General features: G+C 30.6%; 1 protein-coding gene across 1 annotated transcript; it reads left to right on the forward strand.

Moving 5' to 3' along the window:
* Positions 1–21326: 21326 nt before the first annotated feature.
* jeb (jelly belly) lies at positions 21327–52870 on the forward strand. The gene is made up of 3 exons (XM_068761239.1): positions 21327–21636; positions 51701–51861; positions 52786–52870. Exons 1-3 carry the CDS (start codon positions 21327–21329, stop codon positions 52843–52845), a joined length of 531 nt encoding a protein of 176 aa, XP_068617340.1. The 3' UTR covers positions 52846–52870.
* Positions 52871–60948: the final 8078 nt, after the last annotated feature.

Below are 60948 nucleotides of genomic sequence, written 5' to 3' on the forward strand. Positions count from 1 at the left end.
GCAAAGAACAGAAAACATCTTAATGGAATATATTTTTTCTTATTAATATAAGGATATTGTTTTTGTGATAAAAATCAGTTGACTTTGTCCGCATATAATTCTCCTTCTTTACATTTGCACAATTAATTACAAAGAAAGTCCTTACTTCTATCATAGCAATGTTCGTAAACTGCGTACTGTTCGTTAATTATGAAAAGTCTTCAAAGATATCATAAAATAATTACTTGTAATGTTAACTATAATTAAAATTATTACAAAAAGAGACAGGTGTCTTTAACCAATAACCGCTATTACATTTTTAAATTAATTAAAAATTGAAAAATCGAAAATATACCTTATATATATTAGTATTTTAATTTCACCAATCATTTACACTCATTAATTTACTTTAATATTTGTTTGTAGAAGATTGTAGTTTGAATTAATATTTTTGCTAAAAAAAAACTAGATAAAAGACTTAATCATAATCATAAACTAATTAAATGTATCTTATCGTGTACAATAAAGAATATTAAATAAATAAATAAATAAATAATCAGAGACGAGTACAGATAAATGAAATTCTAAAAAAAATGTCTTTTAGTTATTTTATCATCATTATATCTCTGGAACCAAAAATTTTAGAGACTTGAAATTCGTAATGATATCATGATTTTTAAAACTATTTTCTTAATGCTAGTTTCATGTGTTATTGTTAAGGATTGATGGTATTTTTAAATTGACCAGTTCAGTATCACAATAGTACGATAAAAAATCAATAATAATGACAAGTAAACCTTTTTCGAGCATTGAATGTAATCGCAGTAGGCGAATTATTTTTATTAATTCTAAGAGATTAACTTAACTAGTTTAAAAACTCTTCCACGAAATACTGGTTATACAAAAATTGAATATAAATGACTAAGTAACTGTGTATAATATATACATCTATATGATAAAGATATAAACATTGAGTAATTTCGAAAAATAAAGTTCTGATCATCATAAGCTATATCATCATCAGCATAAGTTCTAATCAACATAAGTTAATTTAGAATTATTACGATAGTATAAAAGTTCCAATGCGAGCATTTTTTGAATTGATCAATATTTTTGTTTTTATTTTATTTCTTAGATGATAGAAAATATATAGTTTTGTTTCCACAAAAGATACATTTCTTTCCTACGTTGGGTTTCAATGGGAGTGCAGATCGTAACCCTCTTCCGACGTGTGATCTTCTAAGTTACTTGTTTATTAATTTATTCTTGACTCCATCAAATAATGCTCTTTGACTACCCTCATCATTCGAAACGGTGGAGCAAAATACTCCTTGCGATTACTATCGGCACTTTCTGAAGTTACAATGTATCTATGTACATATATATTCATTTATTCATTGATGTCAGTCCATAGACACCCACTGCAAAGCTTAGACCTCCCGCAAAACTCGCCACAATCGGTCATTACCATGGCCTTACGCTGCCAGCATCCAGCGACATCTCGCGACCTATATTATCATCGGTACTCTTAGTGGGGGGTCCACCCACGCCGCATCTACCGGCTCGTGGTCGTCACTCGAGAATCCTGCGCCCACCGCCACCTAAGATATATATATATATATATATATATATATACATACATACATATATCGTAAACGTGTTATACTAAAATCCAATCCGTTTACTTTGAATATTACGAGTTCAGGAGAAATTCCGATCAATAATAACCTTCATGTTACAAACGTCTTAAGACATTTTTATTAACGAATCCGTAAACCTGTTGTTATACCTTCATTCCATTACATAAAATTACGGAAATGAAGAGAGAAAGAATCATCTAAATATTCTATGGTATATAATATTTTCTTTTATTGTTTGCAAGGTTATTGAAAATAGGTGTATAAAGGTGAATGTTTATATTATTGTAATAAAATTTGCTGACAATTAATGTATGATAGACTCAATCCAAAAATCAATGTCGTTATAATTAATAAACAACGATATGGAAATATAATAAAAAAACTTTAGCAAAATAAAGATTACTGCATATTAAACCTTCTATTGTTTTCTACATATCCCTGCAGACTGCACTGCAAGAAGTTATTGGCCTGACACATTTTATTAGTAAAAATAATATTATTTCATTTAAAAGTGTTCACTTTTTACAGGATGTTTGGAAATAGATGTAAAACCTTTATAACTTTTTACAAATTAACAATTGTATATATTACAATACAAACACCTCTATAAAACTTTTAAACCTGTGACCAAGCAACCTGTATATATAAAATAGCAAATAATCAGTCCAACACCTCCAACAGTAAATAAGTGCATACGATTTTATCGTTATACAAAAGTAATATTGTAGTGCATTAAATAAGTTTTCTTTTTTTATTACTAATATGTGGTTTTGTGTAGATATGTTACTCCCAATGAACTTTGTTAATAATTTTACCATTCTTGCAAAAAATATACAGGAAGGTTATAATAACATCAAATAAGAAAATAATACAATTTATTCTTAATTTTACCTTTTGTACTTGTAAAGTTTATGTCACGACAACTTAATCATTATATTAAACATCTAATATTTATATAGCTCTAAACCACTTGCTAAAGGTCATCACTCGACTTGAACTCAGTGCAACGTACTACGTTCCGTTCATAGATCAATCGGAAATATCTCAGTCCAAACTCTATCGTTGAGAGGAGCTCCGACCCAAATTTAAAGCTTTATTTAAAACTAAACTAAAAAACATTATCTGAAAATGGTTCCCTACAGATGGAAACTATGACATACAACTTCTATCTCATGTGTTATAAACACTGTTGTCTCCTTTTCTGGTTGGTTAACAATAGACATATAAAATAATAACAACTTGGTCTCTTCGACATACTCCAGGAGACGTAACGCTAATTTACCAAGACTGCCGCTTACAAATACATTGGTCAATATTCAAAACATTCCAAAACCAGTGCCTTCTAAAGTTTCCTTCAAACTTATCCTGCGATAATTGCTCAATAAACCTTGTAGGAAAATTGTTATTGTTATGACTATAAGTTTATCCAGCATTCACGTTACATTTCACACGACTAATATTTAAAGAAATGTAAAAAGTTAAGAAATATAATCTTGGATCTAGTATAATATCTGATTTCGATAATATACACTTCTTTGTATAATTTATCTTTGTAGTGCTATGTGATACTAATTAATCTTATTCTATTATTTCTGTGTTATCCTAATTAATTTATATTAACATCGTGTTACCACGAACTATCTGATATATCTCTTTCAAGAAATAATTGAAACTTAAGTAATATTAATATTTCTCCTCTGCGAATAATACGTAATTTGAGAAAAATAATTCAAATTTCAGAATCGTAACCCCATATAATTGTTCGTAACATTTTCATGACATTTGTTTAATTTTCTTTCTCGTGGGCATTTTACGTTGAAATTCAACGGCAAGGAAAAACAAGCAACCTTCAGGCGAACCCGTTTCTTTCGCTTGATTGACTTCTTTGGCTATGACTGAAATCATTGGTTGAAATGTGCTTGATGAAAGACATTTTTCCGATAATGATACTTAATTATTCAAGCGAGGGCAATTTTAAAATTGAACATTAGTTGTAAAAGTTGTTGAATAAATTCTATAAGCACAAGGATCTTCCTTATATACCTAACCTTTGTTTCTTAAAACTATTAGGAAATAGGAGAAATGATTTCTACACAAACAGCCTACACATTGAAGTTATAGTCAATTTTTTGATGTCATTGTAGTTCGTGCAGTGGTGGTAGATTTGGCCTGGGTAGAAGAAAAATATTTTTTCATTTTCACAAAGTATCTTAAAAAGGTAGCGTTTGGCGTTTTCATGGCTATACAATGATTGACGTTGTATGTTATATTTCATCAAACAATCATCTCAAACGTTAAATTCTTCTCAGATTTTAACAATCTGGACTCAATACGATTTCAATATAATTTTGTTTTTATTCAATTTCGGTAGTAAATAAGGTTTTATTTTTCAAACTTTTTAATAAAATACATAGCCAACTTTCTTTCTCTTTTCTGTTTAATTTTTAAGCTATCTTACTGTCGCGCTATTAAATTGTTGTTGACATCTTTTTGAGTTAGTATAATGATTTAGTGTTTTACGATTTTCCTTGGGTTAAATCTATATCACAGATACGCCTATATTTTTGGGTAAAATATATTCGCCAACCTTACGCATATAATATATATAATAATACTAGCATAAACATAAATTATACTAGCTAATAAAAAGTAAAACCAAAATTTACCTTCACATTTTGTAACCAAAAAAATTAATACTCATTTAAGTTTTAATTAAAATGCAAGAAATTAATTATGATCCCGTTTTAATACCTAAACATTACAACTTTGTAGTTTTACTATTAACATTTCAAAGTCCGCATAATCACAATTAAATCACTCTTAATATTGATTCGCGTGAATATTGAAATTTAATGAGTAATTTTATGATAACGTATGGAAATTCCACATTCACGTGGATACACGGTAATTACCGCATATGCTCGCTCAAACACGTCACACGCAGTTAATTCAGGGCAAATAATGTTGTCAGATAAAAACAGCGTATTAACTGTACTAATATGTTAACTCAAGCGTGCATCTTCAGTGGTTAACTCTAAGGGCGGCTTCTATATTTGTGGTATTTGATTATTGTTTATAAGTAGTTTTTTATAATTAATTTTGAAAATGTAAAGTAATTTTACAGAATTGATTAGTTATATATTTTAATAATTTGTTTATCATGTACACTCCGTTTTTAAAGTAGTACGTAGTAGTACCCGGATTAAAGTAAACAACCACGTTTCGTTCACGTTCGAAGTTCAGAAAAACAATAATAAGTAATAAATAATAAATAAAATTTAATTTAAGATTTATCAAACTAAAATCCCCGTAATTAACAGCGTCAAAACTCTATCATCGCACAAACTGTACTAGCATAAATTTATCTCATTTTAATTAAGTATATCGTGTTTAGTTTCAATTTTATATACAGAATTTCTTTTTACTCTGGTAGCAAATAGAACGTTAATTATCTAAATCTAAAGAAATAAACGTTAGATTAGTTGGGCATATTTTATTAAATGTTAATAATATATAAATTAAATTTGTTACATTTTAATGTTCGTAGTTTTTTTAATTAGATTTAATATTTACGTGCAAGTTCTTTTGGTATTTACATAATGAGATCAGCGACGTGATACACTCTGCCTATAACAAAACAGTTTCAAAAACGATTTTATTTCTCTTTTGTAGCTCAAAATTCTTATATTCGCTCACTAGCCAAATAATTTAAGTATCGATACCTTAAAACTAAATCGACACATAAAAAACTCTGTCTTGCAATAAAGATAGGCGTGTGACGTGAATGAAATGTGAAAGAAACTTCAGTCAATAGTATTGTAGTTAATATTTATGTAAATATATATTACTCTCACAGTTTTCCCATTTTTAATTTTCCTCTTTTCATTAAGTATTAAGCCTAAGGATAGTGCTTGTTTGTGCGAATAAATTAATTCAGAATCGAATATCTGTTAAAGTTAATCTTAGGCAAGGGTTAAAAACTCATAAAATGGTAATTCAAGAAAGATTAAATATCTTGAAAATATCTCCTTTCGCCATTAATTCATTATTATGCTGAGAATCTTTTAACCGTATTGTTAAGGCTCATTTCAGTTTAAAGCATTTTCTTCAAAAAGGTAATTGAGAAAAGGTTTAAATATGCCGTTAAAATGTGTAATTTCATTGAAATTATTTTACCTAGTGTAAAATAACTCTATAATGGATGAATATCTCATAAAATTAGCATTATGGCGAGAACAGACGCCAATTAGGTTAGCGGCGCAATGTCTGGGTTCCAACGAGGCTCCGGCTGCCCACTTCACAGCTTTATTTACATATCTAGGCTTCAGCTATTTCACCCTCGTTATCCCAGCAAAGAGACTGAATATTTTAAAGAATAATATTTTCTAATATAGTGTTATGAGTGCACAGATTCCGGTTTTCACACCTTTACTTAAGAATGTTATACACATTTAAATAGCATACTTACGTCATCCACGTTTTTATATTTAAAACATGTTATTTTTTTATTTTCTATATTTTTTTTAGATAATCTAAAGAAAATATTACTGCAAGATGTGAAAACTTTTATTATGTATTATTTTAATTATAAGTCATCACTTAAAATTTGTACATTTTTCTATCGAACCAGTTTGTATTTACTACGTTTCATGCATAAGTATGTTCATAACAATATAAATAAATATAACATTACGTATTGACGTGTAGTTTTTAAGAAAAAATCTAAAAATAAATTCGATGCCCATAAGTAGAAATTCCAAAGAATTTGGTTTTGCTTAATAACTAATATTTAAGATCGGAAGCAAAAAAGGTTTTACCAAATAATACTTCATGCTTATTACACGTTATTTAGTAAAATTAACCTTTACGTCAAAATTTTTATTATTTCATTCTAGGTAGAGAGGCGGAAACTACTGAATACTGTTTTAATAATTTCGTACTACATATTTTTTAAAGAACGGAAGGGATTTAAAATTATCAATGTATGATTTAAACATATATTTTGGCTATTTATTTCTCATTAATAGACTGTAAGATAAAAGTACTATGTTCCCAATATAAAAAGTTTTGTTTGAGTTTAAAAAAGCTTCCATCTTATGTAAAATTTGTTTCAGATCTCGTTTACGTGACTAAACATATAAGTACAAATAAATATATCAAATATCTATTTATAGATGCAAGAAGTTTGGAACTATTTTATAAAATAATACGACAGTAAATCTCTATAAATAAACGACTATTTGAGAATAAACATTAATAAGCATTCTTAAAAGGAACCAAAAAATGTATTTTCTCTGGTTTGGCATTAAAATTTTAATTTTGATCTCTCACAGTAGTTAGTGAGCTGCTTGGGTTGTTGAGCTGAGCTTCGTCCTTACAGTGGACCTCAAATAAGACTGATTAACAGTATTGAGTGATAGTCCACGCTGAGGTTCTGGGAGCGTTTGTACTATTCAATCTAAGGAACGTCCCCTAACGCGGTCTATAGCTCAGCAGCCTCCTATTGCAGGTAAATGTTCAAGAAGCGACCCGTGCATAAGCTCTCTCGGAAGCCCTCATTTTAGGTCACTAAAAAAAGGCTTTTCAACCTGTAGAAATGTCAATGCTACTAAGACTTTCAACTTTACTTTCAAGCACAAATATTTCACGAGCACAAGCACTATTTCAAGATATATTTAAAGAGGATGAGAGTATACTTTTTACCCTTATTTTTTATTAATTTTCAGGACGATAAAAAAGTTAATTAAAAATACGCGTAATAACAACGGTCAAATGATTCTCAATTTATCTCATATACTCATGGCCGTATGCACAAGCATTTCTCATCATTATTTGTAGTTTTCAAATAAGAGGTTATATGATAGGTTTCCCGATCCTTGGTCTCCACTCCAGAACCTTATAATCCCATCTATCCCATCTCTCATAATCGTCTCTCTTATTATCCCATCGCTTATAATCCTCTCTCTTATCATCCCATTTCTTATAATCCCAGTAGCCATCCATTTTGCGCGCTACGTGGCTTACCCACTTCAACTTACCAATCCTCTGGACTATGTCGATTACTTCTACTATCTACGGATCCTTCCATTCCTGATTCGATCTCGTAGAGAAATCCCATGTATATCTCTCTCCATGGCTCGTTGAGCAACAATTCAATTCTTATAATTACACAATTGCTTAATTACTAAGTTATTCACGAACCGAGGCCATTTCATTTTCCCTATGTACAGGGCAGCTATTAATTTACTATAAATATGTAGTTAGCTATCTTCCTTTCTGTCTTCCTGAAAATAACAAGAGTAATTTATAATTGAAGACTTGTAGTAATTAACAAATTAGATTGCCGTAAAAATAAATTGACGACTTTATTAAAAGATAAAGACAATTCAAGTAGAGTGTTGTAGTTGTTGCATATGGTCATTTTAATGATATATACCATAACATGTTTTTTTTTTGTGCTTCGGGTGTTGAACCCCTTGTGAGCATTCATGATTCTCCGCTCTTTTTTTCCTTGGCAAAGAAGATTATCTTTGGTTGTCTGGAAGAAATCGCCGCGTGTACTTCTTCTTTTGGTTATTGTATATATGATAAAAAGTAGGCAATAAATAAATTTTATTAATGGTTATTTTTCTTTAAATTAAAAATAAAAATAATAAAATAATTATAAATAAAAAACGAGTGTAATCAATCACTGTCATTCTTCACGTCGATATATATTTTATGTCCCATATATTTCAAAATATTGTACCATGTGGCTATTAATGAAAATATAAATATATAAAAAAGGGTAAGTGAATTTATAAAAGCCATCCCATTAATCCATAATCAAGCCAAAATCGGGCAGATAGTGAAAATAGTCGCTTAACCCAGGAAATTATAATATATCTCTCAAAAAAGGAAATAGCTACATCATAGTTTGAGTTCTAGTTCTACGACAGCAAAATTTCACTTTTCTTTTTTTATTTTACGTTACCGTAAATAATTCTTCTACAAACCACAGATAATAATTCAAACTGCTACGTTTTTAGACAAAATAGCACCTTTTAATGAACCATGTAATATTTTTTCATTTATTTAATTATTAATTTCTCAACATTAACCGAACGTTTTGAAAAAAATATAATGGATATGGATTTTTTAGCTAATTTTCTCATGTTAGCCGCTACTTGCACTATTACCTGATTTTACGTTGTCGTTGATTGATGGGATCTCCAATACATGTTTAGATAATATTTATTCTAAATATTTACAAAGTAAAATTTTATTATTGTAATGTTCTATGTATATGCTTTTTCTTCTTTCAGTTAACCCATTACCCGCCAAAATAAAACTAAAAAAATTATTAATATTTATATTTTATTACGGCGTAGACAAAAATAAACAATAAATTAACCAAAAAAATCGAAAATTACAATTCGACTCCGTTTTGAACGGGTGTATTCAATTGAGTACAGTTTCGTATTATGTGTGAAAAATTTCAAAACAAATTTTTTCTATACACAATGTTTTTAGACATTTTATACATTGCCAACCTACTCTTGAATGACATACAACACATCGTAATGGTTTCTCAATCTTCTGGTGATAATGCCCTACACCAAGAGAGTGAGTGAGACAATCCTGGTACCAAAGAAGAAGAAGGTGGAGCCTTATGTTGAGTTTTCTGGCGCAAATATAAAACCTTGCAATGGAACGTCGAAACATAAGCTGATCCATGCTATCACTGTGACTTATTACATGCAGACGCCAAGCATTAGCAATAGCCATGTCAAGCATATAGCTAAACAAAACCCACCACCACTTCTTTCCGTGAACCGTAACCCTGTAAAGTGATACTGATTTATCAAACTTATCCACGCCGCCCATATTGCTATTGTATGTTTGATATAGTTTCGGTATGTTGACATCAACTTTCTCACTTAGCACAGAGCACCATCGCTTTATAGTTCCTGAAGGTTCAACGGTGTCGTCATTTGTCGCCATTGTACATACGCTGTTATTTTTCCAGCGCACTAACAAAACTTCATTTTGCTTGTCAAACCTATAATCCTATGAGGAACGATCTTCTTTTTTCATCACGCTTGTACTTTTTAGCGGACACTTTCCATTATTGTTCCAGTAGCACGATATCCTTCTTTTTTGAGATTCACCAAGATGTTATAATTAGTAAAGAATTGGTCAAAAAATACCTGATGGCATATTTGATCTGTGCCCAATTTTTTAAGTAATGTTTTGACTACTCTAAATCCTAAGGGGTCGGGAGAAATTACCTCAGCTATTCCACGATAAAAATAAAATGTATAGCAGTATCCCATGGAGCTGTTGCCCAATTTTTATAGCCAAAATGCACTCACTGGCTTTCCTCGGATAAATTGTTTAGCGGGATGATGACCAAAATATTTTACCATTGATTCATCAATTGCAGAAACCATATCTTCTTCGGTACCTTCTTCCTCATATATGACAATGCTGGGTGTTGTGCTGGGGGATTAACAGCAAAGTCGTATTCGTAACCACTTTCACTATGTTCTAAAACAGCGTTAATTGCTTCCTCTAGCAGGCTGTAATGATTAGAAACGTTAAATCGCTTCAAACTCATCATCACACAAATCTGAAACAAAAGACGAATGATCGTTATATGGATTCGGCCGCTGTACACAATTGGGTACAGTACGATTCCGTGCTCAATTACAATGTAAATGTATGAAACAAAACAGTTATTTAGTAGTTAGTTACTTAGACTATAACAGTTATTTAGTAGTTAGGTACTTAGTCTATAACAGTTATTTAGTAGTTAGTTACTTAGTTTCATTTAAAAATAAGTCTGCACTATAAAAACAATGAATAAAATATAACATTTTCTTTACCAAACTTTGAGAATAACTTTATTGAGTACTTACCTCTATGCACATTTATGTACGATGTTAAAATCTTCACAGATACAGATTTCAATGTATCGGCATAAACTGTAATTATTTCGAAGCACTGTTCTAATTGACTACTACAACGAGCAGTAACAGCACCAATAATTAAAAAAAATTACAACTACCTTCAATTTTTTCACTGTACCCAATCAGGTACAGAGGCGTTATATGGGTTAAAGAAAACCTTGACAGCATTGCGGGTTGTAACAGCTTCGTCAAAATGACTTTCCGGAAACAGAGTGGTCCGCAAACTATAATTATTTTATTACAATTATCTACTTTTATTTTATTATTTATTACTATTATTTTGTTTCATTGTTATTACTAAAATAATCATGTGCTTCATATAAATTAAAAAAAAAAGATTTGGTTTTTCATATAAAAGACTTAATTACGATTACACAATATTGACTCGTAAGGATTAACAACCATATTTTATCATAAAAGGATAAAAGACTTATTAAAAAGGCTGCGCCTACAGTTACTTCGAAACAACGTTAAGTACGTTGAAAAGGCACGCATCACGTTTCGCATTTTCTTGTGTGTGGTAGCAGAAATAGAGTATTAACAACGCATAAAAAGATTTATTTTTAATTAATTGTTACTTTTTGAACATATTCTTTTTTTCCAAATACAGAAAAACAGATGCTGTAAAACGAAATTTTAAATAACTGATTCATACATAAAGTAGTGCCGTTTTACTTTCTTTTGATAACTATGAAATCGGGAAGAAAAGAGCTTTTTGTTGACAAAAATTGAATACAGCTATTTGAGATCTACCTTAAATATATTGTTGATACACATAACAGAACTATTAACTACAAAAAATAGATTTATGTGATCATGAAAACCTATAAAACTATTGAGAGATTAAAAGCACTGAAGAGTTATGAGGTATCACTTAAAATGAATAAATTTTTAATTGATGACGTAGTCTCACTTAGTTTATATATGTTACAATTGTATACAGCCTTGAAATTAAATCGCTATTTAAAACAAGTTCAATCAGTCACAAGAATACTTCAACGTTAATAAATTATTCCATACCCAACAATTTTGATTTATAAAGGAAAAATCCAGCATTGGTGCAGATGTTGCTTTTTTACAATTTATATATCAAACATGGAAGGATTCACATAATGCTGTTGGTATTTTTAGCGACCTTTCGAAGGCGTTGCGTCCGTCACGACATTTTAGTATATAAATTAAAGCATTACACAGTGAAAGATAATGCTCCGGAGTTGATAAAATCATTATTGAATAACTACTTACAAATTGTACATATTAATAAATCAAAGCCTCCGGGATCTGTGGCAACAACGGGTGTAGCCTTTATTGTTTTTAAATAAACGACTTACCATTCTTGGCCTAAAACCTTTGCGAGATTGCACTAATCGCAGATGATACATCTCTTTTATATCATGTACATATACATGAAAGCGAATAATATTGACGACGTGAATAAAGCTCCTTCACGAACATTAAGTTGTATTGTTTTAAGATTTTAAACTAAGTTGTTACTTAGTTTTAAAATCTTAAAACCCCAAATGTATTAAATTTTTTTTAACTAATCTTAAATTAAACACCCCTAAAATATAACAATAAACGGTAATGTTAAAATGGTAAAACAATGTAAACTATCCAATAAACGAATATTTATATGACAGGAATACTTGGCAATGCTGTCGCTTTATTATTTTGATTTCATTTAGGCTATATCTAATAAAGTGTATATGTAAATATGTGTTGTTAAATTATTACAAGATGTGTTGTTGTGGAGTTTCTTCCTGCTTCACCTCCACAACCCTGCCCTATTTTTGACTTCACTACACTGGAGCAGTGTAGTGAAGTCAAAAATAAAATAGATTAAAAAATTGTCTACCAATATCAGTTCTGTTAAATTTTCTAACGTAGCATAAAAGAATTTTATCTTTATCTTGCCTTATCACAAATATTTTAAATCACAAACAATGACAAATAAAATCAAATCACATTGGTCTCTTCTGACATTCTGCACGCCACGTACACGAGGGAAAAAAATACGAATGAATAAATATATAAAATCTATATCTTTAAACGTTTTTAGTCAAAAAGATATTATAGGAACAAGATTAAAAACATATAAATTGCTTTTTCTTACTTTTTAATAAACCAGCAGCAAATTTTAATGCAAATTTTGTTATTACACACCTTATATGATAGCTGAAACATATTTTTTTTTGCTATTTAGGTAATTGAAAAACGTAAAAACAACCATTTATATCTATTTACGAGGTTTAAATGTTGATTAATAACTTTGTCCGCTAAATGTGTACATTCAAACTGAGTTCCTCAAGAAAGAATGTGCGTAACTATATGCCACGAGCTTAAGTTACCATTGACTTGATAAATTACCCAATTGCGATGTAAAGAAATTTCCTTATATGAGTCTTAAAATAAGTCACCTTTTGATATTTAGGATCATATTCAAGCACCATACATAACGTGTCAACATTGTGACAAAACTACAGTATCAAGAGATCGTATATCAGCATATTCATGATCGGCACGTGTAAGGTAAGTATGAACATGCTCTGAACACAGACAAAGTTGCGTCCACGGGCTGTCAACGCTCGTTTGTAGCTAGATGGAGCCTCAAAGGAGCGTTGTTTTAGTGAACATTTTAGTTTAATCTGAACTGTGGCATTAACCGTAAAATAGAAAGGGGTTTAAAGAGTTTATTTCAATGGTTTTATCTACGTCAAGTCACATTTTTTTTTAAATTAAAGACCTTTTCGCTTGTTTAAACCTGATAAATACGCGTTATACCGAGAAGTAATTGTATAAATAAACGTTTAATTCTAATTAATTTAAATAAATAGTACAGCAATAACCCACTTTTATGGAAAATTTTGATCATGACGAACAGAAATCAAATGAACCGTTTGTTTGTGATATCAACTTTCTCGTTTCATTTGTAGCAATAATATTTTTGTTTATATTGCATGATAGAATTCCGTCTTGTTTATAGTTACTTTTATCGTAAATAAGTAATTCAATAAAAATATTTCCCACAATAATTAATCACATGAAACTAGAATTAAATTGTTTGATTTGATTCGTTCACATTTTTTCAAATTCTCCCTTACTTATGTAACACATTTCATCTTTAAACATAATTTTAGGTTTCAAAATGCACATATGCTCAACTTTCGTATGTGCACTATGAAAATATATAATGATTGTAAGATTAAGAAACCTTCTGTTTAATTACCTCAGGAATAAAAAGGTTATTAAGATCAAGCTTTTCAATTCTAATCACAAAACTTTAATTTCCATATAATAATCATCATCATTTCAGCCATAAGTCGTCTTGTGGGACATGGCCTTATCAATTGGAAATTAAATTATATACTTATAATGAATTAGTTTCACTTTAATATATAATATTTAAGCGAAATATATGATAACGACGTTCAGTATTAGCTTACATGTGAGAGTCCACAATAACATATCGACCTAAGTTAAATAGATATGCACATGCGCGTTTTGTTAAATCCGAAGATCTTAAGCATAGAACATTTTATCGGCTGGATAAGAAACGGGGTTTCCTTCACGCTCCACCATCCCAACACTAACTCATGATAGCGATTAGTCTACTATTCTAGATTACTATTCAATTTTTATTTATTTTGATTATGTACTGATGAGAGATTATGTTCGTAGCATATATTAAAAAGTATTAATAATCTACTAACTATCACATACAGACTTAGCTGCTTAGTTATTTCGTAATTTAAATGTTATCTTCAGTCCAGAAAGCTTTTCATTATGGACCCAGCGAACGGTTTTTCCGGACTTTTAAGTTTAAAATTTACCTTCAAAGGTTATTAAGAAAGTTTTGCAATTTTGTTTATGATCGTTGCGCGTTAGTAAAATTCATTACGTTTTTCTTAGTTCCAATTTTTTCAATCAAGTTTTTAAAATTAATAACACACGTTTCTTACAATTAATAACACATTTTGATTTTTAAATCGTAAGAATTTACAGCCTGCTTCTTGTTTTAGTTACCGTAAATATTAGCATCATGTTGTCTTATAACTTTTTAGCACTTCATGGATTAACCGTTCGCGGGTGCATTGCATTTAGTAAGAGAAACCGGGTACTGCGCTCGAGGCTGTCGACCCGCGCAGCAACTTTAACGAGGCCTCTTTGCAATGGCGTTCACCTTCACCGACCAAATTTCTCTCCCTACCTAACCAATTTTTAAATGATTCCAATTATTTTTATTTGTAAGCATCCAATATAGAGCTAATGTTCACTCTTGTCCTACCTAAAATCTTTAAGCATGTTACAAATTTCGCTGTTATGCCTTCACCACATACAAGTTCATGTTGAATTTATAACTAGTTTATCAATAGTATTTTAACGGGTAGGCCTACAAGTACAGTTTTCCCAAGGAACAGTACACGTTAAGAAATTTTTACTATGCCGTGAATTGCATATTAATAAATGCTCTCTGTAAAGCACTGAAAACTAAAAATTAAGTTTTATATACAACGTTGATTCGATGTTTATTTAAAAATGTAGTAACTGTAATCTTAGTCACGTTTATTTTAAACAAAATATTTTCCTGATAAACATTTTTCCGCAAATAAATCTCTGACGTCCGTGAACCTAGCCAAAACAAACTTCTATTACCCTGATTAATATTTACCGTACTAAAATTCACTTATAAGACTTGTCCTGTTTCCTTCGTGTTTTAATATTTTTTGTTAATTCCATGATTTATAATAATTTTGTTAGTAAAACATCATTATCATCATAAATCATATTATGATAATATAGTAAGGAAAACAAAAAAATTAACAAATTTCGGATTACTGCACACTTAAATTACTTACTGTTTAACTGCCCCTGTCAACTTTGTACTAGGAGAAGTTACTGGCTGCGAAAAAAAATTATATAAATATTTCAGAGTGATAATTTTATATAGGCTGATTGGAAATAGGTGTAAAGTTTTTAAATGCTGAAAATTAAGCAATAAATTAAGCTTTTACACTTATTTCCAAGGAACTTGTATATTAAATGAAAGTAAAAAAAAAAACAAACAAAAAAATGCAGTAAGCACCAACAAAATTAAATATTTCGTCTTGATAATATGTTTTGTGTAAAAACCTATGTTCATTTCACATTATTCAATATAACATCATATAAGAAGAGGGTATATAGTGATTAACGAAAGACAGAACAGAAATATTAAGGGTTCGAATCAAGTTCGTATACTTTCGTCGCGAGGAGTTTAATTGTTCCATTCATGGAGGTGCGAATTTGCAAGTGCGTACTGGAGGGTGTGCCCCACCTCCACCTCGCCCGCCGCCGCACCGCGATGACGTCAATGACCCTCCACACCACCCCATTATAAATATAGCCGTGCCGATGGCACGCCACAGGTTTCGGTCCTTTTAGTTTTCAGTATTTACGTGTAAGAATGTTTCCAATTCTTAACACTGAAAATCTTTGCTTTGTATAAAAAATTGGGTAATAACATAAAAAGAAATTTATCTTTCAATTTTATTTTTTGGTACTAGAAATTTGTCAACATTCTTTATTCAAACTTCGAATAAGTTTGAATATATATATATGTTTGTGTGTGTGTGTGTGTGTTAGGTTATTTGTTAAAAAAAATTTTCGGCTCTAACTATCCTTCAATAAAAACCTAATAATTAAATAATCTTGACGTAATATGATGAAATGAGGCCTATATTTAGCGGTGGACCTCTTGCGACTAAATATATATAAATATAGTGACGATATAAGAAATTATTGTATTAATATTTCCTAAAAATTATACACTACTATATATATAAAGATATATATATATATATATATATACATACATATTCAACATATGTGTAAGTGTGTAAGTATTATCCAAAAGAGGTTGACTCAGGAAAGGATTTACATGAACTTAATGTAAGTAAAAAAAAAACAATATAGATGTAAAAATGTTTAAAATTTTATTGTTAAGTATTAATAAAAAATCGTGAAAGAAAATTAATATCTAATGGTTTTTTTATTTATCGCATATTTCTTATTTACATCTGAAATAACTGGCCTGTTCACATATGCCGTTTGCAGTGTTTCGTATCACGTTCTATTTTAGAAAGGTAACGATGCGCACCACTCATTAGGAAATGCCTAAGGTCAACGTGAAACGGTTTGTAAAGGATTGACATTTCATTGAAAACTGTTGTACGTATGAGCTGAAATTACATTACCTCCATTGTTAATTCAAACGTAATCAGAACTTAAAGTGTTAGTACAAATAGACGTTTTTTTTAAGAATTTAAATTTATAGTCATCTTAATAAAAAAAAGTATAAATATCAATATTAATAATTCCCAATTTTTTTGTTTTATTTTTTTTTTGTGTAATAACAGGAAAATAATATTGGTAATTTTGTACTTATGTACTTTATTTATTTTAGTCTTTAAATTCTGTTCTTAAAAGATTTTCTTATCTTTTTTAACGCTAAAGGAATAAAAGATTTTCGTATTGATCAATGTTATATGTAAATAACAGATATCCTACCTAGAAAGATTATAGGTATCATAAGTAAATGGTATCTATAGCGATAATCATATTAATAATAAATGCAAGTAAAGATATACTTAATGATATACATATAAGAGTTATGTGATTCCATCTGATATTAAGTAGTGACACCAGCTTAAATTAGTAAGTTTAGCTTGTGTAATTTCAATGCAACCACATAGACAGAAATACCTAAGTTTTAAATATTAAAAAAGTATAAAAACGTGTCTTTGTGATAGCATTAGCAAAGCTACTATAGCTTAGCGATTTAATTCTATTCAACAAAGCGAATAATTAACACCGAGTGTTTCTAGCTTTTTAATATTAAAAAAAAACAATTGATGTATTTTCCTTATTTTAGTCGTCGTTGCCGTTTCAACCCAAATACAGTCACTGCAAGGCATAGACCACCCCCAAAGATATGTATGGATGAATACGCCGAAATCAGCAGGCCGGTTGGTAGTCGTAATGTGGTATTATGGTATGCAGAGCATGCAGCAGCTGTTTGGAACAGATGCAGCAACTGTTATTTGGAAATTTGTTTGTAAACAAGCAATCCTTTATAGTAAATGCACAAAGTGTGAATTATACATAATACTAACCGGGAAATTAAACCCACTACCCATGACTGCAAGTATCAGTCCTTTACAGCAGGGTTAAACAAAAAGAAATTTTAGAGTTTACTAATTTATATGTTAAATTGTTGACTAATTTGTTGACTAATTTGTTTTAGAATTAAAGTATTAAAGCAATACTTTTAATCTTAATTATTTCTTTTTAAGTTTTAACATGAATCCTAACAAATGACAAACCGTACGGAAGATTATAAAAGTTGTAGTTGCGAATAACGACATGAATTGTACTTTACGAAGTTTCCTCTGACTTATTGTAAAAAGAGATCGTAAAGCTTTCCACAGTGATTCCTACGCGGTACATTTTGTGTAAGCAATATAGAGAAATTAATTTTGTTTCACTGCAATTGTTTTTAAAGATACCATAAATCTACGATATCAACAGGGAAAATTAGAGCTTGTTTTTAATCAAAATTTAATAATAATACCGTTTAATATCAAATTATTTAAAGTTCACATTATAGAACTATGTTAGGGGACAAGAAACTTATTTGTTGTCAAAAATCATTTTGCATGGATTTAACTAGCAAATAAAAATACCACTGTATTATATGTTGGTAGGATATATGTGTAAAAGCTTCAAAGGACTGAATATCTAACTTATTTGTCATCCTATTTACAATCATCATGTATAATGTGATCAGTCTGAAATGTGTATTTTTTCTACACGTGTACAAAGTAGGCATGGATAGATAGTAAACTGTAATTAGTTTCAATGTGTTGCAATTCTAATTTTGAAAACCTTTTATCTTGTGATAAGTTCTTTATTGTTTTTGTAATAACTGAATTTTGTATAGGGTAAACTATATATTAATTGACAGCTAATGGTTTATACATTCGTCTCCATGGAGATTTTACATTTATAACCAATCATCCTATATATTAGCTTCCTGGTATTAGGAATTTTACTTTTTTAAATAGAACTCAAATTAAAGTAAAGCACATATTAAAGAAGAAAATTCACTAAAATGAAAAAAAAATCCTCTCAAAGTCCGCGGATTGGATTGAAAGTTTTTTAAATAGGTAATTTAACTCATAAAACTTTCAGCAGTTTTTATTCACAACGTCGTAAGGGGCTTCAACATTCTGCGGTTAAGTTCTTAATCGATTCGATCATCGGAACTCTCGTTTGAACATAGATCATTGTGATTTTCATAAAATGTACAGGGTAATTAGTCAGGATGTACAAGCTTTAAACGAGTAAATGTGTAGCTTATTTTTAAGCAAAAAAATTTAAAGTTACGTCTATTTCCAATCAATCTGTATAAAACGAATACTCCGCAATTAATTACATTAATTTATGTTACCTCATAAAATACGACAGGTTGATAACTTTTGGCAGCACAAAGTCTCCAGGGTCAGATAGTACAAAAAAATTTATTTTAATATGTAATAAATGTAATAATCTAAATTTTGAAAACAATTTCTTTATTATATAATCATTTTAGATGTATCTGTACCGTACAATAATTGACATCAAATGAGCTACACATTCACCTCTTTAGAACTTTTACACCTATAACTTATGAATAATCCTGTATTACGTAATGTGATATCCTAACAGTAAGTCAAATATACGACTGCTATGAAGGCATAAGCAAAGTAACCTTTAATAAAATTTGTAAACTAATACGCACCACCTAATCGTTAGTAATTAACGTAGCCTATTATAACGTACAAGATTTCAGCTTGATTTAATTAAATGGGTCTTAGATTTAAATGAAAATGACTCGGTAATTCATCATTTCTGAGAAACATTGATAATAAATGGTTAACGAAATATGAAAATACCTAATCATGCGTCTTAATTACACACTGAATTTGTGTCCGTCATCATGGCGTTAAAAAGAGAATTAATTCGCGTTTTTTTAATAGTACTTATTTATGACAAGTTTTTTCATGATTTTGGATACTTGTTCATCAGTTAAAGGTGTAAAAGCTTAAAAAGGATGAATATATATCTCATTTGCTATTAATTAATGTTTGGTATACCCTATGTATAAATTGGTTTCCGAAATAATAAACAACGCTAACAAAATTCGCACATTTTCATTACTGATTTATTTTACCTACCATTACAAAATATTATTATCAAATACAAAATATAAATATAACCAAGAATTAGGTGTATCAGGCTTAATAATTATAAGTAGATACAGCTTTATAACAATATCTGCATTAAAATTATAATATAAATCCGATTACAAAAGAGAAAGATGTGAAGTTAAATTTTTAAGTTTCAAAACAATCACAATCTTCTTCATGCTTTCAGCCAATAGACGCTCGTGGACTTAGGCATAAGCCTCCCTCAAAGCCTTCATCGATAGCTCGTCTCGCACTGCCCGCATCTAGGGGTTTGCCGCAACCTTAACTATATATTTGAGGGACCTACCCACGCAGCACCTACCGGCGCGTCGTCGCCACTCGAGAACCTTTGGGCCCCAACAGCCATCAGTTGCACAAGTGATATACTGCACCCACTCGCACTTCAAACGAACAATTCTTCATGCTACGTCGGTGACGTTACGTTCTTACGCCGATCTTCTAATTTCTGATTAGATCCCTCAGCGTAACTACGAGTATAGCTTTCTCCGTTATTCTTAGGCGACCACGTTTCGGATCAGTAAATATCACCTAAAAGCTTATTTATGCTAAAATTTACATAAGTTTATAAGAATTGATTGGATTTTTGAATTAAATGTAATAAAAAGAGTAGATAGCTCTTTTAAATTTTCTTTATAATGAGATATACTAGTGTTTCCCAATCTTTTTTGTACCATGTCCCACTCAAGCCTTTCGTAAATTGTTACGCCTCCCTATGTAACACACATAATTTTTATATTAAAGCGAACGGATTATGAGCGTGTCCAGCCCATTTTAGAACAATTAACAATCAAATTGCTCCCCTGTGGGACGTGGGTCCCACATTGGGAAACTCTAATATAAACAGTAAATTTATCTTTTTAAATAGAAAGATAGCGTCTGTAAAAAAACATAAAATATATATAATTCACATAGGTTGTTTTTTCTTTTCTTTTATGATCTTATTCAATGTTTTCCTGTTGGACCAAAACTATGTAAGTTGCAAATAAGACAACTAAATTTTATCCTTAAACTTAACAAAGAAGTGGCAAACGGCGGGCGCTTCAAATATAGCTAATTTGTTTTTATTGTCTAAGTTTTCACATTGGAGTTACCTAGATAAGAATCACCGTAAGCTTCGTACATTCTTTCTTGGCTTACGACGGTGAACAATTGTGCTTACATAAAATAATCACGTTACTATGTAGTTAATTTCTAAACAGTGTTTTAAACTTTGTCGTTAAAAATAAATAAGCTTCTATTTGATAGCGGAAATATCTAATTAACGCAAAATATTAAATTACCTAAGAGTACCTATCCTAGTTTTTTATTCTCTCTTGTTACAGACTACCAGTTGAGCAAGTTCCTCAATCCAAGGAGTGGGACACGAGTGAGACATCAGAAAAGTGTTTTTTCACTCTGATCGTGAAAGCTGAATAATGTGGTCGGGCGAGAGCCCGGCGGGTGACCGAGTCGAGTGTACTTAGCGGGCTATGCGAGTGTGGTGGGGCCGTCGTTCGCTCAGCATGCGCGTGTGCTGGCTGGTTGCGGTGTTCGCGATGCTTGCGCTGCGATCCGCGACCGAGCCGGCGCCGCGTCGCTTTCCCGCGGAATGGCGCGGCAGCCGCGAGTTATCGCGACCTTTACATGACCTATTTGAATCCGAGCCGGCCACTACGTTGCACAAAGAACGTCGCCGCGTGCGCAACAACAAGCGTGCACCTCATCTGCCCTCTGAGATCGCAAGTCAAATGATGCTGAGAGCGTCACGCTCGAGCCGTCCTTACGACGTTCCCCAGATCGGTAAGTTAATATTTTTATATCACTCATAAGGTTATCCAATACTCATTTAAATGTTAAACGTGTTTGCAATTTATACGGAAAAAATTCAAAGCGTATTACATTAGATTAGACTGATCAATAAGGCATATTATTGTATTAAAAGTACCTTTCGATGTCATGCCGATTTTCAAATGACAAATGAACGTTTAATAAATGGAGAAAATGTAATATTTGCGTTAAAAGAGTAAATATCGATTTTCTAGCCAAGCTCATCTCGATAGAAACAACATTGTGAACCTAGCAGTTATCTATTTATAAATATATCCGTCTTTTCGACGCTGTTTAACAGAGCCTATTCAAAAGAATCGATATTTGTTTTATTGTTTCATCATACTCATGTTTGTCGTTAAGCGCCCACCGTAAAGCTTAGGCCTCCCTTAAAGATTGCCACAATTCCCTTTGCTCTCGGTCGACTCAGCGGACAGACTACCCAATTGGGTATTCTGTCCGCTGAAAATGTATGTAAAATTTTTCGTAAATTCTATTTATAAAAGTACTCGTTGTCTCGTAAATATATCATAATAACCCTTACAGGCATTTACATTACAAATTCATATCTCCACTGTGGTATATTTCATGTAATATAATCGATTTTCTATAGATTAACAAATATTTGTTATAATGTAACGGATAGTGGTCTTAATTTTTGGAATAAAATTTAATTACAAGAAATTTACGTATTACTTTACTTAATTTAATATTAAGTGAAATTATAAATTAGCAATTTATTCAATACATAGTTGGAGTTATTTCTTGTCAAGACATGGTGCTCACACAAAATTGAAAAAAAAATGTAGTCTGTTATTACCAGGACATTTTCAGATTTATTTATACTAAAACTAAATTAAACTTTGCAAATAGATAATCAACGGGATCTTTAATTTGAACTAAAGCTTTTTTGGCAATTTTGTGTAAAATGCTGCATATTTTATTTATCACTTCGAGACACTTACGTCTGACGCTAGCAGTATGTACCGTTATGTTTTGATCGTGCCGTATCTTGTGTTATTACTGGGTAAAAGGATAATAAAGGAGTAAAAATACATTTTTTTGTATAGCAGTCAGAATTAGATTATCTGTATCAGCCATATACTTATTCTACTGGAAGATTAAAAACATTGGCATATAATTTAAAGGATAATGATACAAAATGATTAAGTATAATGAGAAAATAGAGCTTCGACAGCAACCCGTTTTACATAATAACATATGGCTGGAAGTAATATGGCCACATAAGCATTTCGTATTCAATGGCTCGTCTGAATTCAGACTGCATGGATTATGTAGGTGTCTCACGCTCGACACCGACAGCGCTGAATGTCGCACGGGCTACAAATGGTGCACAAATGTCAGTCGTTTTCATTTACACGTCGGGGGCGCGTTAAATATATTTCTTAATACATCTTAGATTGGAATACCAACATCAGTAAGTTTTATCCGATATGAAGTGGCACATTTCTCAAAAAATAATGAAGAAGAAAATTTTTTCATTACAAATATTGTTTAGCTGTCAGTCAAAACATAAAAATTAGTTCGCGTTGTGCATTAAAGCTTTGCTAGCTATTGATGTATAATTTTTTAAAAATTATTATTATTTACAAATTACAGTGCTAGTGGAACCATTTATTGCTTCAGTCTAATGAAATAATGAATTTTGTACACTGCAAGAAATCAGTAATAATGTTGTTATATTTCCGTTTTAATGCTTTATGGTACATGATATTTATGTTTTATTTTATCCAAACACGTTTTGCGTTTGATTGACGTCATATGTATGACAGGTGTTACATTTACTCCATGATCTGGGAAACGTGTTATTCCTGGTATTTTATTTGCAATTCCACTTTTACTTTATGAAAACATTTCCCGTGCATTGACTAAAATTAAAAAAATAGCCAAATTGTCGTTGTTAAGTCGTTATCAAATTTTGCGCTTGAAGATTACAAATTAGTTTGAAGATTCTTTTTTATTAATATGTACAGAGAGATTTATAATTTCTTTAACCTTTGTTCCTTTTTTACGATTGAAAAATATAATTGTACCCAAAGTTGGTAAATCTATTTAAAATGGCATAAAATACTAAATTCCTATTTCAGTGGCGTATTTATCCATTGTTTTATACCTATTGCAAATCAGAAATCTTTGTCTAATCGCGACGCAAATAAAACGGGTAATTTAAAGTCCTTAATGGACCAGATTAAAATGTCCCGTGGGGCGAAAATAAGTGTTATTTTCTCCGACTATATCAGTTAGCATATAACACGCAATACCTATATGCATAACAAACTGTAAGAATGATTATAAAGTAAGTTTTATGCAAGCCAATTATAAACAAATATGTAGTTATATCTCATCTTTTTCGTTTCTTAGTTACAGTGGTTTTCTCGGTTTTGATAAAAATGTCGTCATTATATGTTTTTATGCTTCAAAAGTATAATTTGTGTCATAAATTTATAAGAGGTCACCAACCCCCTGATAGTTATTATTTCAAAAAAAGTTCGTTCGTTTTTACAGAACGTAAATCAACGTTCCACGCTCTAAATATACTCATTAATAAATGTTTTAACAATAGTCTTGTCACTATATAATTATAATAAAATAAAATACACTATTTGGCTTAAAATAATGTAGCTTAGAAAATTGGCAAGTTAATGTGGCTGTGGGCAAGCCAAATAGTGTACGTAGCAAGAAGAACAGATAGCCGCTCGGGTCTTAAGATGGAGACCGACATGCGCATCGTAGGACTTCCGTGCACAAAACAAACGGACGATCTTGTTAAGGTCCTCAATTGACACTGGATATTACTCCTAGAGGTCGCTCCGTGTGGGACTATATCTAGTAGTGGGCACCCAACGGTTTTAATGATGATTATGATTAATGATGATCCTCCTAATAATTCCCAATTGTTTTACTGCCCAAAGATCCAGTTTTTTTAAGTACACGCATCTATTATTTTAATAGATATTTAGTAGTTTTCGATCTTTTTGTTCCGATTCTTTATTATGATGTTGACCTCAGGGCTCCAAAATTATGTTTCAATTGCCCTGATTATATGATATAGACCTATGAAGGGTTAATAGGGCCAGAGACTAAAAGGAATTATACATATTTCGGACACCAAACTGGTCTCAATTTTGGATTCATTTAATTTACTTCTATTTAAGCTTGTGTACAATAAGGGCTTAATTTTATAAACGCTACGATTGATCTGGTATTTTGATTTATTTGAACATGTTTACAGCCTTATACGTCACTGCGTATCTATTGTAAAAACTTCAATTGGTTATCGTAATTCAAAGCTTAGCAAACATACATATTGTCCTCATACTTGCTAAAATGTCTTGTCACATAAACCTAAACATCTGCATAGAGGTACTATCAACTTTATACCAGTAAGAAAAACGAACTCTGTATCTACTAAGAAGCTACAGCAAATTTCGTTTGCAACTAGTTTCATAAGCTTGAAATAGACGGATAAAGATGTAGTTTGTAACAAGTTTTATTTCTTTAGCAAATGTCGCTAGACGCGAGCCACCATGAAAATAAAATATATATTAGAGTGCATTAAGGTATGAATGTCCGTATGTACATGCAAAAGTTATTACGGTCTGGACGTGAAACTTTTACGATCCACCTTTCACCATTATCATGAACGTAAAACATGTAAATTTGTTGAGTCAAACAGCTTACATTTAAAATGATAAAATATAAATCGATGCGTCTTTTAATTAAAATTCTTGTTCCTTTTACTAGTAAAATTAATGAATAAATTTTTTGTCCAATAACTATTATTAATAAGTTCTACATAAGACGAAGCCAGAGAAAAACTGCATTTTCATTTTGTTCCAGACGGAATACCCTTTCACGAGGCAACGTTTGAAATTGTTTTAATTCTATTAAGCTCCAAAGCTTGATTTTTTTCTTAATTTTACGCCCTGAGCCGTTAAGCGCATCAAATAATTCTTGACCCTTTATCAAGGCTGCAGTAGCACTAACCTTCACTTTTCTTTTCCTGGAAATGTGCCAAATTCATTTAAAAATTGTTGTAAACTGCTAAAACAGAAAAATAGAAAATTTGACTTGTTCTCATGTCCAAATAAAATGCTGTTGCTGATGAAAGATTAAATGATAAAAAGATTTACAATTTTATTCAATGGTTTTTGATATTCTTTTTTTAAACATTTCATTTAAAAAAATACAAAAATAGATGACAGTCACAATACTAGATATAGTCTATGCACGACAGGTTTAGCAAGAGTCGTTGCGGGCTATCCATCACAAGCAACAGGTTCATTAGTTGCTTCCGACAGCTCGCTATAACACAACAACACTTGCTAACAAGAACAAATTACCGATATACCAACACAACTGGGAATATTCAGGCTCACTAATTATACAATTGACATGATTTCAATCTCTATCGTGAAAATCGATACAACTAGTTAAAACACGAATAATGGTAAAGGCGTATGTAGGTACCGATATTATTCAAGATAAATCCTGCATACATGTTGCATTATATTTTGTGTTGTTTTAAACAATTAATAAAATTTAAATAAACGAATATATTGATTGTTGCATCTCGCCATCGCCATTATCATGAAGGGTGATAGACGCCCACTGCAAGGCAAAGGCCTCTCCCAAAGATAGCCACGATAACCAGTCCTGCGCTGTCCGCATCCTGCAACTGTTCACAAAAACATTATCAATTTTCCCCCAGGAAATAAATATACATTGTAAATACCAGAAAACTAATTTTTTAATACCTAAGATTCAATTTCATCAAGTTAATAAGTCTTTCTATAGGCAATGTATACGCTTTTAAGATACCAGATTATGTTCAGAAAGATTGTTCTGCTGGATTTTAAAACATTGTCAGAGAATACTTGTGTGCTAGGCGTTACTACACTGTAAACGACTTCAAATAATATAACATTACATACCTTGGGAATGGTGTGTTCGCCTCCAGTCTATTACAATGCTTATTAAATATTTAATTTAATATTATATTATTAATATACAATCCCGAAAATTTACATCATATATTGAGAAAAGATTTTTTTATTTTTGAAAGCCTTTAAATAGTAATACCGTCGCTGTCACTTAACTGCAATACATTAAAAACTATAACTTCTATTGTTTTATATTAAACACGTGGGTGAAAGTAACGAACCATGTAAATATTCATTAAATTGGAAGAAAAAAGTAGTATGTGTGGTCAAGCTATAAAGCTTGTTTGTGGCGGTAGAAATAAAATACAATTAACCTTTTCTCAGAATATTACACAGCGCGTGTCTCGTTCCTCCAGTTCGGAGAAGTTGTAAACACCCACGCTAAAGACCATGACTCCTTAAGCTATTATTTAGAATTCATTTATTACATTCACATTAAAAAAGTAATTGTTTAGACATTACTTATTTAACAATTCCGTATAAATTTTATGCACGCCTTATTAAATTTTTCCAGTAATGGAAATGGCGTGAATGATCGTATTTTATGTCTCGCACGAAATTATTTTACCCCAGCAATAATATTCAATTTCGTAGATATAAATGTCATCATAATGAATGGCATAAAAATTGGAAGTCAGATATACGACAAATATCAAAATGCTAATATTATTTCTTATATGTTACAGGTAAACTACGACATAATAAAGTTACGTTATTAAAATAAAAGTTGCAATAACTATTCATTGACCTGAATATTTTTCCAACTCGACTCTACCATTAAAAAGTTTTTACCAGCCTTGTAATTCATAATGTCATTAGGCTGTATTATTTATTATTTTGCAATGTTTGTTGATATTAGTTTATTTAGTTGTCTATAAAACATGAAAAGAAAAAGATATGTACTCGTATATTAGGTACTACCAAAATGGACTTTTTTCTTTTTTCAAATAATTATGATGTGAAAGGAACAAACAAGAGAAACAAAAAAGTCTGTGAGTAATGATACATCATTATTTAAATGTGTATGTTACCTCTATGTACCTGTGCACGACGTATAGTATAGGCACAGATCATTAAATATTTTTAACTTAACCTTCAAATTCTAAGCTATGTAGAGATATATAAAAATAACTTAATAGTGATTTAGAATCACTGTTAGCTTGAATCACTGATTTTATGAATCTATATAATGTAAAACTTTTAACACTTGGACAGTTAAGATTCGGTTTGTAACAGCCATATATGATTTTATTTATTTATTTAAAACTTATTTCCTTGTGAATATAACATATATTACAACCGAACGAAAATTGATATTAGAAATCAATATAATATGATAGCAATGATTAGATGTTACATATATTACGCGTTGTTTAAATAAAAAAAAACTATACGTGTCTAAATTGTTGACGTCATGACACACGCTAATCATAATACACTAACAATTATTACTAATAGTATTTAAGATGGCTCCTCATACATTTCTTATCCGAAGTCTGGATAAAAAACTATAGCTGCGTATTTTCATTACACCTTTATTCAGCACATTATATCTTCACGGGCAGAAATAATCCTAATGGAATCTGTGAAAACAACATGTTCAGCCAAATAGTTACCTCATTTATTTCGACAAGGCTGTCTTTTGTGTGTAACTTTTGAATGGATTACAAATAATTCAACATTCGTTGGCATTTTATATTTCTTTGTCAGTATGTGCTTTAAAAAAATGTAATTTACTTAAATTTTTTTATAGTAAGACATTCAAATATGATTTAAGCTTTATTTAATATACATTTCTTTTTTACGCAGTTTTTAAATCCTATTAAGAAATATACCCAAGTTTTTCTACATTATAGTACAATATGTCTATATATAGTATATATCTAATGAGTAAAAGGTGATTTCCTTATAAGAAAGCTTCTAACAATTTGAAAAAGTAAAAAAATGTTTAAATTCAATTAATAATAACTTTTGTAGTGGATTACATATGATTGAACATTCAGTTTATCCCTTTAGGGAATATAGCATAGATTTAATTTAAAAAGAGCTGCTGTAGAATTTCTGGCCGTCTCAACTACTATTTATAATTTTAAAATAAATGGGGATTTAAAAGTGCCATTAAGTAAATGCCTACTTGTATAATGATATTTTGAATTTTTTATACCCACAAGAAAAGGTAATTTCTCTAAAAGTAAAAGCTTTCGAACAACGTCAAAAAACGCATAAATATAATTTATATTAATTTTTGTATTGATTACAAACGATTTAAAATTCTTTGGCGTTTCATATTTTACAATTTACTACTATAATTTACAATTATAGGAACATAGTTTTGTTTAAAATCAATTTAATCTGTATTTCTTTTTAGAAACTCCCATAAAGAAATCTTTACTCACTATGAAAAATAATTTCTCTAAAGGTAAAGGATTCTTTCAACTTAATAAAAATATAGAAACGTATAAATTCAATTGATAGTAACAGGCTAAGAAGAAGCTTTTCGATGGAATGCTTTTATTTCGATATCAAGTGTCTTTTTTAAATTGAAGGTGTTTCTTTGCACGGCTTGACGGCAACAGGTGACTAGCTGGGCGCAGGCGTGGCGCGCGAGTCGATACGCCCCCGTCCACCGCCGCGGCTAACCTCGCTCATTCACACCCAGCCACACTCACGGCGCTTACTACACTTACACACACACATGCACACTCGCGCGCGTATATAATATATTGTATTATAACATAAGCTAGCTCATTCTCAATAAATCTTAAAATTTTTACGCCTTATAAATTTCAGATATAATTTTGCTACGAATTTCCATGAGTGATAAGCGGGACTTATCATGGTCTTGAATGAAAGCGTAACATTGATAAAGCAAAACTCGTTCTAACCAGCGTAGGGAACCCAAATTTATCATTAAAGTGAAAATAAGACTCACAGAGATTTACAATAGGATCTGTAGGAAGATCCAAATTATTTTAGGAAAAAAAAAGTATGTGTAAAAAATAAAATATTATCTTACAGGTATACTGAATTTTTCATTACTATCAAAGCTCTAATACTACAGAGAAATAATGTACTGAATATAATTTTAGTTTATTTTATTTCCAAAGGCATCCGTATGGAGCGAATTATTATAGTAACTCAATTGTCAGCTTAGCTGACGTCACTATTTCTTTGGTGATTACTCTTTTTCCAATAAAACAGTCAAGTAGAATTTTTATAGTACAATTTTCTAACATTCGACTAACATCGTGACAACGTCACAATTGTATATGTGCTGTCAGGGCGTTATGTGTACTCCCAACAAGACGTGGAAAATATGCGTACACTGAGGGTAAACAATATTTAAAGTTCAAGTGAGAACCCTTCATATTACTAGCCACTGCGGTCATCAATAACTTTTATTGTCGATTGTTATTGCTTGTTCAAATTAAAATTCGAATGCCGGTTTCAATTTGAACGATGACAGTCATATAGTCTAGCTCCCAATGTGTTTGGATCAGTCACGATAGCCTCTGTAATATACACAACATAGATCAAGATTGAGTTTCCTTTTACCAATCAGGGAAAAAAGAAAAAATACAATCACGGGTGGCTTCATACTGCCACACGCAAAACGCGTATCAGGGCTTATAAAAACATATGTTTGCCACAATTAATTAATTACTTTTAACATTCCGGAAATTTTACAACAGAACAATACGGCTGTATTAACAGTCGGTACGTAATCTAGACCAACTTAGTTTGTGATTGTCGTCGTCTAACTGCACCCATAGAGAAGATTTTTTTTGTTACCCGTTAACAACCATGTTGCAAATACACAAAATCTTGTGTGCGTGAGAATGTAAATGAAATTAAATAAAAAAGCGAGCATAATTATAGCCTGGGCTGCAAAGGCAAACTAAATTTTGTGAACTTATATTACGTATTGTTGTAAATTGTAAATAAATCAATTTCCCATAGAACTCATATATCATTCGATAGATTCCATAGAGTTGTAGAGGACTAGGTTTGAATCTTGTGAGACTATGGTCCGTAGAGGTTGATTCTGATCACACTTATTAATTTATGTTTCTCGCCTAATACACTGTAAGTTTTGATCGATGAAATTAATGAGGAATATCTTTGCATACACTACATATTATAACCTATGTTTGATGTTAGAACCTCAGCCGTAAGGGTGAATATAATATATATGTTAAAGCGTTATCGTCGTATTTCCATACGGCTTATCATTGTTCAAGATAAATTCGATTACTCACACGACTAATACACGTGACTTTGTCATAGAAATGATCTTAATCAAAGCAGCTCGCATTGCATTGCATATATATTATGGGTCGTTTCCATACATACCATCCTATCTATTAAATTAAGACACTGGCACAAAGGTTTTTTTAACAAAATATGTAGATAAATAAAACTATAGAAAGTATATAAATATATACTCTATTATAATAAGCCCCACTAATCGTCTTGGTAATATAGTCAGGACATCAAAGATTAAAGAACTCGCTCTTTAACAGAAAATTTTGGGTACCGCTATATAGAGCACAATATCGCTGTATTACTTAATAGACTGACTCATATCGTCACTGATGACAAAAAAATAATACAACATATTACAATATACTTAGAGCAAAATAAAAATAATTAAAATAAACCATAAAGACAATAATGAGATGCTTCAATCGAAAAGCCAAATTTGTACGAAGAAATTATACATATGTGCAAAGGAACAAAGATTAAATTTAACCTAACCGTTTTGGTATTGATCCCTTGTGAATTTCTAACAAGGTTTTTAGGATTTAATTTCGGGTTTTATTAAAGTATAAATTAAAAAAATTAATTTTGAAAATTAACAGTATGAAAACTTTATGAATAGAATTATTATATTAATAAGAAATACGGCATTAAGAAAGTGAAATTGACTCATTCTTTCAAAAATTTTCAGTAATATGCCTATATCCAATTCCAGAAGGGTTAAGAATTAAAAAGAAAATTAAAATTGAAAAGTTTATTATTTCTTTTGATAAATATATCGTAGAGACAACATTGGTCATTAATGATGTTTTGATATATTTTATTTGTAATAACACTATCTACCACAATTAAATCAGAAAAAAAAATTATTACAAAGAGAAAAGAAAGAAAAAGAGAAAAGAGAAAGAGAAAAGTTTTTTACATAATTTTATTTGATGACATTCAGTAATAAATGAAAATACTACCTATATTATTAATAATGCGTTATATTCACGTTGCTCTCTTAACATAACTAGGTATAAAAGATATAAAACAGTAGCGATAGTGAAGCTTAATATGTATAAAAATAAAGATAAAATTCATCCATCCTTTCTACTTATACTGTGAAAAATAGTTGTGGGTAAAAATATTATTACACTAAGAAATAACCCTTCAAGGTAATCGTTTGAAAGAATAAATAATTATTTTCTGAAACCGCATGCATGCATATGATGCTACAATATTTTTTTAACTTTAATATTAATTGAATGGTTTTAATGCAGATTGGTGGGTTATGAGTGTATTTGCTGTCAATTAATGTATGATTACATCCTATCCAACAATCAATGGTTCCAGAAATAACAAATAACGTAATGATAATAAAGTCAGAAAAAGCATTTTCAAAATTTGGATAACCACGTATTAAAATTGTTTATTGTTTACTATCTATAAAACTCTGTACTGCCAAAAGTTATTACCCTGTCACGTTCCAATAGAGTTACAGATTTATTACTTTATACGGTGTTATTGGAAATATAGCAGAAAGCTTTAAAGCTTTTTCTTGACAAATGAGCTATACATTCACTCCTTTAAAGCTTTTACACCTGCTGTAGCTGCTGACAATCTTAGAATCAACTTTAACCTTAACACCAGGCTTTGTTCAAAGACAATATACTGCAAATTTTAAACTAAGCCGAGAAGCTAAAAAAAATAAAGACAGAGGAAATAAGATTAAAATCATTAGAGCATTTTATTCGTTTATGTTTCCTTTTTGTCAATTTATTGCCTCTTTTTTTCAAGTTCAGTAATTATAATAATAGAATGTCCATAAGAGAGTAGTTCTTTGATGAAAGAAATTCTTTGATTGAGACCCATCAGTGCTTTGCGCGTTGTTATTGGTATGTAATTTTGGTCAATAAGAAAGCAATTACAATATACTTTGAATACCTACGAACTTAAAATAAGTCAAAACCGGGCATAAAAATTATACTGACATATTATTAATTCAATTGATTATTTATTAAACAAAATAAATTGAATTATACAACACATCAAGCTAAGAGCACATGACCCAAAATAAAAGACACAAAATTGAAGTTGATTCAAAGCTGAATTTTATTTTAAAACAACTTGCTATTAATATTCCCGGCCTTGTCTATCTTTGGTATTATTCAAAGATATATTGAACAAACCCATGTTCTATTTATAACATAAAGATAATATATATTTTAATATATACAAAAGGCACTCTTGTTGAATTCAAATTCTATTCTAATGTAAAGATGGCTTTGCATATCCTTGAAAGAAGTGTTTCTATAGTTTCAAACAGTTTGCATTTAATTTTTAAGGTTAGTTTCTAAATTATTTTTAGTCTGTTTTAAACGTTTTATAAGGAAGTCGCAAAAGGTTTATGACTAAAACTAGGGGCTACTCAAGCCTTCAAAACATTCTTGCCGAAAAAAGCTAATCTAGGCAACTTAACCAAGAGGCTACAATTTATGACGTTTTGCTATAAAATACTTTTGTGATAAACATCAATCAGAATTTGCAAATTGACAAATAAAAATTATTGTAATGTTTAGTTGAATGTTTAAAAACAATAAAAATATTAGCGATGTTAACAGGCATTTCAACTCGTACGTCGTCGATTTTATATTTTTTATTCAAAACATAACCCTAACTCGTTTTTGTTAAAGCGTGAAATTATTATTATAACAAAAGATTACGTGATTTTAGAGCCATTTTCTTGTTAAAAATGATTCCAAATATACCACACATCGGAAATAATTGATGACATTTCTCCGAATTTAAAAACAAATGATAAAAGAGTGTTTATTCAATTTTGAAAAGCAAAACATTTGAATTTATTGATCTATTTCAAAGCATATGCAATATTTTATGGGCACTATTTTTTCTCATACAAAAGGTTTGTTTTAAAAAATTATATTTAATGCTTTTCATATGGCAACAGCTCTACTGTTGCTTCCTATTTTAAATTTCTTTTTACCGCAGTTTTAGTAATTCTAGCACAAAAACATTTAAATGGAGCATACAATTGAGAAGTGAAAATAATTTAAGCTAACCCTATGAAATGTTAAAAAATTTAATCACATACATGTAAGAAAATTTAAACGAATCTTCTTTATCAATCACCATTCATCAAATTTTGGATATAGGTCTTTTCAGATTCTCCCACCCGATGCCCCCTTCTCTCCACGCCCGTTCATGAAAAAATACGAAAATTGTAGCATATAACAAATTTGGCTTTACGCCCTCGAGTAAAATTTCATCGTGAAATCAATTTGAAGCAGGGATAGGTAGATTTTTGTAATATTTTGAAAGCAATTTTGACATCACCTTTTTACAAAGAATTATTACACCTAAACAAAATGTCTAGGAGGATAACAATAGCTTTTAACGTATATTTTCTATTTAATATTATTCAGATATTAATAGTATTAATATATATACTTATTATTTGTACAATAAAGGCCAAACAGTGTTAATACTGAGCTAAACAGAATTCTTATTGGCGCAGATACAAAATTCTAAGAGGTTTTCTATTGTCATGCTTCCGAAATTGCTGAATCTTCCAGTAAACTTATTGTTCAAAAATAAAGAATAGGATATCCAAAAGGCAGTATGGCATAAGCAAAATAAATAATTTGTGTACAGAATATTTCTACTACGAAGTACCAATCAGAGTACTAATTCTTCATATTTATATTTATCTTCTTTAACCCATTTTAGAATTAAGTGGAAACAGAAATGTACCGAAAACTTTACAGTATCCGTAAAAATATTATATTTAACCTATTATACAGGATGTTATTCGTTTCATAAAAAAAAGTATGAAGTTATGGTACCGACCTTTATCTTTTTTTGTTAGCTAGTACAGAAAAGATGCCTACAGAACGGTACGATGTTAGCCATTTATTGTAGATAATATCTTTGACATTAAATAGGCAACAAGTTTCATGTTTAAACAATAATAACAATGGAACCAGCTTTCTGTTAATAGGAATCGCGGCAGAGATGCCTCTATTGATTCAATTGTATTGAAAATATTTATCATTATTCCAGACCGATACAGTCTCGGCACAAAGCGGCAAAAAGTACGATGTTCCGACTAAGATAATTTTCTAATGCCTTTTACTCAATAGTGAGCTTATTCCAATGTCACTAAACGTCAATGACAATTGTCATTTGTGATTTTTGTTATAAGTGCGACATTGAAATAAATTACGCCTCTGAATCATAAATTCACCGTGTATGCTAATGCTTGTAATTATGTAATATACTTCATTTTATATCAGATATGGGTAAAGTAATTCGAAAAACAAAACTAAAACCTGCGTATTTGGAAACTGTAAAATGTACGGGTAATAAATGTAAGAGAAGAACACATATTTAGTAACATCTATTTGACCGATAATTCATTAATCGCAATAGTTTCAATAAACTTTAAATATATATTTAATTTACAATGTTTATTTAATCAAATAGAATATAATGTAATGAACATCTACCTTTTTATTTGAATTTAATTATGATAGAATTCAGTATTTAAATTAAAATCTGATGAAGATGTTTTCTGTTGTATGTAAAACGTGATCTACTTTAAATTTGTCGTTTAGTAACGCTATAAGCTGCTAAAACAAATATTCAACTTAAACATTAAATTCTCTCAATTCGCAGTGGTTATTCTAAGATCATTTCCGAAACTTGTGTATTCTCATCAAGACCTTTGAGATGAGACTTCTGTACAGACTATCCTTATGAAAACAGTAAATATTTCATCATGAAAAATGTGAAAAAAATCTCTTTACATTCACAGACACGCATGATCGCTTATTACTACGTAGATTGTACGTTTATTTTCCACTGTTATAAGCTTAACATTTTAAAATTTGATACTTTTTATGTTTATATTGTATCATTATAAAAATGCTAATGGAATATGCGAAAAATGAGTTGAATAAAATGTAATGAACTACTATAAATAATAAACAGTGACTATTTAATATTGCATAGCTGACTGATAGTACCTTAGGGCATCAGCAGGAAATGCAGAAGACGTGCTTAGCTGGCATTATTCAGCATATTATTTTTGAATTAATCCGACGGTTCAACTCGTTTTTATGGAGTAATAAAATTGATTAATTTGTCGTACATTTTTATCTTTATTATATATTACAGGTTGCTTGTTTATAGATGTAGAAAATTTTAAAGCATTCAATCCTATTTCCAATCAACCGTATCATATACCAGGTAGTAAACAATAATTCATTTGAATTTATTATAATTCAAATTTTGTAAATGCTTTTTCTTTATATATTACCATTATGCTTTTTTATTATTTTTGAAACAATTGACTTTTGGATAGCTATTTGTACATTAATTGACGTCAAACGAGCTATAAAATATAAATGAATATAAAAGAAAATTAAAAAACATGAAAATCCCTTTAAATTTTTTACACACTGTAGAAATGCTCTCCGCCCATATACTGACTCGTCACATTGTCTCTGGAACCATAAGGCTTGAAATTAGCAGAAACTTACGTTGAGTACAAATTTTTAAAACATCGAATTTTTTAAAATTGCACACGCAAGAGGCGTTTAGGGTTCTTTAATTAAACATTTATATTTTTAAATTAGCTATTGTTGTTTACCAAAAATATTTTTGGTATGTTAAAGCTTATCAATATTATATTTTATAAAATTACACACGTAAACCTCGCAAGAAGGGTAGTGGACAGCTAATGTAATCGAATAAAATTTTATGCTCTGTGAAGAAAACGAACAATCAAAACATATCTGTGAGAGATAAAAAAAACTCAAGTGAATTTATTAGTACGTTTATTATTTGTACCTCAATTAGAATTTCGTTAACGGTAACAGAAACGGAATTGACTTAACAATTTCCTTTTAGATAGTTGTTTAAATATTCTACCCACGTTATTTACCCTGTCGGACTACGCTCTGCCTCGGTTCGACTTAACTCAATATTGTAATTCATGCATGTAAGGCAAGACAGGTTTTTCAATGAACGAGATCTATGTTAAGAAAGTCAAAGTTATCCAGTTGCTTTGTTTTCAACCAAATGGTTTACACCTGTATATAAAAATATAATGATGATTTATCTACTTCGTTTAATGTAATAAAAACAATGTAACCTATATATATGCTATCGAGCCTGTGCAAGATTTTTTTTGAGCCCCTTCGAAAAATCATGACATTAATATAATGCAAATTAGAATATGTATTTTTAGGTAAACTACTGCCAGGTTCTGAATGTTGATTTTACTGACAAGAAAATTTATAGTTACTCTTTTAACGCCAATTTTTTCTTACATAAATCATCTATTCTTCACATGAAAATCAGCATGATACTGACCCCAGGCATGTTTATTTCCTATGTAATCTTTAATACCACAATATGATTTATACACCAATCTAGCCTTTACATAAGCTTTGAATTATCTTGCGGATAATTTTAAAGTTGCTTCAATAGATAAATAGTTTCAACCCCAACAAATTGCATTCGAAAAATTACAAAAGTCGATATGGAAGTTAAAGCGATTAATATAATCATTCTGATATGGTAACGAGAACAATTCCATAGACATGCCATTCCATAACGTAATAAATAAAGTAACGATGACAGTTTTTTATTGATTAAAAATAAGTTTTTATCAACCAAATAACCTAGGCATGTGGACCTATAACATAAAACCTTTTTCTAAAAATGATGAAGTGATTAATGATTTGACTAGTATGATATTGACGTCTTTAATGTAATTATTAGAACTATATTTTTATTTATAAATTTTGTAAAAGTGCAAGATATAAATTAATATTACGTATAGTTCACTCTTGCGTTATTCTAACGACTTTCATAACATTTGGGTAGGTACAAAACTACTTCCTACAACATAAATCTTCTTCCGTACAACGCTAATTAAACGTTACTATGCTCAGGCACCCACAAAAATTATTAAGCTAATTAAACGTAGTACGTAATGTGTTTCAAAATGAGTCAAAAGTTAGTATATCAAAAGATTTTGTGTTACAAAACCCTTAATATTACCGTGTTCTTATGGCCAATCATTCAGCTATCAGACGAACGATATCCATTCGTGTTATCACCACATTACTTATTATAGAATGTACAGACATAATAAATTTGACAAAATAGCCGATGCGTATTTTGTTTTTTCATTAACGAATCTAGACTTTCACATTCATTCATTTGAATAATGAATGAAATCAGACAATGTTTAATACATTTATTTCCACTTTCGTCTTTTTTATTTTAAAGCAATGTTACCTTAATCATCTGATAAATTTTGATAAAAATATTTTCTGAAACAAAGACGTAACAGTTATTTTTAAAATAAGCATTGAAATGTTTTCTATCATCAGATGAAGAAACAGTCGTTATATAATGTTTTTGAAACTAGATACGCACTTCAATAACAAATTATAAATCACAGTTGAAAACAAACCCGGGCGTGGGAGCGGAGCAAAAGTAGGGGTGTACTGGTTTGAGAAGTCGCGGGGGCGTTTGGGCGCCAGTCTGGCTGGCGCGGTAACGCGGTGGCTGCAACCTATACCAGGATGCATCCTGCGCAGGTGCCGGCGCCCCTCGTCTGCTTCACTCTACAACCTGCCTTCTCACAATCGTCTACAACATTCCCCAAAGCAATTTAATAGTTTCTATTAATTCACACAATATTATTAAAACATATGGTACAAATAATGCTATGTAAAACAATTATTATTTTTATGTATAAAAACAGGGTGATTAACCATATTTGTAACAACTTTAATGGGTAATGTATGTACGTTTGCCGTCAAATAATGCATGGAACACCTTATTCAAAATTCAAACCAATAATAAATAACATAATGATAATACAACATGAAGCGTTTTCAAAATTCGGATTACTTCGTATTAAAATTCAATATGTTTTACTATCTATCCTGAAGATTTGGTACTGCCCCACGTTATTAGCCTATCGCATTCAAACTTAAAAATTATTTTTACGTAACATTTTCCAAAACGATCTTTTATATAGGCTGATTGAAAATGGTAAATAGTGTTGCTGGTAAAGAAAATTAAAGATTTTTGCTGACAAATGAGCTACACATTCACTCTTTTAAAGCTACATGACTAATCATTAATAACTCCATTTATCTTTAAAATAGCTTGGTCGTTTACTCATAAATGTCATACTTTATTTTATGTGTTCATCATATTATTTAGGACTTATCATTTTTACACATTTAACACTTATCATGTACCACAAGCCTTTGTTATAGTAGTTTAAAGTTACTCAATGTCACAAATAGCATATTTAGTTGAAAACACTGAGTTCTTTGAAGTAAAAGCTGTAGGTTAAGTTCTCTTCTTTTCAAAAGTCTGTCATCACTAAATTAATGTATATTTATTTCAGAGCTAATATTCTATCGAAATTCATGTATTTCAATAGCCTTTATCATAACATTATTCATTGGATATATTTTCCCGGTGAATCTAAAGCTGAAATTAGTTAGTAAAAAATAAAATATTTTAATATAAGCATATTTAAATTATTTTTTTAATAGTCTTATTTAGTAAAATAATTGGGTGCTCAAAATGCACAATAACGCAACAAAATTAATAAATGTGTACGCTGCTAAGAACAATAACAACTTACCCTTTCAAAAAGATATTCAATATTTTACTAACCCAGTTAAAAAATAGGAACAAAGTTCAACAAAACTAGTAATGAAAGGGAAATGACCTCATTCTGCGCGGTCACTTCAGTCTTTGGAAACCTTCTCACGCACGCATCCATAAAGTTTATTTTTAGTAGACCTCGAACGTACCTATCTCGCGATTGTCGATTACACCGGAGACCCCAATTAAAACTGCCAAAATAAATTGAAATCAGCATGATCTGCAGTAAATTCCGTTAATTAAGCAACCCCAATCGTCAGGCTACGATTACGCGACAAATTGGCGTCAATTTGTTTTTACTAACATTACAACAATCTAGGTTTTGAATAAATACTCTAAGATCTTGAAATAATATTTTAACCATTTACATAAATACTATACCTATTTAATAAGATATTTATATATTTCATCCTTTGACATACCTTGAGCTAAAATTTACTTATATCTACGCGAATATTAGTTATTAAATATTAACAACTAATTTTGACTGATATATCAAAGTTTATCTTATTTTTATATTCGACAACTTGAAAATAATGTGTTTAATAAATCACAAATGTTCGTAAAAAGGGATCGATTCCTACCAAAAATTGTTCCCGAGACTATTTAACTCAAAAAGATCTGTATAAAACAAACAAATGTGGCTATTTCTATGACTTAGAAACACATATTTTACATGATTATATCTAAAACCAAACAAAAGACTAAAAGACCGCAAACACTCATAGCTCCTGCAATGTAGATCCGACCAATAACAATAATCAGGAAGTTTGAAAGTATATCGGTATAACTATCACACATGGATATTCGACTCTTCAATCGTGTCCAGTGATATCATATATGTCGCAAAACATATTAAAATATACAATACTAAAGACTACATAAATATTCTGTTCAAAAAAATGTTTTATTTCAAATAAATATTCATTTACTTTTTTCTCGCTGTACATACAGTAACTTCGTCAACAAAAACACTTAAGAATTGCTTAAAATTGACCTGTGTTCCAAATTCAAGAATAAATATAAACAAGCGGTGAGACGAGAAAACTATTACAACAGGGAATTCTTAGGAAGCAAACGAGGGAGTACATTGTTAACTGGCACCAAGCCAGCTGGACCGTGAACTGCGGTTTACTGCTCGCCACACTACCAATGTTATAGTGCGCGCCGGTCCTACGCAAATGTGACGCGAAAAAGTGAAAACAAGTGATGACGCAATGCTTACGAATCTACAAAAATAAGGCACATATTTGAAAGAAATGGTAAAGTTTTTATGTTTAATATTGCAGATATATAACCGATAACAAATGAAGCAATAGTTTTATCATCATCATTTCAGTCATTGCTGGACGTATGCCTCTCCAATAGATTTCTAACAGGTCCGGCTGGAAGTGTCCTAACTTCAGCGTCTTTCAACTATTTTTCAATGTCTGTGTCACTTTGTGGGTTTGTCCAGCGTTGTGCTTGTCAGTCTGTGGTGCCCGTTCCAGAACCGTAAAGCGTCACAGCGTCTAGAGCTCTGATAGCAGCGATGAAAGTTTGTTAGAGATTATTAGCTCCCCCAGGGTACTTACCGGCGCAGATATAAGATATCAAGGTAAATAGACAAAGCCTGGAGGCTTAGTCTTTTTATATTTATCCATACGAGGGGTATGTGCTGTTTTTATGCTCGGTAGGCTTTCAGGTTGGCAAACGCAGTTTTATTTTTATTACATAGATTGATTAAGAAGCATAGATGTCTGACTATTTTATGTCCTATGTTATATGTCGTAAGGATATTGAGACTGTACATTCTTTTGGAATATTCAGAGCATTATGTAAATACTATGTCTAATTAATAATGACTTACAACTAAAAGTTTAATAAATTTCAAAGTGTGACCTTAGTAACATCAAGGTATCTGCAGGCTTTAAACTAAAAGTTAAAGATACACTTAATATTATTTTAATTATTTGAAGTAGATAAAAAGTTTGATAGACAAAATATTAAAATATTTAATTCATAAACTTATATATAAATCATTACAACAATCCCATTTAACTTAATAAGTAAGTAAATTGTTTTAACCATCGTTTATAATGTACTTAGCACGCAATTAGACTTTTTGCTCGAATAACTACATTATAATTTAAGGTCCTTATCAAAGCAACGGAAATGTGTTTCGTCATAAAACAGTTATTATAAAGCCGTACGAGCTTGCCCTACAACCAAACAACTCATTTAATAGTACAAAATAAATATAAAACAAATGGAAATGTTGTCTGCTTTGAAACGTTGTCCATTGAATTCGCGTAAAGGAATTAAAGTAGTATATAATAAAGTAATAGCTTTCGAAACGTTAAAGCGAAATTATAATTTCATTTCGATGTATCTAACATTAACTGCGATATAACTAAATAGACACATGTTATATAATAAATATATGTTATATTAGGAACGACTAGGATATATTAAGCATTTAACTATAAATTTGGCTACTTGTGAGATACAAGGTTTATGAGAAATATTTTACTAATAAAAAATTGAAAATTATTTTTTTTTATGAGTTTCACAAAGTCAATTTTGTCGTTAGCTACAACTATGTGCGTCTTATGTAAGTTTTATAAGGTTATATACACTCGTATATTACTTAATAGTTAATAACCTCGTATTAAACCTTCCTAATAACTGACACAATAACACTTACGCATTTCTATGGCTATTGGTTCTACAAACATGTTTACTAGTGTTAAAAACGTTGCACCCTTTCAAGTCGTGGCATTATTATTAGAACTATTCGTGCTATTTGTAATTTAAATAGTAAAATGTCTTTAAGAAAAAACATTTTAAGAAATTATAATGAATATGGCTTCTCAATACATGTATAAAAATATATTTATGTCCACAAAAACGTAATCGTATTCTCAAAAGCCAAAACTTTCAAATTAGTTTTCTTTTTCAATTTTCTGATCATCTCAGTACGCCTGTTCTTCTCGAGTCTGAGATATTTCTCATTTAAACAGGTGAATTCATCTCTGTTAATAAGAAACTTAATCAATACTGTTTTAAATAAAAAAAAATTAAATAAATGTATAAACCCTCGCGGTAATCTGATGATAGCGATGGGCTATAATTTATCCTTTAAATCCATCTTTCAATGCTAAACGTGTTTCGTACGATAGCCCAAACCGAGATCCTCTCTCGGTGGTACTTTAACCGAGGAACATCCGCCTAAGAAACCTAGGGGCTTAGTAACCTGACTGTTCTGTTGAGTATATAATGTAACAGCTCTGGTCGAGGCCATTAAGATAACTCTTAACATTAAACACTGCAAAAAGACCAAAAAAAATTAACACACTATTTCTATGACATTTTGTCACACTATGTAATTATTAATTTACAGATTATTTATAAAGCCAAATAGATTTAGTTAGAAGTCTAAGCTTCATAGCAAAATTAAATATCGTGACTTCTTCTAAACACAATCCAACAAGTGAGGTCCTCGCATCTCAATCCATTGAAAACTATAATTTAGATTAGGCAAATCGGGGAATTTAAAAAAATATATTAATTATGTATGTAACAACTATTTTATTTTTTTGTTTATTATATGATATATTTTAAACAAATTCCTTATTGCTTTATGTTTACAGAACTTTTAATTAATATACATTAAGCAATAAAGTAAATATTATTATCAATCATGCAACTGAAGTTAAAAACCTCATACTTATTTCATTACATTTTCTTTTTTAACGTATTAAGAGCCAATAATTTTCCAAAATAAATAAATAAGTTTATTTGATTACAATAACCAAAGGCTGTGCGCCTTTTGATATTATTGGAATTATTTCCTACATATGCCGATGAGTATAAAGGCGGAACTATATAACTTAACGTCGCTAAAACCATACTGCCTATTCTTTGGCATCTTAAAATTTTGGCATCGAACTTCAAGTACCGTACCACCCAAGTACATTGTCAGCATATATACTTTTCCTTATGAATATTATCGTAATGTTTTAAAAATAGGGACATTTTTTTTATCTACGACTGTCATTTCTTTATAATTACTTTTTATTTACCTGCTCTACACGAAAATTAGTTTTTTTCAAAAAAGAGTCAGAAAATTTCGTTAGTAATTTTGGTTTTTATTTCCAAACTAAAATAATAATAACACCGTACAGACCCCAATAAAACAAAGTTTGATTGGATGTAGCAGTGTGTTTTATTTCGTTTACGAACCCTAGGATTCTGAAAAAAGTAGTAAAGAAGCACTCCTATCATACCACCGAAGTATCACAATCCTAATTCACCCAAAACAATTCACAAAACAAATATACGAACCGGCAAGCTCAGCATAGCGGGCCTACCCCCAAGGTGACCAGATGCTCTTGTTATAGTCACTGGAAAAAGCTAAATGCAGGTCACTTTACACCGATCCAACTGAAAATCATAAAGCTAAAAATGACCTCATATGGCTAAAATATGATTAATAACAATACTGTCAAAAGAAGGCTAAGCTAAAATTTACGGAGAGTAACATGTTAAAACGCGAACTCTACGAATCTTGAACTGCTACGGCCCGCGTAGGCAGTCTACGAGCGAATCTCTGTTGTCGACTCGACGGTACGTTTCTTTCCTACCTTTACCTTAGTTACTGTTTGTACAATTAATTACGAGTATTTGTACCTCTTTAAATAAACTAAAATCGTTTCCTCGTCACTTTTAATAGGTGTTTAACATATGTAATAAATATTTATATATACATATTATTTAAATAATTTTACAAATTAATAAATCAAATTCTCCGGGATCTGTAGCAATAATAAGCATTGTTCAATTTCGGCGCCATTATTATTTTTAATACATATAATCGACTTATCATTCTTAGCACAAAACCTATGCGAGATTGTACGGTTTGCAGGTGACACATTTCTTTTATTCAGTGTATTATAGATAGGAAGTCAAATTTAGGCGGCGAGAACAAAGCTCATCTGAGAACAATCAGTAGATTCAAAATAAACAACTTGGTTTCATATTTTCATATTTTCTTAAAAGCTCAATATATAAAATTTTCTTTACCGAATGTTAAATCAAACTCTCCTAAAATGTAATGGTAATGTTCTAAACCATATAGATTACGGTTTTCCTGGGTGTCACAATCGATTTTATACTTCATTGGAGGCCTCACATTAAGTTTCTTGCGGTCACGCTTACCGTACTGTAGCTTATGTCGCTGGAAAGATAAAACGTTACTCTGATACTGACATTGATAGTGATTTTTAGTTATTTGCACGTCCTTTGGATTTATGTTTTGATGTAGAGATGCGGACATTGAAAACAATTTTTTTTTTGCAAAAAAACGAGCACATAGATCTATCTAAAGGATGCGAATCTTTTTGAGAAAACAATATTCTTACCGTGAGCCTAAAGTAATTATAATACATCCTAAAAAATATGGGAGTCTATATAGCATTTACAAAGCTACCTGAAAAACTGCCCATACCAAAGTTTGGACTGTAGAAAGTCTCTAATTCCGAAGCCAAGTCCATGACTCTGGCTACGGCTTGGGGTAGAGTTAGTTTTTGATAGTTCATTGGCGGTGTAGTTTAAAACCTATGTAAACATTCGTACTAAAAAAATATTATCTAATATAAAACAAATATAGATTTCTTCGTATAAGACAAAGGAGGGCACGATTTAACTTCAATATAATCGCAATGTAGCTAGGCGTTACAATTGACCCTCTCGCTGTTCGAAAGATATTCCTGCTTCTTACCAAAAAAACATAACCTTCAATTCCACAAGGAACAGCCTTTGAATAGGTAAATGTATTATTAGTTATTTAATCGAACCATTATTAAAAGCTTGACCTTTCCGTTTTTGGCGTGACCCCTATTACCGTGTCGAAGTTGATATAAACATCCCTAGGTATGTAAGGCGAGCTACATAATTTAGTACAGCGCGCGATCAATATAAATCAGTCATTTGAGTGTCATTTATAGCCAACGCTTTAATAATATCTATCTAAATATAAAATAGCTATACCTCCTATTTATAATCAATTAAAGGTCGCTTATAACAAGAATAGCAGTCAAATTTGTTTAGATTTCTAATTTAAAAGTAGTCAATTGTAAAACTTTTATTCGTAAAAAAATTCCTGTCTGTTGTTTTCGTTTTATAAAAAAATAACTTTGCGAAAAATTAAGCGACAAATGTTAACGAACAATAAAAATAGTCATACAAATATTGTATTTATGTTTACAGTTTATGTATTTCGGTTATCACAATAATAGCACTTTGTTTTATTTATATTTAATGTAATAATTCACCAGTGCATATATTTATTCTATTACCAATCATGATTAAAAATAATAATTATACTATTCTTAATATTTTTGGAATGAATGAATTTAAATTTCTGAATTCATAATAATAACAAATGTATATTGTATTTTCTTCATTATATATATAACATTTTGTCATTGTTACGTTTACCCCCATTTACTACAGTACAATAATACAATATAATTAATCATGAACGGTCTCAAAAGAATTTTCGCATCAATTCAAGATTTAAAATATTATTATGGGTTGTTAAAAGTTTATCCATATCTTTTAGCGACATGGTTATGTGAAGCACACATTTATAATGTTAAACAAAACAAGCCTTGTAGAAAATTTAATATTTAAAATTTTGATAGCTCTTTGTACTGCCGAAACAAATCCATCGATTATTTTAACGTAACGAGTAGGCCTCCCTCGGAGCAATTACGGTAAAATGCTTATACTGTCTGTTCATACTTCGCAAAATGTTTATACACGGACTAGTGACAGCTTAAATTAAGTAATGCACACACTATCACATTAGGTAAATCATAACCAGTTTTAATATTACCAAATATGTCCTTCGACACGTCGACGACCACTTATCGTACTTTTTTAGACAAGTAGCAGGTGCAGCGTCAATACAATAATAATAACAATTTAGATAAAAACGTTTTAATATATAAATTCAATTTCTACGCCAACTATTATATATGGTTATTGGTTATATATTTCAAACCTGTAAAGGGGCGAGTGTATAGTTTGTCATCAAGAAGCTTTTAGGCTTTTACACCTATTTTCAATTACCGTATATTTAAATCACTAATATATGATGAACACATAAGGTATGATATTTATGAAAAAGACGTAAGTACATTTTCCAAAAAAACGGAGTTATTAGGTATGTGTAATATCTTTAAAGTGATGAATATACAGCTCATTTGTTAGCAAAAATCTATATATTTCTCCTATTTCCAATTAGTCTGTATAAATTTATTATTCTAAAATATCTTACTAAAATATATTTTATGTATTTGAATACAACAGGCCAATAGCTTCTAGTAGTACAAAGTGTGCAGAGACAGGTGATAAGCTGTATTTAGTGTAAACATATATAGTAATCCGAATTTTAAAAATGCTTTTTCTTGCTATATTATCATAACGTTAATTATTTCTGAAAACAATGATTTTTGGACAGAATGTACGTTGTAGTATTATGTAAATTAATAGCAAATAAATTACAACCTGTATAAAAATCGTCTAAAGTTTGCTTTATATACAATATTAAGAAACCAATCTGGCATTATTGCTAATGAGAACCATCCAAAACTTGTAAGAAAATGTCTTTTCACCTGATAAAATTAATACTAAAAATGCCTTTGTTTGCTTGCTTTAACATTTTTAACGTAAATTAACATTTCTTAATTAATTAACCATTACTTTCTAAAATATCTCAATCTGCGTGTTTCGGATAAATCATTATAACAGCTTCTTTATCGGCCTTTGAAATCTTAAAAAAACATGATAAAAACCTGTTTAAAAGGATCAAAGAAACATTATTTTTAAAAAAAGGATCTACAATACCTTTACCCTCAATTAACTCCGATCTTTACTATTTAAAAAAAGGATTACAGAACACGCTGACAAATTTCTATTACATTTATTAAGAAACCTATAAAATAACTTAAAAAAATAATTTGTTCCTAGTAAGGAAGTTAGACGCAAAAGTTACCTGAGAGAATTGATAATATTATTACCTACCAAGCTACATATTAAATAATAATAAATAAATTACTTTGCTGCCACGAGACTAAGGACAGCATCAAGTGACTTGTTACTTGTTCGACCTGAAAAGCTATAGCAGGACCTACGAAAGCTCACATATCTAATGAATCAAATATCACATTATATTATATCCATATTGTAATTGAGCCTTTAATTTTTAACAAAAGTACCAACGAATATCGTAGAGACTCAAAATATTATTGATAATAGATCAGCATTTGTTTTATGTCATCTTTGATAATACTTCGCTTGTTATAAATTTAAAAAGATTCGGATGGATCTTACATAATTAATTAAGAAATATAACAATAGCTACAGAATTTATACACATCGGATAAAAAGTCAAAAGTAGGTATTTAATTGAACGACTGCCATTATTATATTAGTAGTGGGAAATATGTGTGGCCGTAATAGCTTTCGAGCGCCATTCTTTTGTCTTTATTGTATTATAGACCACATCTCTGAACAGAAAACCATAGTGTTATCAATAAATTATCTCTATGCATTACTAGGTAGTTAATTATTCACGGATAAAAAACATGGTATTAATTCAAATTTAACATAATTCTTAGCACACTTATGATAAATTAAACATCATCTCAAAAAAGATAAATTTCTGAGATTTATGGATGATTTTATACTTTATTATAATATTTTTATCTTATTAACATTTTATTCTATCGGTCAATCTTTATACTAGCAGTTTAAGATTTCACAGGATATCACTCCGAAGATATTAAAGCATCAAAGTTAAAAGTAACTTTATAGATATTATTTGAAGATGCTTACCAATATATGAAAATTTCATATTAATTCATACCCACATAGTAATGAGTAGAATGACAAAAGAATCTAATGTGATATAAATTAAAATCAGATTTCAAGAGCCCACAACGTACAAAGCCGCTTTTGGTCACGTTCACGTTATTGTTAATATAGTAGTAGAGCAATTAATTGCCGAGCTTTCTTACCTCTTAAAAATCTTTCTTCCTTTAAAGAAACTAAGAGTAAAATAGATTAAACGAGCTATGTTGACGGATTTTTAAATTACAACTGAGCTTATTCGACAAATTACAAATATAGAAGGGACCAGTATATTTAAGTGTCCAGGGTTAGGACAAGAAAAACGGCAGCATGGACTAATTATTTTACTAAATTACCTCGACATACCTGTGTTTTCTGTGGGTTTTAATATTTTTAATATTAGAAAAAGTGTAAATTGCGCATTTCCTAGTAACAACTGCAAACACGGTCATGCGGAAACCCTTGGAATTCCTCAAATTAATATTCGTACGATTTCATTACCTTTTACAAAACGTTACATTTACCTTCACTGCCCCTCTCCTCGCCATTGACATCTTTGAAAATTAGATGCAAAAGGTGATAGCCTACACAAGTTTGATTTGCATTCAAGCATGAATTACGCGGTAAATATATCACCGACCTAGTATGTTTTTCGCTGAATAGAATCGGTCATCTCCTGTTCCCAATTTATTGATCGATATAATCTGGAGACAAGTCATAAAAGGACAAAGAGTGACTCGTATTAAATTAATTCTTTGATTCTCAGATTTTATTAATATCAATATTTTTATTAATATCAATAGTATAAAAGTTTTTCTCACAAAATACTTTCGCCCAACGCTATCGAAAATAATATAAATCATATGTGTGATATCGAAAATACATTTGAAAACACATCGACCAACTTGTTAGGAGAATGGCTACTTTATAACGTACCTGTCGCTTGTTTTTAACTCTCCAGGAACGCTGGCTGTTTTTGCCTGTTGAGGTAAAAAGACAAATTTTAAAATTTATAGACATGTTGCAATTTTACCGCTGGACTTAAATTTTATGTTGTTTTATTTAAAACATTTACGATTACATTACACTTTATTATCATTATTAAATGATGATTTGATGTACAAGTTCAGGTTCGCCTGAAACTGGACAAAGGATTGGAACTGGACAATATATATTCAGTCGATTCGATTTCACCCTTTACCGCGCTGTTGCATGCACTTCTACTAGTATAGTACAATCCCAGATTGTGTGGGAGATGGCTATTGGCTTGAGAATTGTAGACCCTGGCTTTTGTGGCTATATATTTAGGAGCCCTACGTAAAGTGTAATTAACCCAATTCTACTTACGTCGCTTTTTGTTGTATGATAGAGTATATTTGACACTTTTCTAGAACATCAACGTTTCACATGTTATCAGGCAAGAATACTACGAGTTTCATGACTGTCGCACAGGACAAAATAGTGCGAAGGCTCCTTAAACTTTTGTATTCTTAAATAAAATTCCTTACACAATGCTGCTAAAATAAATAAATTGGTAGACGCTCCAATGATCCTGAACCTATGAAAAGTACATAATGCTACTTTATTTGATAATAGTTCTCGTTTATTTGTTATCATATTCATGGTTCTAAGAGTCAGTTCAGCTTGCATTCGCAACCTAATATATCTGTCTATTATAAAGTAAATATTGTTATTGAATCAGTAAAACATTCTCAAAGAGTGTAAAGTAGCGGTTCATGATAACGCCTTGGTTAATTAAAAACTATATGTGTAGAATGTTCATTAGATATTGTTAAAAATAACATAGAGTTACACAACTGAGCACAAACCCACCTGAACAATATCCGAGCCTGTTTACTATGCACAAGTCGTCGCGGGCTCTACAAAGTGGATATATAGATATGTATAATGTACAGAGGGCGCGCGCAATCGAGTCGCGGGCCTCACTTACCCCGGCGATGCTAAAAATAGACGCTCGGAAAAGAGTAGCCAGCCGTTTCACTTCACCGAGCTGGGGAACATAAAGAAACTATTCTTCACATTTTAGTAAAGTTGTTTGATATATTGCGCGAAGTTGCTTCAGTGCTGTCGTGTGATTTAAATATACAGCTGATTGTGTCCTGAGTAAAGGTTCGGCTACGCTTTTACTCTACTCTAACATAAGTGATAAATATTTTCTTTATTCTTCATCATCTACAATATTCTTTATGTATGTTATAAATACATAAAGGCATCGATATTGTAACGTTAATAAATAGATTATTGAATTAAATCATAACAGAAAAAGTAAATAATATGGTTACAAAATTTTTAAATAATGTTAAATGTTTATGTTGTCTACATAAATCATATCGGCATTCCAATTCCGTCGAATTCCAAAATGAGTGAGTAGTATGTAACAAACATGTAATTTAAAACATGAAACAATAATATCTTACTATTGAGTCACATCAAAATTTGATCATACGAGTACTTTTATTTTGTTGCTATAATAGCATTTAAATCTATTGTTATTAGTTTTGCTAACTATACCTACTGTGGGAAAAGACTAGGCCAGTTGATTAACCGTAGCTACGTGCACGGTTAACAAACGGAAATGATATGGGGCGTCCGACCGGCGATCTGGCACGTAGAGATTTAAGGGGTACACTAATCCCGGATTATACCACAACGGCATAGGCCACACCAGACAATAATTAAATAAAATCCTGTTTACTAACTACGTATTAAAAAACTGCATATTAAAAATTTTGCAACAGAGAAATACCGTTAATGCTTTTTTAGCAATTTCGCTACCTTTATTGGAAAATAAAATATGTGTTTCAAAGTAGAAAAAACTTCGGATACATAAATGTAAAAAATAAATTAAAAAAATATTGCTATTACTATCCTTTGCTCTAAAAATTACAACCGTCCTTTACTCCGTTATTCTAAAAATTATTGCTATCCTTTACCCTAAAATTTTCTCTTATCATTTACTCCAAAAAATGACTACCATCCTTTACTCTAAAAATCACTGCCGTCCTTTACTCTGTTATTCTATAAATTACTGCTATCCTTTACTTTTAAATTTTCTCTTATTATTTACTCCAGAAATGACTACCATCCTTTTTGTACACGCTTTTCTCGGTATAGACAGCTATTAAATAAAACCAATACCATAACAATAAAACAAAACAACGCGCTTCATGTAAGTTCATGTATTCCAGAATGTCCCCCGGCAGCCGATGGAATGGAAAGATTTGCGTGTCCCACACCCGATCGCCAAGGACGCTATCGCTGTATAGATGACCATGTGCTTTGCGACGGTTTCATTGACTGTCCCAACGGAGAAGACGAAGACCGCCAGGCCTGCATGTTTTATAAAACGGTAATAAAAGACAAATATATTTTATTCAAACTAAACAAAAAATTTAGCCAAAAAAAAACCACAACCTATCTATCACAGAAGTAGAATAATGCAAACGTTGTACTCTGTTGACTAATTGAGAAGCTTCTTTAGAGCTTTCAACTTATGTACGTTTGTTAAAATATTGCTCAATTGTAAAAAAATTCTGATCTGTAAACAAATTTTTTCTGTGACCACTTTTTGCGGATCGTTTAAGTAGTTATATTCGACTTTACCCTATTTTTTTAAATTACCGCTTAAGAAATGACTAGTGCATCTCTTAAAGGCAGTAAGCCCTGAGTCATGTTTTAAAATACGGGACGACTCTAGGTACTATTTTCATTAGCCGAGATAGATTCTTTTACTTTCGGACAGAATTCCTTCGACCTCTTACCCTTATTGCTTTGATTCCTTTTCGTACGCACACTACGTGGATGGCCAGATCGTTTTCTGTCACAAGCAACCTTCTCGGTTTCATTGTATTCCTCAATAGCCCGCACGCAAGCATTTAACTAATACCAAGCGTATGGAGGATTTCAAAAATTGTATTGGCACCCTTTACCTACTGTATATAATGCTATCACAGCGATTCGGTTCTCTTTATCACCCCACTCGGTTTTAATATCACGAAATATTTTACAACATATTAGCATGAAAATAAGAAAACACAATAAACAATCCCATAAATATGACAAATTTCAAAGTCGAAATATTATTACGTATATTTTTAATTATAAGAATATTTATAGCCAGACTAAATAAATAATACCTAACATAAAAACAATCTATTTTAACATTATTTAGCTGTAATAAATTAAAAATATAATCAACAATGTAAAGTAAATTTGTTTGTTTATTACATTGGATTCTCAACAATATATAAGTAATATTTTTTTTTTCTTCCAGACAAAGGCTCACCTAGACGTGTTGGCAGACGCACTCTTGCGCTGGGCGCGTGGGCGTTAAACATTCCATCCCTATGAAAACCCGCCCTAGTGCTACTAAAGCAACAGTGCAATACGGACCTCGAACAGACTGACATTTGATCATTCAACCATAAGCTATAAAGAGTTCAGTGGAAGCTGCGAACATTACATAAAAACATTCGGGCGCAACCAGTTATGCGATTAAATGCATTGAAAATATTGAAACATATCAAGAAGTGGTGCAGTCTATGCCAGAAACATGAGCACTTAAAGTGTAGTGTAAGGATTTCGACTGCGAACGGGTTGTAATACTTAACAAGCACCACATGCGTGTGCTCGGATTTGGTAAAAGCGTTCGAAGGAATGTGTAATGCTGGTTTCGTCCCAATAATCTCTCTGCAGCTAATTCGTTTTCCGATTGTTTCGTACCTTCTAGCTACTTATTAAAACTAAAATGTGAGACTGGTAGTCGACATTGTTAGTCGGTAGAACGTACATATACATAATTAATTTAGTGTTAAAGTTCTTGATTTCACAACACATTGATGTAATTGACAATTTGTTGAAATATTTATTCACTGTACGTACTAATGTACTTTGTGTTAATTTAATGCATTCCTTGTATTGATGAGGGTTGTAAATTATATAAAAAAATCTCTAAGAATGTGTATATAAGTAATTTTAATTATTTATCTAATTTAATTTGAACATTCGGCCTATTTCTAAAGGGTAATGCAATTCTAATATGAATATTTCATGCGTTCCCTTTTTAAGAATGTCTGTTATAGTTTAATAGTTTTGTATTGATAGTTATTATTTATTATTATAACAAAAAGGTGTTCTTACTATAAGAATGGTTCAACTGTTACCTTGGTCACCGATGGTATTCATTATGGCAGCTATTGATAATCGTTAACCCATTGTCGGGCATTCAGTAATTTATTTTATTTGTGATATGGTACTTTATAGATCAATTTTTTGACTGAGCGAGATGATATCATTTGCCGAAAAAGTCTGAACTGTTATCGATTCTAGTCATGAGTCAGTTCCTATAGATAGTTGACCTATGTTAGTTTTATGAATTTATTGATTTTAAACATAAAGTTTCAAGTATAACAAAATAACTTGAGGTACCTAATGTACAGGGTTTTAAACCAATACTTTATTATAATTTCACAACTTCATCAACGTTCCGAAGTGTTGCATTGCCGTTTTCATTAATCGTTTTTGCAAAAGTGTCACTCTCGATGACAAAATTTCACCAATTCGGAGTAAATGTCACGAAAAAACTCTTTTAAAAAGTTGACTGATGTTCACATCCATAATTTATTAAGATTATTAGGTAAAGTCGGCTTTGTTCGAATAAAAATAATTATGTATTAATAATTACGTAATAATTCTATATGTAATGGATTTTATTATTATCATAACGCTAATAAGTAGAAACTTTAACATTTCTGACATTATAAAGTAGTTCACTTATTTGAATATTTCGCAGAGGATTTCATTAAGCTTGTATTTAGTAATTAATTGCATCTAATATATGTAGATGTCATTCATATTATATGAATTCGTCGCGTATTTATTAAAAGGAATGCATTGCACAATATAAATAAAAACATTAAATGTAATTGTTATTAGATATATACCTTAAAACCAAATTTCTATGTGTAGAAATTTGAAAGAAAAATATAAGCAAAAAATAAATTGGTGTTTGTAGAAAATAATTAAAAATTGCTTAAAATAAATGTCATATAATAAATGTGAAGTGATAATCGTAGAATTAGAATCTGCGATAAAAAAATTAACTAAACAATTAAAAATTAAGTGACTAGGGATGTGGACATCGGATAAATAAAATGATAAATACGAATAAGATTCAGGAGGCACATCAAAACACACCGCTACTTTAGTTTTCGGTTGAGTTAAACCACTCCATCTTTCAGTACAAAAACTTAAATTATCAATTATATACTCTTTCGTTTATTCAGGCTATTGCATTACTAATATAAAACAATTATTGCCATATATTAAAAAATAATTTCTTTATTCAAATAACAGTCAATGGAATTCTTTTTGCTAATCACATCTATGAGTGATCTAAAATGTTATTCTGCCATGTTTATATCGTTCAATATAATGATTTGAATGATTTTATGATTGCCACTTGATTATTAACTTCAAATTAATTTTTCAGATTATTGAATAGAAAGTATTTTTTACATTACACTGAACCAGCAAGGAGACATAAATATGTAGTAAGAAAATATGATTATCTTTATCAAATGTTTGATAGCAGAAACGTATGAATAATATACCAGTTATATATAATTATTCATGGTAGAATATAAATATGTAAAAAAGATAACTCGTTATTTAATAATCTTTTATTCTAATCGCCGGATAAATACCTTATAGTCTGATAGAACTTTCGTTCTTGAGCCATCAGACTAAATTGTATTTATGTTTAAAATAATAGAATGTAACATTGTTATTGTTATGATCTGTTTTGATGTGAGTCTTATCGTGAATTTATCAAAAGTTAACTTTAAAGGGGTTTTTTTTAAAACATTTATGCATAGGGTACCTAAATGGTAAAGTTACGTACATTGCATTACGCTAAAAAATACACCGCGCAATTATATAGTAATAAAATTCAAATTTGCCAAAATGAAAGAAACGAGCTGTAAGTTATTTCATGGTGATTATGATTTCCTTGCGATAATCGTCTTCAGGGAACTAACATATATAGAACGGATATTAAAATTATTTTCAATTTAATATTAATTAAAAAAACAGATACACTTTAAAGATATTAGACCGTAAAATGAAATCAATATTGTAAAGCACCGGCCTGTTCAAACGACGTATTCCTGAAAATATTGTTTGAATCGATCGAAGAATATTTTTTTCTAATTAGTTGTTTCTTTGTATTTGGCAAACTAAGCTAATTAAAATAAATTATTCAATTATTAATAATGAAAGTAACACTTTTGTAAAAATTTGTCTCAGTTTGGATTTATGTATTTTAAATGTATACTTAATTTTTAACATTTCTGAACATTTTTGCAACCCTCTTCTATTATTAATTTAAAGTCATTAAAACCAACTTAAATGAAACTTATATTGTTCATTTATTGAACATTAATAACAAGTAGCTCTAGCCTAGGTACCTCAGCATTTTTTAGCTTTATAGAAACTACTTCCAAACTTTTTTTAATGTCTTTAAAAATTTTGAATAATACTTTTGCCTATTCGACGACGTAATATTTCATAAATATTTGTGGTGTTGTTAGATACTAATTGAATCTATTATTTCCTAAATGTATGATTTATTAGTACTTAACGGCATGGCTAAAATATATTAATGTAATTGCACTCAAAAAATTTGCCTGTTTCGTATGTGCACAGCAATTTATTGTGATATTTTAAATATTATAGGATAAGATACAAGTCATGATCTCATATATGGACTGTGTACCTATCAATGTTATTATGGTCGTATCTCATACTTGAAAAAACTTCTTCACGAAGGGGATGTATGTGTTAACAGTGAATAATTTGTGCATTCTCTTTTAAACGAAGGTACATATTATAATTTTTTTATATATTCTTAAGTTTACTATTTAGTTTAATGTTAATCATAATTTGTAAAATTTTGCAATTTTTCTGTCAATTCTTCTGTAATATTCAGAAATAAAATGCTATTGTATAATGTCTGCATGAAAAACTGAATGTTAACGCAGTTTTCATTGTACTCGTTATGAAAGCAAGAAAGTTGCAACTTTCAACACACACCGCCTGAAACTGCTTAGTCGTCGTTTAGATCGTTTACCGCACCTGCCTTTACTCAGACACGTTCATAAACACGGAAGCAGCGCACTGTGTAGTATCAACCGGACACGACAACGGCGACATCACGTTGAGCTAAATCATTATGTACTTCGAGATTCTTGTTAGATCGAAAATTAATCGAATTCCTCTGCGATTTCGGTCGGCTTGCCCGTACGAGGTCAATTAAGATGCTCATAAATTCTTCTAAGACAAAATTAAATTACATTTAGATGGGCCGATGCTGTTTGACTCAACAAAAGTAGTATCTGTCTAGCTAAATTAGTTTACGTTTGCTCTCAATTGTAAAAAGAAATTTATTGTTGAGGGCTAATTAAAAATATTTTTAGATATCTCACTTGTAGTTGTTACTCTATATACCTATGATTTAGTTAAACAATCAGAATTTATAAAAGTTACATTTTTCTCGAAAGTGTTATCAATAATTTTTATGTCATTTTCCACACACGCAATGTATTGCATAATTTGATATGGTTTTCATAACAATATTGTTGAAGAATGCAACTATTTTTGTAGATACTTATATAGGTTTGATTACCATTAGATAAAGATTTTCAATTATATTTTCTCATAACGTTATGTTTGCTGAAAATCAAACAATATAATACCCAATCCCATCGCGTAAAATTATAACAAAAAAATGTTATTAATAAACAGAAAAATTAGGAAACAATATTTCTACCAACCTGCGGTCCTAAGGTTGTTACCTTTCTTTTAGCCGTCTTTGCATCGCTTACCAAAAATTAGGAATTATAATGAAAATAACGGGCGTATTAACAATATATTTAAGTTCATAAATCCATGATGTTTTAAAAGCCCTATTGAATCTTCAAAAATTCCTATTCCCTCAACAGAGTCATAAGAGTTGCCTTTACATTTTCTTAATCATGTGTAAGCAACTCACATGGCGATAATCTTATAACGACTACGCTATTTTGTAGGCGTAATATACTTTTGGACTATTTATTATGTATTGTTAAGTACTATATATATGTTGTATTAAGATAAAAAATAAAAATAAATGTTAATAAATGCCTCAGCCAGACATAACTCTTTTTTCTGTCAATTAATTCAAAGAACAAATCCAATTACTCTTACACATCGAAAAAAATAAAGCAGGATTAAAATATATTATATCAATATTATATATTATATCAAGTTGTAGCCTTTCTTTTTAATTCTTACGTTTATTAAGTAAATGGCATAAACGACAAAACAATATTTAAATATTAACATTCGTAAGTATTAATTATCTTTTTACTTATTCATTTCAACGTAGTGTATATTCAAAACGCAGCGAATGCCGTCAAACATCAACGTTTTGCAAATTTATTTTACAATGGTTACCAGCAGAAAAATGCAGCTGCCACCTAAAGATATTGATGATGTTAATAAATATACAAGCAAACAATAAAATATTACAAATTCGTCAGAGTAACAATATAATACAGAACTACAATGTCATGCTTCTTTACAAAGGTTTAAACATTTTCCTCTATTTTTGAATGATTTGATTAATCATGAAATCAAATATCAATCCCGTAATACCTAATATAAGCTATTTATCAAAACCTAACATTAATTAACAGATTGTTTGATACTAAGAGTAAAAGCTTTAAAGTGGTGAATATATATATAATAGCTCATTTTCAGGCAACATTTTTAAGCATTTAAACCTATTTCCAATGACCAGTATAAAGTGATGACTCTGAAACTCGAGCCAATAAGTTTTGGCAGTACTAGTGACACGGGCAGTACAAGTACAGTACAAGCCTGCAAAGACAGTAAACGACAAATTATTTTAATGTAATCCGAAGTGCGAAAACATTTTTCAGTACTATATTATAATGATAATATATACATACTCGTATATATAAGATTATCTGTAATGACATTATTTATTATATCTGAAAACATTGATTTTTATGTAGATCGTTTTGACGAAGCAGTATATAAATCATCTGTGTTTAATTTGTATGCATGTAAGTCTAATACATTAATATAAAATCATTAAAAATAAATAAAGCTTATTCGAAGTGGTCTCCATTGGCTACAATAGTCCTTTAAACGTTAAGGCCATTTATTAATAGCAGTACGTACTCCTTCTACGGGTAAATTCTTAACTGCTATACATGGATTAAATTGGGACTCCAAATTAACATGGCATTTAGAGCAAGCCTTACTCTCTAAAACTGACCATAAATCATAATCCAGTGGATTAAGGTCAGGACCAAATGACGACAAGTCTTCAGCTTTGATGAAGTCCGAAAGGTTCCTTTCTAACCAAGATTGGATGGATCGAGCATTATGACCCAGCGCTGAGTTTACAATCAAAAAATCAGTCACCCTTTCATAGCTAAGAATCCAACTAACCAAACACTCACTTTTTAAATTATTAGTTAAGAAATGACCAGTGCGTCATTTATTGGCTGCAAGTCATAAGTTATCTTCGAAAATACACGACATGGTTGTAGATACTATCTTCATCTACAGATATAAAATATTTTGATCAGAATTTCTTTTAATTCTATCCCATACTGTTTTGATCGCTTTTTTTAGGAAAACATTACGTAGATGGCCAAATCTTTATCTGTCACAATAGACACAAGAGGAGATTTCATTCCATCAACAGCTCAGAACACAAACATTTGACTAACAGCGTATGGAGAATTTAATTTTTTTTTTTGGGAGCATAGTTACATTATGTAATGCCAGTACAGCGATTCGGTTTTCTTTATCACCCTTCTCCTTTTCAATACCACAAAATATATAACGATATATTGGCGTGAAAATGAGAAAACACTATGTACAAATATATCAAAATGACAGATTTCAAATTCAAAAGTAATATTTTGTTTATATTTAACCATAACAGTATTTATGGCCCGACGTTTTACAGTTCTCCTAGTAAATCTTACTGGATGTACCATTCATCGCAGAGTCAACTCAAGGGTTATGACGGGCTGATCCGTTACGACCCGTGGCTTCTGAGTTCGCTGCTACACCGATCACTGATAGACAAAATAAGAAACCGGTAAATAAAAATTAAAATTTCCATTTACTTTCATCCTAAGCAATCAATTAGTCATAATAATTATTAATTAATTGAGAGCGCCTAAAAACAAATGCGTTGTTTTGCTAGATAAAAAATAAAATGTGATTTTTTTGTTTCATTCAAAAATTAGAATCAAACATCATGCTTACAAATATTGTGAAATTATAAACAATAAGAACTCGTTTACACTAAGTCATAAGTGACTGGACAGTAACAATGTCACAGCCGTGCGACCCTTGATCATCTTAGAGGGCTGTGCAATAACCGCCCACGGTGCGAGAGCTTAAAGCTTGTGTTCCAACATGCATTTCATACAATTCTCAAATAAGTGAATTCGACACAGACATAATTATCTTTGCATTTCAATTACGTTCTGCTTTGTGGTTACAGCAATAGGCTCACTAAGAAGGCGGAATAACTTAGATACACTGTTTATTCGAAGTTTCCACTACAAAATATAAGCTAACTAAACTAATTATTTCGTTAAAAATCGAATAGTCTAGACTTCAGTTGGTCTATCGAGTCTTTCTTCTGTGGAAAAGCTGTTGCAAAACCAAGTACCATGATGTTGAACAATATCGAGACGAGCCAAGAGGTACATTGCTAACGAAGCTTAGGTGAGCGCTAAGATTCAGAGTTTGGTGCATTAGCGAAAAGTTGCTAGAATACCGGTGTTCTATGGACTGCATTTTGGAGACTGTGCGTCGGAGTTACAGGAATTAACTTTCCCATCTCGTTTCTTCTATCGGACAACAAGACGCACGTATTGGTTGGCAGTTGGACGCGGTCCAGCGGGGCTTCGCGCAAAAAATTGCGAGGACCTAAAGTGTTAGTGGCTTATTAAAAGATATTTGTAACACTTTATCAATTTATTTAACACACGAACAAATTTTTATTAGCGCTTGAGTGCGAGCAAAAAGGACGTGCATTCGTCGTAGGACTCTGGGGCGCAATGTGCTCTGCGACCGAGTGAAAGCGGGCAATAGAACAAAGGCGCAAAAGAAATAAAAGAAACAAAAGAAACAAAAGAAACAAAAGTAACAAAAGGTCTGCGCCCGCGTCACCGGTGCGTGCATGTGCCCACTGCACTAATTCGGCACACTAAGTTCGCCCGTCGGCTACGCTCGCCCACAAAATCTTACACCTATTATTCATTCAGACATCACATCAGTGTATATACGACTCCCACAGACCCACAGGACCGCGTCCCTGCACTCGGCCCCCATCCTTGCGGGG

This window comes from Battus philenor, unplaced genomic scaffold (assembly GCF_028537555.1).
Source record: "Battus philenor isolate CCGP_79_NKW_IND1 unplaced genomic scaffold, ilBatPhil1.0.hap1 SCAF_14, whole genome shotgun sequence".
Taxonomy (NCBI): domain Eukaryota; kingdom Metazoa; phylum Arthropoda; class Insecta; order Lepidoptera; family Papilionidae; genus Battus; species Battus philenor.

Bases quoted from the DNA above. Each gene is read 5' to 3' on its own strand.
- jeb (XM_068761239.1), top strand. From the start codon at position 21,327: ATGCGAGTGTGGTGGGGCCGTCGTTCGCTCAGCATGCGCGTGTGCTGG. The intron at 21,637-51,700 runs GTAAGTTAATAT...CATGTATTCCAG, and splicing joins TTACGACGTTCCCCAGATCG to AATGTCCCCCGGCAGCCGAT. The intron at 51,862-52,785 runs GTAATAAAAGAC...TTTTTCTTCCAG, and splicing joins CCTGCATGTTTTATAAAACG to ACAAAGGCTCACCTAGACGT.